At 38.5% G+C, this 72,089-nt stretch overlaps 1 protein-coding gene across 1 annotated transcript; it reads right to left on the minus strand.

Moving 5' to 3' along the window:
* Positions 1–10,607: 10,607 nt before the first annotated feature.
* LNPK (lunapark, ER junction formation factor) lies at positions 10,608–47,923 on the minus strand (the record flags this gene model as incomplete). The annotated part of the gene is made up of 12 exons (XM_079539170.1): positions 10,608–10,804; positions 16,083–16,253; positions 17,531–17,601; positions 18,234–18,339; positions 24,549–24,773; positions 28,964–29,015; positions 29,102–29,182; positions 34,937–34,977; positions 38,094–38,152; positions 41,369–41,556; positions 42,764–42,808; positions 47,849–47,923. 12 exons carry the CDS (start codon positions 47,921–47,923, stop codon positions 10,608–10,610), a joined length of 1,311 nt encoding a protein of 436 aa, XP_079395296.1.
* Positions 47,924–72,089: the final 24,166 nt, after the last annotated feature.

A 72,089-nucleotide genomic window follows, 5' to 3' on the forward strand; every position in this document is an offset into this window, starting at 1 on the left:
TCAGAAAATTGTTTCTCTGGGTTTCAATCTTTCTAGCTAGATATGACAAAATATAATATCAAGAACACTTATGTTTTTTATCAGCTCTATTTTTAAAGCATAAATAATAGATCAGTATACATTTAAATCAGGTGACCAAGCCTGATTTCCAGAATCAAATAAGCGTTTTGCAATTTTTAAATGATGCTGTACACTTTCACAACAGTATCATTATGCCTTTAAAATGCTTTCAAAAGACCAATTTATAAGCATGGAGCAATTTTGAAGATATTTCACTAGCGTTAATAATACCTCACTCAGGTGGCATTCAATTTTCTGAATCCTTGGGTTAATGAGGCAAATAAATCAAAATTAAATTGGCCTTGGAAAAAAAAAATCCAACAAAATTGCATCTATCACATTATACATCCTGAGGCTCCTTCGCTACCGCTCACAATGGCTAACAATATTCCATCCTCCAGAATCACTGTCCTTACTCATAATGCATCTTCTGAAAGTTCTTAAAGCATCTGAGGTTTCGAAACCAAATAGATCAGGCTTCCATGACTAGATGAGCATAATGCCTTATTATAGAGTACCAGGAGTATTCTCAGTAAGTTGCACATAGCTGAGTAGTTTCCATCAAGTATCCCTACATTTCAGCTGCTTGCTATTTGGTCAGCAACCTAACAGGCTCCTTCCTGGAAGTTTTCACCACTGCAAACCTATGACATAAGTCTAAAGATAAACCTTGAAGAAAATATATTCCACAATTGTGCTGTCATTCCCTGCTTTTAAAAGGACACCGCAACAGAAAACCGAATAGCTGATAGAAACAAAAACCCTAGATTTAAAAATAAAATAAACAGAATACTTGCACTCATTGTTAGAGTAAGAACAATGAAAAAAATAAATCATATCCACTCCCTTCTCTAAAATATGAAAGGGAATATTTTCCAGATTCTGAATGGGACTCCACGGTAGGGGAATACCAGCGCTGTCAGTTCTTTAAAAAATAGGAACAATTAAAAAAGGATTACTATTATACAATATTGTTTACAGAGAAGAATAAGAGATGCCTAAGCTGTTACTAGAAGTAATAAATTCAATGTGAGCGAACAAGACTCAACAGATCACAATGTGCAGCAATGTACAGGGGTTGGCACAGTTGCTTGCAGACAGCCACTCGCCTGTGCCATGGCTGGGGGAACTCTCTGTGGAAGCAAACCCAACCAAAAAGGGGGCTTTGCAGAACAGTTGCACGATCAAGAGCTTGATTAGGGCCAATTTACTTAAAAATCTAATGCACGTGCTTTGCTGTTCTTGGAGGAGGAACAACCCTACAGAGTCAAGTTTTCTAACTGCTGTCAGAATGACTGCTCCTCCTCCAGAAAAACTTTCTAGCAACCTCAGAATAGAGCAGAACCCTTTCCAACTCCTGAATTACATATTACAATATTCACAGAGGACAAGGTTCAGCACACAACTCCAGCAAGGCAACAAAGCTCAGCACCCCGCTGCTGAGGAAACTGATCTTACAGAACAAGGAGTTCTGCTTGCAGTTATTCCTTTGAGTTTTGCCCATGACAGACAGTGCTGATGCAAAGTCACCACGCAATGGTTATTCAGCTGCTTGCTCAGAATAACACAGTAATTTAATTCTGATTTTTAGCCTGCGGAGCAGAAACCACAACTGCTATCATCTCTCCCTTCCTCAGATTTCCCTTCTCAGATTTCCCTTTTGGTTGTTGTGGGGGGGCTTCTGGTCGTTGTGGAGAAGTATTGATACAAGTTTTCACAGTGTCTGCCAGGTTGGCACTGCCATTATGCAAATAATTTATAATAACAAGTGAGAAAGAAAACTTGTTTACGCTCAGGAAACAGATGAAGCATTGATGGAGAAGCTAACTTAGTCCTCAACACAAAGTGTCTGGAAGGGACTTACAAAGCATGTAGACTTGCATTATCATCATGCATGTAACTTTTATGAATATATTGTGTGCAATGGGAACACAGCAGGTTAAAATGCTTACATGATCGGGCTCTTAGGCCATAAATCAGAATATGAAACAGATCACACTGGAGCACAACAAAAAGGGCTAAAGGTACTCTCTCAGGAAGAAGTACCATGAAACATCCACTGAACCAGTGTTAATTTAGAAGCCAAGATTCATTTGAAAACATCCACCTGCAAGTCAAAACACATCTAACGATTAATTTCCACATTTACCCTATTTGCAAAATATATTTAACTTAGAAGCATCCCTTTTTTTTCTGAAATAATTGCTTACAAGATGAGAACTAAAGCACAATCTCAAGTGTAGTAAAGGTAATTGCTGCACTTACTGCTCATGTCATGTTGATGTATTACTATGTATCAAAGGTCACAGTTCTGTACTCATACATTATCAAATTTGAAAGAGCAATATTCGATTCTGACCAACCTTTAAACTGCCCAGAATGTGTGTGAAAATGGATGTAGGGCGAACTCGGTTTTTTTTAAAAAAAATGAACCCATGTTTCGGAAGCTGAGGGGTCAATCAGGCAGACTGACAGGGTTAGGTGTCAGTTCTGTGCAGCTAACACTCCCTTGGATTATCAATGAGGGGCAGTACACTGATCACAAGCTAAAGCAGCCGTACTAATGAAAATGAAACGGTCTGAAAAAATTAGGTAATACAGCTCTGTGACACAGGGCAGTACCTTGCGGACAATAATGCAAGAATAAGGACATAAATCACCATTTAGATACAATAAAACCTGCACTGTCCACCCCGAAACGTGTCTTTGGAACCATGGGCAAAAGTCAGCATCTTCACAACTCCACAGTCCCTTCCTGAAGTTGCCACACAATTTTTTACACTGAGTCAAGGCAGGTTATCAGTGCCTCTCCTTCACGGCACACGCAGCACCCTGCAGCAGCACGACAGCCCATCCTCTGAGGGTAGCTGGCTCTGGATGCCATCAGCCAGGAACTCTCACAACTGTTGGCAGCATAGATAGATAAACGGGTCTCATCACAGCTTAACCCTGAACAACCTTTCTACCTATGTCCCTCCAGCTGTGAGGTTGCAGTGACACTATCATCGTTTTTTTTTTTGGTAACATACAAGGGCCTTATATAAAAAAAAAAAACACAAATTTAGTTGATTCAATACAGCCAGCATAGAATGAACCACTAAAAACTATCATTGGCTTCAAAGCATCCGTCATTCCTTTGCAGAGCAACCCGCCCCTGGCTCCAGCCACCACCATAAACCGAATCAGGTGAATATCAAGTAGGTTTATAGAATTACGTTGTGTTTTTTGTTGGGTTGGGGTTTTTTTGGTTTTTTTTTTGTTTGTTTGTTTGTTTTTTTAATCCCTCAAGAAACTACATAAACAACAAAATCAATATAACTTTTATCAGCTATCTACACACAAGGGCTGCTCCAAAAGTACTGGTCACTATTGCCTTGGCCCACGACAGCAGAGGTGGATGTTGGCGGTATAGCAGTAGAGGTTGAACCTTCCAAACCATATTCCATTCCATTTCATTGCCCTGTGACAGATGGCTGCAGAATGGCCAGTCTGAAAACATGTCCTCTGACATGGAGTGCATATGGAGGTGTGGAATTGAATTCCTCCACGCAGAAAAATTTGCACCCATTGTCATTCATCCATGTTTGTGGAATGTTGATGGAGTCCAACCAGTGAATGTGAGCACACCAAGGCACTGAGTGGTGTTCCAGCAGCGGTAACAGTGGGTCACCTCCACTGGTGCATTTTTACAAGTGCAGCATGCAGGCTCTTGTACATCTCTGGTGAAAATACATAGCATTTTGTAGGTCACTGTTGGCTTTAACAAATAGTGTTATTATGCTCTTCGTATCTGTTGTAGTTTTCATGGAAATAAATAGAGGCATTACTTTCGGAGCAATCACCATAATTCTGTATTTCTATGAATTTGTCAACTGGGAAAATATCAGATTTCAAAAGAGAAGGCAAAAGTTTAAGCATCTTCTCACAAGCAGAAAAGCTAAGAGCAATACATGCTGTCCAACAGGCAACACTGCATTAAGCTTACCGGACCCTAAGAACTCACTTTGCCATTGGTTTGAATGGAGGTTCAACTGCAGGTGATGCAACTGTTCATCAAGACCACTGCTAGGATTCTCCTACATCCTTCTCTCAGAATATTCCTGAATAAAGACACTAGTTACACTGTAAACTACACAGGCACACAAAACCTGTGCAGTAACAAGGACATTACAATGAAAGAAAAACCAGAAATAGACAGGTTCTCCTGTTTAAACAAAGTCTGATTTACAAAATCTATAGGATGAGTGCAAATATTACCCTAAGAAATGCTAACTTTCACATTTCCTCTAAAACATTGTGTAAAACAGTTCTCTTAAAACTCATTTTCTTGTTGTTTTTGTAAAACGTTGAGTGCAGGAGCAATTCAAAAATTAAACTTCTTCAACTAAGCAGAATTCCTTGGAGCAAAGCAAGGAATTAAAGACCAGACCACTTTAGGATAGCTGGAAGGTCTTTGTTGCTTGAGAATTCAACAGATGCAGCATCTCTATTTTCATTTAGGCAATAAAATAGAGAAAGCAAGAGAAAGAATTATTATTTCAATATAAGTTACAAATCTAGAGTTGAATGGGAGTTCACAAATTGAATAATCTAAATTGCCAGGCCTCCAGTATTTGCACCCTCTGTTTTCTCCCATATCCGATTATTTCAGAATTTTTGCTGCACGTATTTCTCTCTGGCAGTTGCAATCTTGCTTTTGCATATAATTCTTCTCACATAATAGAAGGAGAACATGATTTCACAGTGGAAAAGGCTTACAAAACCCTCTTGGAAAAATATCAGTAACTGTACACAGAACACTTAGCAGCATGGTGCTAGGCCTGCCCAGAAACATGTTTGTTCCCACGGTGAGTATGGAAAGAAATAACCAGTATTACATGAATTGGTCAGGACCCTTCCCACCGTGTAAAAATTAAGTCGTGATCAAATTGATTTTATGCAACCTTGAAAGGGCTATATTATGATTCAGTGCTTTGGATTTTGCACCGTTGCCAGGTTAGATAATCTATCAAGATTCTTAAAAGTGTTTGCTTTAATCTCAAAACCCCATGGTTTGGGAGCAAATTATTACATAATCAATATGTTTCATTTTAAAACCCATCTCTCTATCCTGCCCATCATACACCTCTGTGGGTCTTATTCTTGCAGAGGAAAGATTGAATGTGACCTGACAGGACCCTAGAGAGGTTCACAAATCAAAAGCAGTGGGGGAGAGAAGTCAAATTCCTTGAGACTTGTGATCTTAAAGGACAACTCAATGTATTTATTTATTTTTAAAAGCAAGAGGGCAGCAATTACCATTGTTAAAAGCTATTACAACTTACTCTTCTTGTTGCATAAACAAATTGCCAATCACAGAATCACAGAATGGCCAGGGTTGGAAAGGAACTCAGAGACCATGAATATCCAAACCCTCCTGCCACATGCAGGGCCACCAACCTCCCCATTTAATACCAGACCAGGCTGCCCAGGGCCCCATCCAATCTGGCCTTCACATGTCAAACCACTCCAGTCCACTTGGAACTCCATCTTTTTCCCCCGAAAAGTCAGGCATCAGAGCTCTAAACAGTTGGCCTGGCAGACAGTATAAAGCATGGAACATTTCTGATGGAAGTTCACAACTGTTGTGCTGCGTTTTTACACAACAAGACCTGGAAGGCAAAGTCCTGTGCCAATCAGCCCAATAGGGACAATTATGGGAAGAGTTGATTGTAATTCCTCACCTTCATCACCCTCCACAAACTGAAAACTGCCAACTCCACTCAAAGACCACAAACTGCAAAATGAGACCATTGCCACAGGTTAGTAATTAACACAAACATTTTCACCGTCCTGAAATTTCCAGACAAAAAAATCTTCTATGAATTATCACGCAGGTCCCATCATCTAACGTATTCTTAAGTGAAAAGACAAGAGAAGAGACACATGAGATACTGACCAATGAATAATCTTGACTTCTCAATCCCCACTTGTAACATTTAACCACTGCAAAACTTTGTCCAAATTGTTTGGAACCTTCAAACCTTCAGTCTGAGGTTATTGAACTCACTGCCCTCCTAGTTTTGTTATATGTTTTATGTTATATTTGTAGGGTTCTCTTTGTCCTTTAAATAATGTGTACTCTATAAACACATATTACACCTAATTTCAGAAGGTAATGAAGTGCTGAGGTGCTAATTTTCAGCCATGTAACTGAACAGGAAAGAATGTCTGAGAGGTACTACACACAAAAAAAAATCAGCAAGACATAGAAGGAAGTGAGAACCTAGATTTTGCTTGAGAACATTCAATGTATTGGTCAAATAACATTTAGGAACTTTTTGGCAAATCATATATTCACAGCTATTTATTTTTCTGGTGAAATCTCCACAGAAAGGCCATACACTTACAGTCTGTCCTCCTCATTGTGGAAGATCTAACGAAGTCTCACTCCAGAGTAACCTTGTGTACAAGGAGCTTTTGTATTTTATTTGTTTTTTTAATCTTCCAGTACCGTTGTACTAAAGACTTTATGAAGATTAAGACATTTGAGATTTTAACTATTAAATAATGAGTAGCTTCATCTATCTTATTCAACCATCCCCACAAACTCATCAGTGTGTGAATATTGCTAAGACAAGGCCGAATCACATGAGGAAGAAGCACTTTTTCACAGAATCACACAGAATCACCCGGGTTGGAAGGGACCTCAAGGATCATGTAGTTCCAACCCCCCTGCCTAGCAGGGCCACCAAACATACACATTTAGATCAGGTTGCCCAGGACCCCGTCCAACCTGGCCTTGAACACGCCCAAGGACGGGGCATCCACAACCTCCCTGGGCAGCCCGTTCCAGGGCCTAACCACTCTCCTTGTAAAGAACTTCCCCCTAACGTCCAACCTAAATCTTCCCTCCTTCAACTTGGATCCATTTCCCCTAGTCCTGCTATTGTCAGCCCTTTTGAAGAGTTTACTCCCCTCCTGGGTGTAGGTTCCCTTCAGGTATTGATAGGCTGCAATGAGGTCGCCCCGCAGCCTTCTCTTCTCCAGGCTGAACAAGCCCAACTCCCTCAGCCTGTCCTCATAGGGGAGGTGCTCCAGCCCCCTGATCATCTTAGTCGCCCTCCTCTGGACCCTTTCCAAAATCTCCATGTCTTTCTTGTACTGAGGGCTCCACACCTGGACACAGTACTCCAGATGGGGCCTCACAAGAGCCGAGTAGAGAGGGACAATCACCTCCCTGTCCCTGTTGACCACCCCTCTCCTGATGGAGCCCAGGATCCCATTTGCCTTTCGAGCTGCCAGAGCGCACTGCTGGCTCATGTTAAGTCTCTCGTCCATCAGGACCCCCAGGTCCTTCTCTGCCGAGCTGCTCTCAAGGACCACTCCTCCCAGCCTGTACAGGTGCCTGGGGTTCTTCCGGCCCAAATGCAGAACCTTGCACTTTGCCGTGTTGAACCTCATTAGATTCACCCGAGCCCAGCTTTCCAGCCTGTCGAGGTCCCTCTGAATGGCATCCCTTCCTTCCACTGTATCAACCGCACCACTCAGCTTGATGTCCTCAGCAAACTTGCTGAGGGTGCACTCAATTCCCTCATCATTGATAAAGATGTTAAAGAGCACCGGTCCCAAGACAGACCCTTGGGGGACACCACTTGTTACCGGCCTCCACCTGGACACAGAGCCATTGACCACCACCCTCTGTCTGCGGCCTTTCAACCAATTGCTTATCCATCGGGTCGTCCACCCATCAAATCCACTTCCCTCCAATTTGGAGATGAGGATGTGGTGAGGGACCATGTCAAAGGCCTTGCTCAGGTCCAGGAAAATGACATCGGTCGCCTTCCCTTCGTCCACCAATGCCATCACTCCATCATAGAAGGCCATGAGATTAGTTAGGCATGACCTTCCTTTGGTGAAGCCATGCTGGCTGTCTCGGATCACATGCTCATTCTTTATGTGATCGAGCATGTTGTCCAGGAGGATCTGTTCCATGATCTTCCCAGGCACGGAGGTGAGACTCACCTCAACCTTCCCAACCTTCTGAAGATTAATAATTTGTTAAAAGTAATTGCTGTTACATTCAGGATTAAAAAAAAAAAATTCCTATGTTTCTGTTTAAATAAAGATGAAAGCAGCAACTTCATAATGTTTGCCTCTAGTAGCAGCTAATAGCAGCTAAAAGTCTTACCATACCAAGTTAACATCACCCAGTAGTTTCAGGATTAATTCTAAAACAAGCAAGTTTATCTGATACAATTTTTTTGTTAATTGCAGAGACAAAACGTTTCTAATGTAAGATATTAATCTGGGATATACTGTCACACAGTGCTCCAATAACATTCCTGGAAAAAAAAAAAAAAAAGTGTTCTCAAGGTCTTTTCTTCTGTCTCAAGGTCTTGTCCAGTCAGACAAAAAACACTCCTCTCTTCCATCCTGCATCAACTGGTGTCACCTCATGGTTCTGTTCTTTAAGTCAGATTTGCTCCAGCACCATAAGCAGTACAACCTTCTTGATGTTGACTTCAAGGCAAGCATATGCCCTCCTAATGAATTGGTTTTGATAATATCTAAACCAGCCTCTAAGTGGAAGCAACTTCCATATCATCTCTCTTCGCTTTTCCTTGTCTGCTTCCACTTTTCCTGCTTGTAAACTGAACAGCTTTCTTGAAACAAACCACCTTCATAGGAGGATTCATTCCACTAAACGATCGACTTCTGTCAAAATAACTAAGAGTAACAAATTCTTCTTTAAAGCAAGCGCTACAACAAAAAGTAGCATTTCCTCACTTCCCTGTTCTGAAATGTTTTTAAAATTGACCAGCTGACTCACTTTGTTATGAACTACACTTATTTGTCTTTCACAGCAGTTCTTACGTAGTCCAGATAACTCTTCTCTAACTTATACACACACACACACTCTATTTGAATAAAAGGAAATCCCAGAAATTACTCACAAAATTTCAGAAGCAACTAAAACCCAACATCAATAAGCTTCCCAATTGTTTATTACACCACTTTGAGGTTTTGCTCTTCATCTTGAAGAGCAATTGTATAACATCTCTCACAATTAAGTGAGACATTCACAAGACCTAGCTTTCAAGTATTTCTGAAATAAAATGAGATCCAAGAACCTACTAGAAAAATCAGAATACAATCAAACCTCAAGTCATAGTATTTATTTTCCCTTGCTTTCTTCTATCTCCTCTCATCTTTTGTGAGACAGTCTGCAACTGAATTAAATATCACTAGCAATTTGCAAAATTTCAGATTTTGCTTTACATAATCCTACTTCACGTTCTTGGGAGTCAAAGAGACACAACTCAAAATATAAATTTTGTTTCCTTGACATGCATTTTGATCCAATTCTTCTTGAACAGGCTTTTTTTCTTTTGTTACTATTGTCTCTATTGCAGTAAATGGAAGTCAAGAAGCACCTGCTGCAGAAACAAAATCCTCTCCTCTCAAGTGTGTCAGGACTGGAGCACACATACTTGGCATGAATAATGTGTAAATGCTTACTGTAAATTGAGGAAAGCCTAGAGTCATATTAGTATCATATATAGATATATATATATCCCCACGCCTGAATTGACTTGAAAATTAATCTCATGTACCATAACTTTAAACCCTTGAAAAATTACAAAGTTAAACATAGACCCTTCTCTACAAAAACATGGGTTGACACTAGATCTTTAAGTCCCTTCAGACACAAACCACTCTTATTCTGTGATCTTTAACAGCTTTTCTAAACCCTCTGAAGCAGTCAATGGAACAACTGCATGGATACAACATTCTAGGAACCACAATGCAAGTTTGCTGCTAGACATCTTTATTTTCCTTTAACAAAATACACAAAGGCACAAGATTCACTTATATCTTGTCATTATTTTACAGGTATAAATAGTGCTTCGTATTCAAGTACAATCAAGTGCAGAGACTTTCTATATTTTATGTAAACACAAAACAGAACTGTATGTATGCGCCTCTGGTTCATCTGCAATGCAAATACCAAAGGAGATACCATTTTTGAGTGTCATTTAATTGAATTCTATCAAAAAGTTAAACTATGAATAACATCAACACTACTGTAATGACACTTTCCATATGCTTAAGTCAAATGTCCGATGACACTTCAATTTGTAAACATCTGTATTTAAGATGTACTCAATTTACTTCAGTAGGGAAACATTAAAAGGTATCTAAGTTCACTAGACCAAATTTACTAGATCAGCTGTGGGCCAGTAGTTGTTCGTTAACGGCTAAAGAGATGCCAAGTTATAGGTCACCTTTAATAAAACTTAAAAGTTCAGTTTTTCAAATATGCTTAGTGAACTACGTCTATGACTGTTAGACTTCAACCAACTATACATTCCGTGAGTTAACTTAAAGACATGCTTAATTTACAATATCCACTTTTACACAAAGCTTTGACATACTGTGGCAGTTGAGGCAGTTTCAAGCTCAAGCGAGATTTTTAAGTTGTACCATTTAAAAAAGCTCACCTGAATAGTAACAACAGGCATGAACAAAGCTAAAAACTAGCTACAGAAGGCACTTGAAGTACTTTATTCTGCTTTCATTAAGGATTCCTCACTTTGTTCAGTTGAAATAGCAGAATCTGAAACAGAGTCTTCAGTTGTTGAAACATTTTCTGCTGCTTCTTTTTCAGCTTCTTCAACAAGACTATCATTCAACTGCTCAGCACTTGGTGCTTTCTCATCCGTCTCATTTGACTCAGTGAGCTGAGCCACTTCTTCAGATTCTGTGGAAAAAAAAGAAATCCAATACCTATTTTCAGAAATAGCAAACAGCTAATATTTCTAAAGTGCATATGAAAATATTTTGCAAACATATATACAGGTTTCATTACATAAAGTTCTCAACTGCCAAAGGTAAAACTATCAAGAAAAAAGAAACTGCTGTGGAAAAGAGTTCAGACCCCACTGAAAATACTACATATTATTTGTGAACATTGATACTCAACAGAATATTTCTGGGCTTGTTCATTTCATGTGAGAGATTGTTACAAGTAGACATTATGGTAATTCAGTTTCTTTATTCTTGGTAATGGAAGCAATACAAACTGTATAGCTTTCTCAAGCTGAACCTCCATACAAATACATTCTAAAAGATTCTACTTGGTGGAAACTACTTTAAACATAAGGAGCCAGGTCAGGTAATTAGAAAATTAGAAGAAAATAGAACAATCTAGTTCAACATCTGAGAACTGCCAATAAAAAACTGAATATTCTTGATCTTGCTACTTGTCTCACCTCTGCTTTTTTTCTTCAGTCTCAGATACTACAAATGAGTTTATGCCTTTTCTTGCTCCAGCCCCTCCACACTTATGTTAGATCTTTACTGCAGCTGTTGAAGCTTGAGGGACAAAGAAACTAGAGGATGGGAGGAACTGCATGCCCTCAATTCTCCTATAGTATAACCCAACCATTACTTGTCTGCTCGCTCCTGCAGCCCTTAACTGAACAATGCTCAGCATTCTGCAGAGCTGCCTTGTTTTCAACCTACCAAAAAACAGAAGCACTTTCCCTAAAGCAAACAGTCAGTTATTTTACCCGACTTTTTCCCTCACTGAATTTTATAGAAACTTCGTGAAGCTGCTGAAACTCTCAGTTTAAAAAGGAAAACCTTACCTGGAAAGTTAGTACAATAATTAAAGGTCTGACAACGCTAAGGAACTAAAGAGCAGGTTCTTTAAACAGGAAGCCATAGCAGTCATATGAAATGGTACTGCTAACTCGCTTATAAATATGATAAATCTTTATTGAATATACACAGTGATTCCATTTTAAATGCACTGATTAGTTGAATTTTAACTTCATACCGAGTGCCTTAAATTATTGTAGGAACAGTAGCTAAGAAAAAGCTCCTTAAGTAAATTTGAAGATGACCACAGAAAGGTAGCATTCTTGATGATTAATCACAAATCCCAGATTTAATTGAAGAATGCAGCTGTGCACAAGCAACAGCAAACAGCTCTACGATGGTTTAAGGCAAGTTTAAGAACTTTATGGTTGCAACTTTAAAAGCCCTGGTTTTGGCTTCAGTAGTTCCCTCTTTCCTACCATCTCTGCTTAATGCTTACAGAGCACGTGTACTTCACACAGAACGAGTTCATCTAACCCTCTTCTTAGAGGTTACTTCATTGTATAACCTGTGATAATCACAATACTGCATCACTACCAGATTAAGTAGAAGATTTGAATAGTCATGCTACAGACAAAAACAATGGAATTTCTAAACTAAGAACTGTGAACAAGTCATTGAACTCCAGGTAAGCTGATCCAGGTCTGCCTCAAAAATCACAGAACTCTAGCCATGTTAACCAGATAGCAGACAAAACACAGCAGGCAGAAATTCACATATTTTAAGTGACAAATTGGCTTACAAAGATATACCATATTCACACTGTCCTGTGAAAGCAAAGCATATTTAATAAAGAAGCAAGCCAAATCTCAAGCAGAATTTGTCCACTTATTATTAAAAAAAGCAAGTAAACAGACCATCTGACCAACTTACTCCTTAGTTTTATCTTCTATCAGTTCTAATCCTAATGTTTCTGCTCCATTTGAAATACGTGCCCAAAGCTAAGCTCTAATTTTGGTACAACTCAAGCATATGCTCAGAATTGAATTATTTTTTGAGAACAGTATCACTGTGAACGCTTCCATTGAAGTGCAAACCAAGTTTCGGCATCTGCCTTGTAAATAGAAATCTTCTGAAACATACTAACAGTTGCTATACGCCAAGAGTATTAAATAAGTGTAGAATATTCAGACAGCCAGGGAACACCATGCAAACCTGGAGATCACAAGTTATCTTCATAAACTCCTGATGGCTACAATGAAATCTGAAGTTCAAAAGCATCAGCACCAGATATTCACCACAAAATACTCATGCTGTCAATCTGCAATTTCAACATTCAAAATGTTGCTATATGATAAGTCTACATCAAGAACAGAGCAGAAGCACCTAACACAGTGAAGGCAGAATTAACCACAAAGGTGAAAGTAATTCATGGTGTGTTTATACCCCCAATATAAGATCCAAACATGAATACTTTGAGATGTTCATGAGAGACCTGCCTTTGATAGGAAAAAACAAAAAAAATTGAGATCAATTCTTTTCTTAAGAACTCAAGTATTTGGTTTCATTCTGGTACTAAAATCTCCCAAGTTACACAGCTGAATAGCAAAACAATGTTTGTGCCAGTAATCGGCATCAGACTGACAGCTGATGACTTCATATTTCCAGAGGATTACAAAGGCCAAGGTTCAGTGCCAGTAGCACTCCACACAACCATTCTTCAGATCTCTTATCTATAGAAGTACCATGTAGCATGCTTCACTGTGCGAGCACACAGCAGAAAAAAGATGGAGCTTCATGCTCCATTCATTAGTAAAGTAGCTGGTGGTAAAAAAAACATTTATAGCACTTCTGCATCTCATTAGTCTGCAGTTTCTTCAAGCTATATAGCTATGGTTTAAACAAATTATACATAAGAGTTGGATATCCCTGTGTTGTCAATATTGTGATGAGTTTGGTTTCTTGATGTTAATGTTTGTTCACATCTAAGTGAAAATATTCTATTCTTGCCATGACAGCATTTATATTACCAGAGTGAACAAAAGGCTTCCCCAGAGCTATACCTTCACAACTCAAAATTACAATCAAGGAAGATGCTCATTTATTAATACAGCGCAACTGTCAGTAAGCAGAGTTATGCTTCAAATTAGGGTTCTGATGGAAAAAGTGATTTACTGAAAATGATATTTTCTCATTCGTAAGACATTACTTTGTGGCAGGACACAGGCAGTTATGCACAGCGACAGACAGGATAGCATATCAGCAAGACATGCTTCAGATATTAGTTAGGTTAAATATTAACGCATGCTCTATGCTGGCTGCTTACTAATTATCAAAACAGAATGGTTCATACTCTGTAGATGAAATATTCAGAAAAGATTCAGGCATTTAAACCACATAGAAACAAAAGTCAATGCACCAAGTTCTAATTTCTCCTCCAAAAAGTTTCAGCATATACTTCTTAGCAGGAAAAGGTAAGTAGGGAATGACCCCCACAGTGGTTTAATTTTTGTTGGGTTTTTTTTTTGTTGTTGTTTTAAGTTAAAGAAGCACACCGAAATATGAAGACCACAACCAGGAAAAAAAAAAGTAATTTTCAGTGTTAAAAGGTAAATCAAAAATATCACTTCTACAAAAAAAAAAAAAAAAGCTGTTTTTACTTGAAAGTTCTACTTTCAGAAAAAAGTATTTCACAGAATTTTCACTCCCACATTTCAACTGCCTAATGAAAAACCCACACTAATTCTTAAAGCTTTTTTTTTTTTTTAACAACATCTGTAAACTGACTCAACAGCTCAGACCCATTAAAAGTATAGTTTGATAAACATTACTTCAAATATAATACTAGCTTAATTAGCACACCCTCTCTCAAAACCTCTAAAAGGCTGTAGCTGAACATTATTCAGATGTCCTCAAGGCACATATCTCCAAGAAGCAGGAGCTTCTCCATTTGATTCATACAGAAAAAGAAAGCCTGAGTTTTGAAGACACCATTAACAACTCCTATCTTTTCTACAACAATCTTCTGCCTTTAAAAGTAGCCATGAATTTATCAGTCCATCCACTATTCACTGAAAAGATCAGATAATTAGAGGGCAGAGGTGAAATTTGCATGGTTTGGCTTCACACATGATTTAGTTCTTGTTTCAATACTATTATCATAAAAGTACATTTAAGTAGTCAAGTACACTTATCTCTGTTGCCATTCGACCATAGTTCTCCATCTCCTCAGTTGTGTGAATAAAACTGTTAGACAGCTATATCTACATACATAAAGCAGATTGTAAACTGTGGCACACTGACAAACACAAGGGGAGAGAAATAAAATATGCTGTCTTAATAAATACTTGAATGTGGAGCTTCTCAATCTATGTCAGAAGGAATTTCTTCCCTCCTGTATGTTGCTCCACGATACATCATCCTTTCAGGTGAGCCAACAACTGGCTGGGGAACTACACTGAAACTATCTGAGGAAATGCTGCCCTGTCACAAGCATTGCTTTGACAGGAAAAGAAGTCAAGCAAGTTTTCCCTGCAATGCACCTTTCATCAGACTGCACCCACAGAGATAAGTCTTCCCTACCAGTCTTAATCAGCATTCCCATGCCATTTTGTACTTAGTGTTAAAGAGTAAACAAGTATTCTGTCACAATCTGACAGTTACAATCTGATGAACTTCCAGTCTGAATATCAGGTCTGCACCATCTCATAACTTTTTCCAACATACTCCCTGATTTGAACTAATGCAAAATGCAAGTAGAGAGACTCTTTAGTTCTAAATTATAATTTCCAAAGTCTTTTAAAACACTGCATCTTCCTGTTGGCTGTACACCAGATGCCTACTGTATCTGCAGACTATAAAACGTCTCAAAAGGAACTATGTTAAATTAAAATTGACAATTTGTCTTTGAACTCCTTGATTTTAAACAAGGGGTTTTTACTAGATTTTCCTGCCCTGAGGAAAACAGCAAAAGGAACAAAGGCAGAAATTCCAATGCAACTTAATCAAATGACCTGCTGAACACAGTTGAAGTTAACCACTTCGAGATGTATTCCCTCCTTAATTTATTTACAGTGCTGTTTTCCATGTGTTTATCAGTAACAACAGTATAAATAATTTTGCTGTGATATCATTTGTGCTGAACATACTGCATGATATCAAGAAACTTTGGAGTTCGGGACAAAAAACAGCAGCATCAACAAGTTAAGCTAGAAGCAGGAACAAAAAGATTGGAAAAATTGTAGACTGTACCTACTTGTGAAGCTATTTCTATAGAAAAAAAAAATCACCCAGGTAGAGAAATCCCAATGTACAGTAAAGACAAACATACAGACTACATATCAATAACAGTTGGCACATTCAATAGCTGCACGCATGGGACATGGCAATTTCATTGGGCATTAAATAAGAGCAGACTTGGCGAGGTTAGCACGTACCTTCTGTCTGCCGATTCCCCTGCGGTTCTCTCTCTCTTGATTCTGGATGCTCTGTTTCCGACTGCAATTCTGGAAGTTGCTTTTTTTCAAAATTGAAGTCTGGTAGCCGTGGAGCCCGAGGTCTCGTTTTTCTTGCAGGATTCAGGAAAAAGCAGTAGGCACACCTAAACGCTGCACAAAAGCACATCCAGTAATTAGCCTCACTGACCGATTTCACCGTTTCACCCTACCCTGCACAATATCTTGACTGTCCAAAACACTATAAAGAGAATTAAATGACTATCAACACCTAAGCATATTCCCATCAAATTTATACAAGTGTTCTATTTAGCTTTTTTTTTTTCTTCCCTTCAGCACACATTTACTTATTAAATACCTGCTTGCTTTCAGCTCCGCTGCACTTCAGCATGGATATTTTTGCCCATAATTGTGAAATATTAGACGACAAAAAAAATTATGCAATTCAGTACCGTGAATTGTTGTCACATGCCGTTCTATTCTTTCCTACAGGAGACCTAAGCTGGCAGATTACCTTCTTATTAAGATGTCACTGTGCTTGTTTTTCAAGTAAAAGGATGCCATGTACTCTAACACATTTCCTCACTATTTGCTCTTAGAGGAGCATTCAGCTCCAGTGATGCTTAGTTAAGAAAAGGCAATTTTCTTCCGAAATACTGTATACCACATAACACATTTTATACAGTTAAACACATATTTTCACCAAGACACAAGTGGGGGGAAATGGCCATCTCTTGCACACCAGAACTGTGAATACACTTGAGCAAGGAATGACATATAGACTAAATATATTCAGACTCAGAGGAAACTTTCATCTCATTCTTTTAAAGTGCTATATATTTTCTCACAAAATTAAGAGAAACAAGATTAAATAGACTTATCTAGCATTTCCTCATTTTTCAAACATCAGGCTTACACTTGTGGTAGAAAGAAGGCAAAATAAAACATCTGTGTTCAATAACGAGCTGTGTCTGTCTTAAGTTATTGTCAGCCATAAATTCACATATAGCCTCCCAGGGCTTGTTCCCAGTCCTTTTCCAATATCTCCCCAAGATCTTCTTGCCAAAGCAAAATTTTAAGTTCTGGTTAAAAAGGAATACTTTAATGTCAGATCGTTTCTGAACATAAAACCCTTCTGAGAACCGTTCAAAGCAATTTTCAGGGATGCATTGGAGGAGGTTTATTTCTACTGAGTAGGTTTTTTGCACAGAATCCCTGTCCTGGAAGTTGCAGTAAAGTACTTCTTCAAATCTTAAAGTGAATCTTTAGATACAGAGAAGCAAGTCACCATAAAACTGTTCCTGCGTGAACTGGCATTTCACAGAGTCAGTTGAGTATTTTGCCACAGTCAGAATGAAGCATCACACATGCCTGTTATGAAACAAGCCAGCTATTACAGTCTACTGTACAGTCTACAGATGAGTTCTTACCTACATATTCGAACTCCTCCTTCAGAGCCATACCATTGTGAGAACAACACTGCTGACATATAAGGGCATACCTAGAAAACATTAATACTTAATTTTGTACCTTTAAGTAATAACACACTGAAGCAGGAGAAACATTTTACTTTAAACACCAATAGCTTAGATATTTATTCTAAAAAATTAATTTGCACAGTGAAATTGATACTAAAGGCCAACTAAATCTGTATACTTAACAATTTTTAAAGTTGGTTTAGAAACAGCTACAATTTAGAGTTCATAGTTGAATAGACTTTTAATACTAGCATTTTCAGAAAATAACATCAAAACCATTTAAATGTTTGTACCACATTAGTGACCACAGCTAATATGGGAGTTCAGATATGTCTGGACAGTTCTGAAGGCAAAGCATTTATAATAGTAATAAAGTTGAAGTGAAAAGATAAATAAATGGTTGGGTTTCTTGAACAATTTATTCACCTACTTGAGTATCAAGGTTTATTACTTTTATATCATGGCTAATACCATTCAAAGTAGTTACCATTTTCCCTACAGACATCATGAAGCACTAAGCAGCAGCCATTTCATTTTAAAAATGTGCAATACTTATAGTCTTGACCCTTCTAATTTTTTTTTTTTTTAAATAAAAAAAAAAAGGGTTAAGTTCCCTAACTCAACTGTTTGCATTCTCCCTTAAGCAATGTCTTACCTGTTCTGAGGACCATCACCAACCAAATATTCAATAACTCTATCCATAACTCCTCTTTCTCGAGGAAGAATAGGTCTCGCTAAAGGAGGGCCTGGAGGATGAAGACCTAGGAAGACATGAAAAGTATCAAATGGATTTTCAACTATGTTGTATATAATCCATCACGTGTGCATGCTAGTGCCATTAAAATCCCACCTACTCAATATAAAATGTATATTCCTTCATTCACTAGGAAAGCTTTAATTTTTTTCTCAACCCACAACAGTTGAAAGTTCACCTTCTCCTTCAGCTTACATTAACTCATTTTACTTTTATACGTTGTTAAATTTATTTCTAGAAAACAATGTATCAATAGTAGTTAATGACGACTGAGAATTATAGACTTTTTAAGAAAAGTACTGCTCTTTTTTGAGTTTTCTTAACACACTTTCAAATCTGCATATGTAGTTTTCCAAGTTCATGCCAACAAATCTGGGGGGGGGAAATCAATTCCAACAGCAAAAGAATAAGTAAGGACACTACCAAAGAAGCACCCATTGGCTTCTGCAGTCCCTAGGCAGCAGGAGCCTAACTGAAAACATGTACCGCGTGTATTCAGTCTACACATTAAACATACCCAGACATCTGATATTTTGGTAATCTAATATTTGTTGGAAAGCTGGATATTTTCAGAACTGTGCTTAGTCAAAATAGTCAGAAGATCAGTGATATGAAAATATTTCTGTATGTGTCTGATTACTACCAAAATAGAACTCCTTTCAAAAACAAGTAACAACATTCAGTGCTACCGCCTTCATCTCTGTTCACATACAGCAATTACAGCACAGCAATGGCACACACTTGTCTTCCAACAAAGTTTGAAACCCTCTGGCCTGCTTCAACACCATCACAAACTACCAATTTCCATATGTCACTTAAATTCACACTTCTATCTTCCCTTCTAGTCTTGACACAGAAGAAGTTAGACATAGTGAACAAATACAATAAAAATTGACCACTCAAAAAGCAAGCATTTCAAATCAAGGACACTCCTGGCCAAAAGCCATTTTACACACACAAGATAAGTTACAGTACATTCAAAAATTTAACACATTTATCAGATTATACGGCAACATATACTGCCTTCCACTTCTCTGTTAATTAATAGTAACTATTTTAAAGGAAATACTGCTTTTAATCCACAGTAATTCTATGCAACAAGATGTATGCCTCCCAGAACTGGCATATCACATTGTCATACCTGCAGGCTACAGACAATGCTTCAGTTTGAAAAACTGCTTGATCAATTAGTTTTAGTTAAATCTCTTAATTGTGTGTCCAATCACCAGCCAACATCCACATCAGGTTAATTTCAAATAAGTGCTACCAACTGAAAACATCTGATTCCTCATCTTAAAGGACAGAACCTTAGAACACATCCTTCTGAGACCACTTTTACTACTCAAGATGAACTTTATATCCCAACCCTTCAGATTCTTTTTAAAGGTTACATTAACTGCAGTCTGCTCTACTGCTTGAACACTTTGCATTGTTGTGAGAATACACACTTCCTCCAAAGTCCTGCCTTCTAAATTCTGACCTGAAATGACTCTTTACATGAGCAAGGATTCTGCATATTATTCAGTCCAGAATTCATCCACATAAATGATAAGAAGAGGTTCCTTCCAGGATCTCACACAGTTAACTGAGACAAAGACCATGCTACACCCACTAACCCAAGAGACTAACACCTATACTTGAAAGCTCATTCAGCAGTTGAAAAAGCTACTACAGCATCTGAAATCATATTTGGCAGCTCATTAACTAAACTTCTAACATATCACAGAGGAAAAAATACTTACAGCTGAACAATGCTATAGGCTCGTGGGTCAACATACAGCATTAGTTCCAGACAACTTGTCCTGCTGCTATGATTTTGCCCAATGCCAAGGAGAAAGAAATGAATGTGGGGTAATCTGAAGCCATGCAAAACTGAGTATATTTAATCCTTAGGAGTAAAATTCTCGAGGCCCAAAAAGCAACTCCTATTCTCTCAGGGAAGAGTTCTGGCTTGTAACCATTCAATATATCCAATAAAAACACTTATGTAAAACACATAGCTTAGAAGGGCTTTCAGTGACCACACATTTAGCTTTTGATTCTCTATTCCAGTATTTTTCTTGGAAATGTGTTTCATAGATTGGATTAGTTGAAGTAATTCAGAAGGACATTTAATTGAAAGACACTACAAGGAAAAAAGAAAAAAAAAAAAGAGCAGACTTCAAGCTTCACGGAAGATAAATTTATCTTTTCTGTAGCCCTTTTATGCATGCCCTAGCTGCCCCTAGCTGAAGTCATTCCTTCCAGTAACTTTTAGCAGATTCTTATTCATAAGCACCCACAGAGAAGCAACATGTATGCTATGGGTATACAGAGGCAAAGACAACACAGCAGCTCTTGCCACTTAATAAGCTGATCTAAGATGGGCATTCTGCTTAAACAGCATTAAATGTAACCGACAGCAATTCTCTCTCAAGCCTTTTATCTTTTAACCTCACAGATGCAAGCAAAGGGAAGATTCACGGCCAAAATGCACTACAATCAGTTGTAAACCTGAAGTTCAATAGTAATATATCTACATCTCCTAAGGTAAAAAAAAAAAAAAAAAAAACTTTCACAAAGTAGGTCTCAAACATTTGGAGCTATGTCCTCTCACAGTCCTACACTGAGAGTGAGATTAATCTTGTTATTAAGGGTGCTTTTTCTAAAAGAAAATGCCTCTCATCAATTCTTGAAAACTGACCTAAATGGTTTGTCCTGATCTACACATAAACAGTAAGATTTGATCAGAACATATTGCAATTTACATGTCTCCAATAAGCACATAGTTTCATTCTTAACATATTGGGTTTTTTGTTTTTTGTTTTTTTGTTTTGTTTTGTTTTGTTTTTAAAATCATCCTCATTTTCACAAAAGAACTGAAATCAGGCGACATAAATCAGCATTCTCAAGATATTCCTGTATTCTGCAAACAAGTAGTACTTAAAACAAAGAAAAACCTCAAAGCAGTTACCAGAAGAAATTCACTACAATGTTAACTAGGCAGAACCCTACATTTTACAGATTTTTTTCCAAAGGTTGGCCAGAGAAAACTTCAAGTGAAACTTGAATTTCCTAAGGCTTCACAAAAAAAAAGAATAGAAAAAGAAAAAACTCAGTGCTTCCATTAAAAAAAAAAAAAAAAGCGAATGGCCAATGTTTAACATATGAGTGCAATGGCAAAGATTTGGAAGACTGATATAATCTGCAATAAAATTGAAACTCTACCATTTTTTTTCCCTCAATATCTGGTTAGTATTCAAACACTGATTAATATCCAAAAGACCAAATTTTTTATATGCCTCATATATCATAAAGTTTCCAGTAGTTAAAAAAGGTAAAATTCAAGTAAAACTACCTAGCATTACAACATGCTCCAAGGAAAACTTCAATTACCTGACTACTAATAACTCAAACCAACCATCTTAGTTCTCATGCTGTTATGGACACCAGTAATTAATATGAACATCAAAAGCAATCATTGTAGAAAGACTGGTCATTTTTGCAAAGCTTGGCAAACTCTCAACTACCTGCTGGTTATTAATTTTCAAACATATGGGAGCTCCGTGGTAATACACGTTAAATTGATTCTCCTCTACAAAATATAGTATAATGAAAATGAATTATTAATCTTCTCTACTTTAGAGATAATTAAGGCTATTCACATTTGTTGCAAGCCATGCATAAACTTAGAGGCAATGATATTACTCTTACAGATAGTGAATTTACATACTTCCCACTACAGCTGCATGACTAAGATTTTATATGCTTGAAAGGTTTGGGAAAACTCAAGAGAAAACAAGGCTTCCACACTGACAGTTACAGCATACAACAGAACACTGCTGCAACAGACTAACGTTTAAGTAGAAAAAATGCACATGCATACAAAGCATTGTCATCAAAGTCACATTAAATATTTTAATTAACAGTCTTGGCAACTGTCCTTTTAAACAAGCTAATTTTTCTTCCTCCTCTAAATCCTTTCTGCAAGTAAGGGCTAAAATTCACCCAGCTTATTCATTGTACCCAATGATGTCTTTTTTCCCCAATAAGAAAACTAGAAGACTGCTGATACTTGATTACAAAGCCAGCATCTTAACCAAGAAGGAACATGTGATTTTAAGCTCATTAAAGAATTACCAACAAGCAGGTTTCAGTAAACACTTTTTGAACCCAAATGACCACTTCCTTGGTGTGTGAAGCTAATTTACAGTACTTCAAGATAATCAAGAAGTATTAATATCTTGCCATTATAGTTCACTTCAGGGATAAAAACAAATTTAGCAGTTTCATAATAAAGGTAAACAATTACTAAGCAGTAACAAGGCTTAACAAAGCGCAGTAAACAGATCGCTACTCATGAACACTGCACCAAATTACAGTGGTGCTGAAAAGAATCTTGGCAACTTGCATCCCCATGACCACTTGAGGAACTTTAACATCCACAAGAGTACGAGTCCTGATGAGACACATCCCAGAATTTAAGGAAATTAGCTGATGTAGTCACCACGTCACTTCCAATGACGTGGATGGCGTGCCATACAGAGGCATCTAGATAGGCTTGAGCAGTGGGCCCAGGTGAACCTCATGAGGTTCAACAAATCCAAGTGCAAGGTCTTACACCTGGGCCAAGGCAACCCTCACTACAAATACAAGCTCAGGGACAAAAGGTTTGAGTGCAGCCCTACCAAAAAAGACCTGAGGGTAATGATGAATGGGAAGGTGAATGTAAGCCAACAATGTGCCATCGCAGCTCAGAAAGCCAGTTGTACCCTGGGCTGCATCAAAAGAAGTGCAGCCAGCAGGTCATGAGGGCTGATTCTACCCCTCTACTCTGCACTGGTGAGGCTTTACCTGGAGTACTACATCCAGATGTGAATTCCTCAGTACAGAAGAGACATGGACATGTTGCAGCACATCCAGAAGTGGGCCACAAAAATAATCTATAGAATGGAACACCTTTCCTACAAGGACAGGCTGAAAGGGCTGGGACTATTCAGCCTGGAGAACAGAAGGCTCCAACATGACCTGAGAAAGACCTTTCAATATCTGAAGGGGAGCTACAGGAAAGAAGGGGACAGACTCTCCAGAAGGATCTGTGGTGACACAACAAGGGGAAATGGTTTCAAAGAGGGTAGATTTAGAGTGGATATATGGAAAAAGCCTTCTTACAGTGAGGGTGGTGAGGCACTAGAACAGGTCACCTAGAGATTCAGTGGATGCCCCATTCCTGCAGACTTTTAAGGTGAGGCCCAGATCAGGCCCTGGGCAACCTGACGTAGCTGTGGTGTCTCTGTTCCACTGCAAGGGAGTTGGGCTAGATGGCTTTTAAAGGTCCCTCCCAACTCTAAGGAATCTATATTTTTGAGATTGTGATCTCCTCCACTGTCTTGAGATCCAACTTGCCAAACATTCTGCAACAAATGTCTGCAACAATTTGCAAAAAACAAACCCTGGATCTGGCCCCTACTGATTCACCTTCAATGAGCAGAACAAAACCTCTCCTCTCAAAATCTCCCAAATTTTAGCATCCCTCCCTAAACCAAATGGCACATGCTCAATTCAATTAAGTCCATTCCTTCACAGCAGGAAACCAGAAACAAAAGGAAAAATACTTCCAGAATATGAAACCAAGTTTTAAGGAGCATTCACTTCTACAGGATTTTGACCTGCTGGTAAACTTTTGACTATTGCACCAAACTAACATGCAATTTTAGAAAAAAATCCAGATACAACACAGACAATTCTTCTAGCATATTTGGTATTTCATACTTAAAATCTATGAATATAGATTGCCTGAGTATACCTGCTGAAGTAAAAATTTAAATAAATGTCAAGATGCATGTTAAAAAAATATGTGCAGGGTTTAGTCAGAAACATGAATGCGTTCGGAAAGTGTTCTCCTCTATATCTGATTTATATAACTGTAGAGTTCTTCTAAACTAAGAACATAAAAAGGTATGCTATATTGTTGACTACAGAACACTGCAAAGTTTTATAGCCATTTAAACAAAGAAGCCATAACAGTTAAATGAGCTCAGGCAATAGGTTTCAGCATCAAGAGGTGCCAGCTGTAAAGAGTTATAGCTAATTGAATATGGAACTCCTGCTTAATCAGATAACTGCTCTGCAATTTCCAAATGAAATGCCATTTCCATACTGTCTGAAAATGGCCTATTTTATAGGTAACCAGAGAAAACAATATAAACTGTAAATAACAGTAAGCATTCTGTTTACCCATTCCAGGCACTGAAGTAGCTGGGGATCCAGGGCGTCTTGGTAGAATGTTTGACTGCAAGGGTGGCACAGCAGTTCTTTCTGGTTGTCCAGTAAGAGCAGATGCATCCCTCTGCTGATTAGGAGATGGTGTTGCCAAAACAAGTGATTTTGGAGAGCCTTGCTTAGGAGTAGCAGGTGTGGGTGTAGAAGCATTTCTTTGAGCTGCAGTCCTCTGACGAATTTCTGACAAGATATGCACATACTTATTTTAACATCTAACACTATAAGCAAAAAATAAGTACGTTAATATCACTAGCCTGCTATTTTAATCAGCCAGAAATAACCGAGTCAAATAAAACCAGAAAGGCCTATAACTAAAGACTGCCACTGAATGGTTGAGCATATCATAGAAACACAGCTTGTACAGAATGCTGTTTTTAATAGTAACGATCATTAACTGTGTACTTGGGGTAAAAGACTTCCAGAAGAAAATTAGCAGATGCTTACCTTATAATCTTGTACTCTAAAGCAGAAAGTTGGACAGATAAACAGATAAATTCCAACCAGAAAGCACAGATGGAACCTGTTATTTCTGTTTTACTCTATGATTTAAACACGCTTCCAAGCATTTCGTTTTCCATGGGAATAAAAACTATTCAGTCATTGCCTAAAATATCCAGGTTAAGTATCCAGTGCTATTAAGAAACTTTCAGATTAGATAATTTCAGATTGTATAAATTAAAAGTCTAGAATGACAACAAAATATTACACTGCTAATCTTAAATAGGTAATACAGTTCTGTTCCCTCTTTTCAATAAATGTACCAACGAGCCGCATGTTTGGATTGTCACAAAGCAGGAAAAGACTCTATTACATCGTTCACATACTTTTACTTTGATCTCAATCTGTGACCACTGAGTTAATATTATTTCTAAGAACATTTTTGTATGTTTCTTCAGCTTCTCTTCCACCAAGACAAAGCTCTCATTAATAAAAAAAGGAATATCATCCCAGCAATATATTATGGTTTAGATATTTTAATCGAGTCATGACATTTTGAAGTTCTATTACATTTATATACAAGTTTGTTCACCAAAGCAAGGCAGGATCAGTGACCAGGAATAGCAACCACTGAACTATTTCTCATCCTATCTATATCATGTTGCCTCCAAAGAACATTCAAAATACTCTACTGTAAATAATTAAATTGAAATTAACCCTCACTTCAGGACTCCAGACATAAACACTGTTAGTATATGATGGCTTAATCTAAAAACTGTACTCCCAAAATGGCTACACCAGACACTAACCAATAGCCTCCAAAACTAGTCCCCAGCACCCACAATATTTTGACTGAACTTGCTTATCTTTAAAAAATAAAATAAGGCATTTAACATTTGGTTTGGACGTTCAATTCATCTCCCTGAGTTTCTAGATTGGAGAGACTGCTGAGTTTCTGGCAGGCTGGAGTGTCAGCTCCTAGCAAGTAGTTAGTAAACTCATTATCAACTGGATGGCCAGGGGGAGATGGGTGTGCTGAAGTCTGAAGGAGCAACCTCTGTACCACACTAAGCTTTTGTATGTGCTATTTGGGGTGGTGAGCATGTAACATGAGCTTACAGTAGCCAAGGAAGAGTTGCTGTCACTGGAGCATCAGGTCAAACAAAAGTTCAGTTGGGTCAACTGCCAACACCTAGTGCTATGAAACTGCAACACGTAGGCTATGTTCTGGCCTACTAATCTGTGCATATATATATATATATATATATATATATATATATATATATATATATATATATATATATATATATATATATATATATATAGCATTAGTGTACACCAAAAGGAAGAAAGTATCATCATCCACAGTCAGAAGACTGCAACCAGTCTTATTAAAAAAAAAAATCTACCTAGCTCAGTTTCCTACTAAGCAGAACACATTATTAGCTTCCCCTTCTATGTTATCATGCACATTGCTGCATTAACTGACACTTCATCTTGCAGTTTAGATCACCCAACAAGTACGAAGATTCTGTATGCTTTGAAGTTGGTGTTAGCAAGTACAACGTGTCCCCTCATTTAAACTATTCTAGATCTGCATAACTGGATAAATTGGTGAGGTTGCAGAAATTCCTTAAAGGTCTCCTTGGTAACATGTTCCTACTTTTAAAACTAATCCTGTGTCAGAAATCGAATTTCAATTGAGAATTTATCTACGATAAACGTCTCACCAACACTGAGAGATTTTTGTGAGAGATTTTACTAGCAACATTTCAAATTAACCCGCACTAGAATAACTACTCTCTTCATTTACTCATTTGCAGCTTGTAAAATTCTGCCTAAAAAGTATAAATCATCTATAAATAATATATTGCATGTTAATTATGAACCTCTTGTAAACTTTCAGGTTTCCATAATGAAAGTCCCACGAGTTAATTGAAGAAAGTGTTCATTTTGTCTCTGTTCTAACAATATATAGCAACTGCTGAAGTAGTTTGAATTAAGTTTTGCAGTTTTCAAAGGTTTCTTCACCTCCTTCCCCCCCCCCCATAAATGAATACTTTCCATCTGTAAATTATCTGTAAGAAGACAGACGAGTAACTTGAAAATGGGCCTTTTATCCTTCAGGTGTGCTAAGTTCCCTCAATTCAGGTGTGTTGACCCCTCAGTTACTGGCACTGAACAATACTCATACATAAGCAGATAGATTAAAATGGCTATTCCCAACTGATGGTTCAGTATGATTTCTTGCAGGTTTATAGAGATATTGCTACTGGTGAGACAGCTGTATCTTTCACTTTTAAGAGCAAAGGTATTTTATTTCTCCTTCACTTCAAAACTTGATTTGTGTACACTGTTTTGAAAATATCTACAGCACAATGCCAGTCAAGACATAGTTCACAAACTTGTTGGCTTTAGTGGCAAAGATGAACCAAGAATTTCTTTATCCTTGGTGTCTGTACCCAACCCACAACTCGCAACCATCTGTTATTGCACTGTTTTTAAATTCAGGTCATGCAGCGATCTCAATTACAGAGCACTGCTAACAGCTGTATCAGCACATTGAAGGGAACAGGTAACAACAGGATATTACTGTGTGTTTTTTTCCCCACTTACTTTATTTTCTTCATAAGGACAGAGTTCTGAACATTAACTCCACCCCTCAAAGCACTGAATACATAAAAATCACACTTCAGTTTTCAAATTCCCCTCCTTCTGAATTTCCAGGATTTTCTAATAGCAAACATCGAGACTAACTGTAATTTTAAGAGATTAATTGTATTAATTAACAAGTGCATCAAAAATCACAAAAACTTTGAAAGGAGCTAAGCAGCACACAATGAAGCTGCTGAATGATCAATGCAGGGTCTCATTTCTTCTCTGTGGTAAGTTCAAACTCTCAGAAATCACAGAAACATCAAGGTTGGGAAAGACCTACAAGATCATCCAGCCCAACCAACTACCTATCACCAATAGTACTCACTAAACCATGTCCCTCAACACAAAATCCAAATGCTCCTTGAACACCTCCAGGGTCGGTGACTCCACCAACTCCCTGGGCACCATTCCAGCACTCGACCACTCTTTCAGAAAAGTACTATTTAGATATAAATCTCCCCTGGCACAGCTTGAAGCCATTCGCTCTAGTTCTATCACCAGTGGTTTTCTGAGAGTTAACTACTATGCGAAGCTGAATGATAAAAATCTTTGAACTAAATAATTTGTTAGATGTGTGAGTTTCTATTTCAACTTGCAAGTTAACCATATACCAACTAACCTTCCACCAACTGCTGTGTACAACTTTAAGTCCAATCTGACTGTTCATTATCTATCCAGTGCTTAAGATAATGAGTTCTGCTCCCTGACCAGCTTGTCTCCAAACTGAGACAATAGAAGTCTAAGGAAGTATAGATGTTAACTTATCAGCTATTTTATGAATTTCAAATTACTAATTCTGCTGTATGTCATATACAGTAAGTTATACCATAACCACAATAAGGCACCATCTAGTAAGTTGTAGTAAGTTAAGTTCTGTTCCATGCAGTGTATTTGTTTGGGGCAGATATTTAGCGTGAAAAACAATAAGCTAACACTTTTGATATCTAAAAATTGAACTAATGAATTACTGCATATACAAAAAATGGACTACTGAGAAAACAGGTCTCCTCATTTCAGAAAATAAAGCCAAACAGCACAAATACAAGCGCTGTGCACCTACAAAAACAGCATTTCAAGAATGAAAAAATCAAAGAAATACAGGCTTGCCTATTTCAAATAAGGAACATCCACAGACATAGTATAATAAACAGTCTATTAACCCTAAATAAAGGTCAATCAATCTACAAATTTTATTACAGAGACTTCCAAAAGTGGAAACTGCAATGAAAGATGAGCATCTCTGCTAAAGAGCAGCCATTTTACAGGGCTATTACCTTGTCCAGGTCTTGAGGTTGCAGATGTTCCAGCAGATGGCAGTTCAGCCTCCTGCCAATTAATTATAAATAACATTATCTGAATGTACAACTCCATGGTACCTTTTACATTAACTCACTATCAATAAAAATTCTTACCTTTGCATTTGATTCCGGATCAAACCTTTCAAGAATTAGTTTAGCAGTCTTGTATGTTTCCTTCTCCATCACTTCCTCAAGCTGGAAACAAAAGGGTCCACATATCAAAACAGAATTCTTTCAGCATTTTCTTCACACACACCTATTCACAACCAACATACAGAAGTTACCAAATTGTGAAGCTCTACTCAATGAGTCATTCAGATGTAACTCACATAACATGTTCAGATAACTGCAGATTTGGTGCATACAATGGATATGTAATTTTCCTTCCAAAAGTTTAGCAACTCTAACGGGCTACTTGTATTTAACAGCTTTATTGCAAGGAAACACCAAATATTGCTAATTGTTTACATATAATGAGGAGAATAATTACATGCACCAACTTCAATAATGGAATGTGCAAAAATCTATCAGCCATCATTATTGGAAGTTATTAGACATGACAAGCACATGACAGGCAATTCCTTAGATTTATTTCCTCATAGCACTTAATGCTATTAATTTAAGGAAGGTCGTTAGCCAAGTGCTTTACAGAATAAAGTCTCTGTGCCAATTAACTGCTGTCAGCATCGATTTTAGATTATTTATTAGCAGAAGCAATTAGCTTGCTGCAAAAGCTGTGAGAACTCACTAACTAGAGAACAGCCATGGAATTTGCTCAAATGACTTTAAAGGCTGGAACTCCATCTTTACAGCAATTCAAACTGCTTTTCAGAAGAAAAAAAAGGGAACATGTTAAGAATTTAAATAAAAAAAATTTACTGAGAACTATGCATACTTCAGGGAGTGTAATTAAAGCACTTCATTATTACAGCATTTTATTTACAATGCACTCAAGTGGCTTTATAGCTAATACATGGGCTTAATTAAAAAAGTAATCACTAGTAAAGTATCATTTTAGTGGTTAACAGTCAACATCAGAAGTAGCTTAACTTTAAAACAGATAGCTAAAGTTATGACAAATAGCAAATATACATAGAAATTATAATGCATTTTACAGTATCTTAAGCAGACCTTTTCTCTTAGATATGCTGACTAATGGCCACATTCAGCTAAAAGTAGTCGTTTGTTTGTTTGTTAAATTTGCTGTTGGCATAAGCTGTAAAACTGAGAAGGTCAGTGGTCAAAAAATTACATTCCCTCAAAGTCATTTATCACTGCTAAAATAATAAATGGTGCACATTAACATGACTTTTAGGCAAGTATTTCACTAGTGAGAAACTAGCATCTCAGCCTGTGTATACAGTCCTTGCATTGCTTTTACCATTAAAGAAACCTCAGAATCACAAATAGACCTCAGAAGATAAATAAATTCCACTCCATTTAACAGATACACAGTACCCATTTAGCAGCTCTCTCCTACACGCACTACCAGAAGTTCAAGGCAAGGAATACTACACAAGCTGCTAATTAAAGACTGTTGAAATAAAAAGGGAACGAATAGGGAAGTAAAAATAATAATAAATTCGCTAAATTTTTATTTCTGCAGGGTTTTGGAGTTAACCCACTAACTTAGAAATGCCACGCAGTACACACTAAGATCAGAATTAAGAGTCTAATAGGAAAAACAAAGCATTAATTTCTCATAAAAGTGCAAACCATTAGGCAATCCTTCACATGACCAGGTGATGTTAGCAAGGGAAAGTGGGGAAGCACTAACCATCAGTGTCAATATCCAGTCCCCAAACCAAAAGGAAGAGCCCCAAGTCACTTCACATAAATGACCGTAGAATGCATGCATTTGTCTTCATAGCAACACAGGAAAATGAGAAAACCTCAGACTAGATGACTTCTAGGTAAAGAAAGAACAGAATGCTCCACCATCACTTGACACTTTCCTGTCACAAGATTCAGATGTCACAGTCATTCTCAAGTTATCGAATTATGGGATAATTCAACAAGTTATTCTTCATATTTTCAAGTTTATACACAGCTATATAAATCCAGCAAAGCTGAAACTGAATGAGAATTCACATCTGCAATCAAGCTTTTACAAATTTCTTGAAAACTCCTAAAAAAGATCGAGATTTTTATAAATACACTCACCAATCTCATGGTTTCACTTCTAGAATATATTTTCCTGAAATCAGCTAAATTTATATTGGCTGACAATATAAAAAAAAATAAAGTAGTGAAGAGATCAAACTTTGCTTACTGTTTAAGCAAATTAGTATAATTACTAGAAGCACATAATGGCTTGTGTGCATAAGCTTGGAATACTGTAAGAATGCATGAAGAAGAAACTTGCTTCTGCACTACCACAAATCCATTTGTAAATACAAATCAAATCACTGACTTCTGGATCATTCACTACTTTGAAACGACCCCAGAAAAGCTTTGTGCTGAACAATGGCTCAAAAACACAACAAATTGCTCTACAGTTCCGCTCTTCTCCCTAATAACCTTCTCTGAGATTCAAATGTTTTCCCCCACAAAAACATTTTTCACCTCCTACCAAAACAAAATCCAGTTTATCAAGCTAAAATGCTGAGTAACCAGAATCACAAATGAATTCTCTATAAAGGTTAATACCACCCTAATCATGGATTTCCGAACTAAGTCACAGAATTAGTCACATCTTAATAAAGCACCATGGTTGTACCACTTTCTCTCCTATGGATAACTGCATGGATGGCTTGCCTTCCAAATGACAACCAAACAGAACTCCTGCAAAAACTACACCAGTTGCCTACACTGAAAAGTAATATGTGTAATGTATTTTAAGCATCTTGTCAGGGTGATTTAGGAAATAGAAATTTGAAGTATTAGCACAGTGCAAGCTACTTAATCACCACACTACCTCGTGAGTTCTTAAACTGAATTACTTGGTACGTCAAACCTCACTATGGAGAAGTATTTCTCCACGTTTGTGCGAGGCTGAAGATTAATTTTAACATACAGTGTAAGATTTGCAAGCACATACAAAAGTAACTTTAAAATAGAAAATAAAGTAATTTAAGCCACAATAGTAACCGTTTCATGTGAACACTGCAACACATTTACAAGAAACACCTTGGTTATTCATCAATAGATTTAATTTTTAATCATACGTTGAGCTTCCTATTGTGAATTCACAGGACTCTAACGTACATTGGGTAGGCACAGCTGGGCTCACGCAATGGTCAGTAATTACTATGCTATCTTAGCAACTCTGTCCTGAGGCTAAGAATTATCCCATCTTTAAGACCGCTACTCCAGGTAAAGTCTCTGTTAATTCCCACTTCTAGCAGCTTAATACATGTCCTGTGCCCTTGCTTTTAATCTGCTTAACCCTCTGAACTTGCTCATCTAAACACATTCAGGCTTAAGGGTTGACAACTTCATTAACTGATGAAGAACTAAGGCCAAAGAGACAGTCACAGTATCACAAACACAACCATAGTATCCCTTATAATCAATGATGGGAAAAAGTTGCATCTTGAAGTACTGTCTTAATTATAGCTAACGCACTCAATTCTTACCCCCGTGACAGCGCCATAGAGAACCACAGCATGTTTGAGACCAGTAAGGAAACAATACTCAACCCTGTGCAAAGTATTATACACGCTGTGTACTTCGTCTCAACAGACAATATTAATGGATATTTCAAGATGAAAAATCTCAGATATTTCACCCACGTTACCATCCATGTGATTATGCTACTGAAGTCTGAAGTCTTGTGAGAAGAGCTGAAGGGTCCATTTGGCAGCTCACATGGCACAATCACCAGGGCTTTTCATCTAGTAGGTGAGGAGCTTATTCTGTTGTTGGCACCCTTTGGAACTTAAGGAGCATTACCAGGGAAAAGATAGACCACAGGCCAGAAAAGCTCAAGGGCTGTAACACTTCTCAAAAGGCCAACTGTCTTTAAAGTTTCTCCAGCACTCAGGCAGTTGAACTACAATAAAGTGAAAAACTATAGCTATTGCAGCATGCTCACAGTGCCTAGACAATCCACATTACAAATAAACAGGAAGTACATAATTTACCCACTCCAATGTAGTTTGAAGATCACTATGTTAATATCTCAGTAACCATTTCTATTACCAAATACATTGGCTATTTAGAAACCAACAGTCACAGACTATATTGCCCTCAGACTGAAAAAATAGTAGAGCTAAAGTTCTGCTTAGAAGTTTGTCTTCAACAATTACAGGTTGGCACTTTGGCTGTTGTTTTGACTTTTTTTTTTAAAAACTTTTTTTTTTACATTATATATTTTGCATATGCAAAGTCAGGACATTTACACCACGTTTCACTATAATTCCAAGCAAAGAAACCTCCCCATTTTTTTTTCCTGATTTATCTACTTGATTTTGTCTCATCTGAAATAAAATAAAATAAAAAAGGCAAGGAATCCACATAGAAGTTCAACATGACTATTTTTTCAATAATATGATGATTGTGATCACAGAAAACCGTTTATTTAAATGAAATGAGAGATTTACACTCAAGACTCCAAAGGCTCTTGGGATCTGCATTGAGCTTCTCCAGAAATTTTCCTTCGAAACAACTCAGTAACTGTGTAAATTGGAAAGATTAACTAACTTCAGTTATTGTTTTAATAAAATAAGATTAAAACTATAGCTGTCATATTCGTTTATTTCATTACTACAAAATTTAAGCTTCTCCAACTCTTTTCATCACCTCTTGAGCCAAAGGACACCTCCATTAAACAGATCCCTTAAAATAAAGATTAGCAGATATAAATTAGCAAATCCTCTTTACTAAAGGACAATGACAATCAGGTTACAGTTTTCCATACCATTTTTACATTTACATTGTACTTACACAGCCCAGTGGAAGATCAGTGAATTCTGTTTGCCATGTGAAGGCCATATGATTTCAGACTCTTAACAGACACCTTTTTAGTAGCTTTGCTGCAGGTTTTCTGTTAATTTAGCTACTAGAGCAAGCAATCCAGAAGGCACAAGGTAAACACTTGGAAAAAATCATAAACATACTGCAACCTCAGGATGATGTTTCATGGGTAGGGACTTCATTTGTGATTTCATCAGTGGCTGGTTGGAGGTTTTTGGGTTTTTGTTAAGTTTTGCCCTGAGAAACCTGAGATGAAGCCACAGTTTTCTTACAGAGAGACTAGCCAGAGATGAAACAGCTTTCGGTGTACAGTGCAAGTTATCCAAGACTCAGTAGCTTTTCGATCTAAAATTTGTTTCAAGATCAAGTGTTGATCCATCTGATACAAAGACCTGACATACACCAGTTTCATACAGTTAATTCATCCACACAGCTCACAAAAACAATCTGGAGATAACCAATGGAACTGATACAAGACAGTATACATTTTCAAGAGGAAAGAAGATAATGGAATGATACATAGTATAAAAATAAGATGGAGGAAAATGAAAAATAAGCAAGGAAGCATTTGAGATACAAACAATCTGTTACTTGAATGAAAAAGTGAATCTGATGCAAGGCGTTTTTGTTATTTATAAACAAAAAATTAAATGATGTGTCTATTAAAAATTCAGTTGGACTATGTTCTCGAGTCAGTGTATCTACTGCTTTATAAACCTAAAGCAATAAACAATTTAAAGAATACATTTTCATTTTTTGCTAAATCACTTAGCAGACCTAGCAACAAACAACAAAACAGGAGGTTTAATTTAAACTACGAGAAGAGAATTTATTCTCATACACAAGCAGCCCGGTACTACTGTGTGGCAGGAGTACTAGAAAACACATGAAAACAGAGCAACATTAATAGCTTCCCCCCCCTTCTCCTCTGCCTGTCTCTGCTTTTCATTTATGTATCTTCATCAAGCTGAGCTTGTAGAGACAAAAACATTTCAGTGGACCACAACAACTGCTTTTTAAAGTTTTACTTACAATTTTTTTCTTTTGAGATTTTAAATCGTCCAGCGCATCATCTAAAAGAAAAACATCATACATCAGTTTCCACATATGAGAATGCCTACACCCTCTGAACACTGAATTTGCCCTGTACGATCAAAGTTTACTGACCACAACAAAACCTGCTTCAGTTAAACTTGGAAAAAAAAAAAAAAGAAACTATCTTTAACCCTGAAACTGCTCATAAATTATAGCCCACTTCTCATTTTACAGTTATAACTATTTAAAAAGTTTTACGTACCATTTCCTCATTAAGGGAACCAATTCTAGCTAATGCCCTGCTTTGACCTACATTAAAATTGCTACAACAATGGACCAAATGCACTTAATCTCAGCAGTCAAACTACAGAAAAAAATGCTTGAAGTCCAAGTATTAATATATCTGAGTACCGGATTTACTGGCTTCAATATTTCACGTAAGCCTCTTACACATGCTAGTTTCAAATGCCGGATGAATTCTGAGCTTCAAATCTGAATTTATTTCATCCTTCCAATACTAGAGATCCCAGAAGAGAAAAGAAGTTTTGTAGGCTAACCAGGTCGTTTTACTACTAAATGTAAGAGACTTTGCTACAAGTAATAAGTGCAGCACTTAACCTCTTATCTCTACAAGGAACAGAAAGGAAAGGTCAAATGCAATGGGATTCTCCTTAAGTCAAATGCTTACAGCTTGGCACTCAAGGAAACCTCATAGCTATAAACCATCACCTAGTACAGAAGATGTTTTCTTGGTAACACCAGTTTTCCACTACATCCTTCATAGCAAGAAGAGCTTAACACACATAAAATCTTGTTTAAAACTCCTCCCCTTCCTCAATATTACTGGACACTAGTAGTTCACTTGTAAGATATCATGGTTTTTACCCATTTTTCAGTTTTCCAAAAGCTATAAATAAAATAAAATAAATAAAGTTATAAGTAACAAGAAGAATATTAAATGTAATACATACTTTTACTTACATACATACATTTGCATTTATCTATGTATATTTATTAGGTATATTAAATACTTCTGAAAACTTATTCTGGGAAATAACTTTGAGGAACACATAACATCTTGAACTTTTCCAGAATGTAGGAACCCACTTTGATGTAATAAGCCATTCTATTCAATGTATAAAACACTAGAACCTGGCACATACAAAATTCTGAAGTTGAATGCTAAGAAAAAAATAACTATTACCATCACTTACCAGTAAAAGAGATGGAACTTAGAGCAAAATCTACTGAGTGCCAGGCCAGGCCAAAGAAAATATACAATCCCAGGAATTACTTCAAATAAACAAACTAATACACCACCACCCACCAAATTTGATATCTGTATTAGAACAGTCTCTCAGGTAGTCCCATATAGATTAACAGCTTCCACAGTAAGGTAGCATGGGATCAGGCAACCAAACAAATAGTAGTGTCATTCATTAACAGTTAATTAAGAAACAGAGGCTGCATTTGGTACACAACTGCCTAGAACAACTTAGAGTACAGCCACCCACATAGGAATACAGTAAGTTCATAGAGGGAGCATTTGTTTCTTTACCCCCTGCTTTTGACAAACATCTCATGCTTGCCACTTCCAAGGTGGACAAATGGAAATTACTGGAAAGCACTCTCAAGAAACCAATATATATCTTATCTTAATTAAGGCTACTGAAAAAGCATTCATATCAGAGAAGTCAATACCTGCAAAATACCTCATTTATTTTCACCATGCTTTGGGATAGATCAGCCTAAATCTTCCTCAACAGCTATCTGACTCACCTATCTTAAAAACTGATATTCCCTAATCTTCCTACATCACCCATCCTCCCTGTGTTTCACTAGGAGTTTTCCTCATTCAGAGCTTGGCTCCCAAAACTGATGTAGTTATCCAGTGTAGACTTCCACAGTATTAAAATATCATTTCTAATGAAACTCACTGTACTAAATTATATCAGAACAAAAGACTATATTTGAGATACTCAGTTGCCAGTTCTTTTTCCAATGCATTTTTTTCTGCAACTCTTGCACTGTGTGTTTTATTTCTCTTTTCTAAATAGAAGACTCGCAATTTTGAGGTAAAACACAAATTGGGTTTGCCCAATTTCTAGTGCAGAAATAATTCCCTTTAGTGCGATCTAACAGGTACTTAAACCTTTTCTACACAGGTTTAAAGGCAGTAGACTTCCTCATATTCTAAAAACAACAAAGGCTTTTAAACGAATCAGAATAATACACTTTTATTTCTTATGGGGCCACACAATGCAAATACATATTTGTCCTTAGAAATGAATCAACACAGCATCACAAAATATATGAACAATTTTATCCATACATAAAAATGTCTGTCCCTATGCTTGCATATAAGATGTAAACATTAAATTTAAGAAATTCCAAAAGTGACATTTAACTCAAAAGCTGTCAACTTAAAAACATCTTGTTGCTCTGCAAGTCATAAAACACTGACTTTTTTCTGTATAAGTGCTCGCATGACTGTGAGATATTGCTACAGGCCGGATTCCTTTCAAAGAAAATCTCAGATGAAGTCTAACTACCACAGACAGATGAATTTCACATTACAGTGAATTTGCATGTACTTTAGCAACTACACACAAATATATTTGAACACTAGCATTTTTATTTTTTAAGTTACATGACACCCAATTTTCCTTAGCTCTCAAAAAAAAAAAAAAAAGCCATCACACACCCATCTCCTCATACACTCAGGAGAGCATAAGCATATTTTGGAGAACTTGGTGAGGAGTAAGCTGTCTTGACAAATAAATTTAACACTTGCTATACATCTCTCCTCTTGTACATAAAGATAACAGATTAGAACTGCAAGAATACTTGCAAAATGCAAATATTAAAGAAGTCACTCCTATTATTTTCCTTTTTCTGCTGCATTTTATTCTGTTACACTTCCAAATATCCAAAGAGAGGAGGAAAGGTTGCCATCATTTCATAAATAGATTAAACAGTTTCCTTAATGTTCTCTACAGAGTTGTGGTAGAAACAACAGTGTGACTAACGCTACCCATTTTAACATCAAGAGGTTATTGCTGGAAGCACCAAATGACTCAAAATATTTCCTTTCTCACAGCAAGCATCATTCCCAACTAGCCCCATACGCTTAGAAAGACAGAAAAATACTTACTATTCCTTTCTGTCCTTTTGGAAAAGAAAAAAATGAGCAGTGTTCTTATAAACCAGATTCTTTAAAACAGAAAGAAGAGTTATATTAATTAAAATATTGCAGAAATCATTTCTGAAGTCATTTAGCAAAGCAGACAGTTCACACAGAAGACTTACCACATGAGATTTAATTCTGCAAATACAAAGAACAAATCTTCAAACAATATTTAAGTTACATAATTGTTTAAATAACAATTAATAAATATTGCTAATATTCAATATTAACAATATTAAGCAGAGCTTAAATATTAATTGAAGCTTAATGATTACATTGACAAGGAGACACCAACACTGGTATAAATAAAATCCAACTGGAATAACATTAAACAAATACTACTATAGGTAGAAATACTAAGGAAGCAGTAGCAGTAACATCATTGCTAGCTAAAATGCTCAGTGAGAATGTTTGGAAACCTCAAGGTATATGAAACCAGCTGAAAACTACCTATTCATTGCTTCTTGTTAAATAAATTTATGAAGCAAGTTAACCAAAAAACAAGTCCACCAACTAAGTCCCAAAATTAAGACACAGGAGGTTTGTACAGGGAATTCAATACCAATGAAAGGCAAGAGATACAGCTATTGTGCAAATGCTCTCCCAAACAAATATAACTGTCCTGACTCCCATTGATTTTACAGAGCTCTGAATCCAGTCACATTCTGTACAGTTTCAGCTGACTTAGTCCAAACAATGCAGCAGCTTTATCTGTGTGCTCAAAATAAAATTACTGATCGATGACTGTTTTACATTTGAAAGGCTTCTCTACAATCCTTAAGACTTCTTTAAATTTAGAATTTTTTATAATTACAATAAAGTAGCAGTGTTTCAGTTGAGCAAAAAAATCCACATCCCAAAGGCTGGAAACATTTTCCTATAACTAGTCTAGGAAAGCAAGCAAAACAATGTGAGATTTTAAAAATACTTCTGAGTCATTCATAAAAACATATTTTGTATTTATATAATGGCTACTCAGTTTCAAATGCTTTTACACAGTAACAAAACATGAATTAGATAAGTCAGACAGGGCAAATAGAAGGTGAAGGTAACACATCCAAGGTAAGAGAAACAAGCCTAACCATTCCACTTCCGAAAGTCTACTGTAACAACTTCAGAACACAGACAGGGCTGTCTCTTAACAACCTAAAATACATCTTCCCATGAAGAAAGAACACTATGGCACACAGGCATTACTTCTTTGTTTTTATCTATGCTTAATACAGAGAAGAGTCTTTTCCTACCTAAAGTTGTATCCTAAGCAAACACATACGGTAGGATTTCACACAGCAGAAAATTCATGAAACTTGGAAGTCAAAGTTGGAAAACAGATCATTTATATGAGAATTAGGGCAAGATGAAATACTTTTCATTTAAATAGATTCTATTTCAAGAATATCTTCCTAAAACACAAATCTTCTCAGATGTATCAATATATATTTAAAATAGATCCTAGCAGTTAACTCTCCTTACCAGTAACGTGCCAAGACTGAGGGAATGACCTAAGGCAGAAACAAGATGGTGACTGACTGCAACTGGAAAAGGTAGACATATTCCAGTTGGATTAGGGCTTTAAAAAAAAAAAAAAAAGAAAGAAAAATCTTAGAGCTATTGCTGGGTGGCACCTCCTGACTGAGAGCAAAGACAAGCTGGCAGTTGTTTGCTATTCACATCTGTCAAAAAACCTGAAGTGTAATAGCTTAATAGAAAAAAAATCAGATGAACTGTCACAAATGGTAAAAAACAAGTCTAGCTCTGAACTTGTAATCTAATTCAAAAATGCCACCATTCCAAAAAAGCAAAGCAAGAATTGGGAAGACAAATTAGGGAAAATCCAAAGTGAAAATTCACACCAGAGCACTAGAAGCCATCACCTTCAATTGTAAATTTTTCATTTCTACACAAGCTCTCCTACCTCAGTCAGGTGAAGATTCCTCTTCTACACACTGTCACTAATAGCATAAGCAAGCTTTGCATGCTAACAACAAAAGGCTTCAAATCAGTGCACTTAAGAACTAAACAATTCATATTGCTGTCAAAGATTAATTTATAAATTAATTCTTTCCAGAAAAGATAGCACGGCCCATCTATCTTCTCCACAGGATTCTATAACAGCAACACTTGACTACATTCCACTTAACACAATATAACATGTAGAGAATATCTTCGCGTATCTTTTAACGTATAACGTATTATGTTCTGTGTTATCCACACCAATTGATCTTGCATATCCTTAGATATATACACTTGACTCTTCCTTTCAAGTCTAGAGCTAGAGCACTGGCAAATCAAGTTTCCGTACAATTGTGCTGCACAAATATAGACAGCATTCATCATGTTCATCGGAGATAGTGCAAATTCGTATGACATAAAGCAGTAAATGCACTCTGCAATCTGTTTGCTAGAAATGTTGCTCCAAAGACCAAGACCAATTCTCCTTGCTGAGGGCTGGGGGCAAAGAGCAAAGAAATGAAAGCACTCTTTGGTAAGGTGGGAACTCAACTTTTTGTTTTTAAATAGAAAAAGGCCAACGTAGAAAACTAGTCACTCGTGAGGACAAACAGGCAATTGTGTAGAAAAAGAGAAGACTATCATCCCTCCCATCCACATTCAAAGACGTTAGGGTGTTTACTATGTAAACAATCAAGGAATTTACAGGAAAAAAAACAGCTATTTACATAAAATTGATCCTCAATATATTTAAAATTGATCCTCAATATATTTAGCCCAATAACCCTCCACATAACTTGAGCTAACACTCAACTAACATCTAAAATTCAGTTTTTCCATTCAGTCTCAAACTTTTTCCTCCAATTTTATATGGTTCACTTCACATACAGGCAAAATAACTTGTATCACTTCCATTCAGTAGTGTTGCTTTTCCAAAACAGCAGCAGAAATGAAATCTAAGATAGTGCTCTTCTGTTTATACTACACTAACTGGCAGCTGCTCAGGTACAGCTCTCTCTCTAGCTCTGGTATAATTTTGATAAGTCAAGCAACTTTAGCTGCTAACATCTTCTGATGATAACACTTAATTCAATACTAAATCCAGAGCCTGGAGAAACATTTCCACAAAAGAAAGCATCTATCTTACTACTTGGATTTATTTTAAAACAAAAAATTCAACAAGTTATAACAACTCAAAGATCATCAAAAACAAACCCAAACCCCTGCCACAAAGTATTCTCCATCTCCTTCTATCAAAGGGACAAATGTTGAAAAAAGAGACATTTACTTACATCAGTGGAAATGCAAAAAATGGAAGCGTCATAAAAAACCTTGCTGTCCATTCATCAGGAAGACACCACAAATACACAATTAAGCAGGTGGCAAGATAAAGAAGTGAAGAGTAGAAGAGCAGCCTTCCAACCCATAGTTTCTGTAGTCTCTGATTTTTTTCTCTAAATTCTTCTAACGTCTGTATTTCCTGTAAATAAATAGGTTCAAGTTTAATGATGAAATGTAACTGTGGCTTTTATTAAGCCTTTTTTAAGTGCTTGCTAAAATTAGCCACAGTGTCATACCAGCACTGAAGTTAAGCATATTTTTGATAAATGCTGCTATTTACCCAGAGATAACTTTCACACCATAAATACACCCCAGGACTATACTTACAATGAGGGCCACTTGCACTGTATTAGCAGTGACATATCACTACTGGGCAGAACGACTGAAAACTATTACTTTTTCCTATGTAACATTTTAGTATGTTTGGGACAAACTGAACTTGCTCTGTATCCTATGAATGGCTGTCTCTAGGACCACAGAAGACTCTACCAAATATATCTTGCATTCTAAAACTTTTATCAGACATGTGGAACTTCAAATGTTTTTAATGCTTTCCTACTAACACGGGAAACTGCTGAAACCTCCCAATCACTCCACATGGTTTCATCTCAATATTTTCTCACCTTAAGACTAAAATCTTGAAAATCGAAATGGTACTTTTGGCATATTAGTAAGCAATCAAGCTATGCTCTGAAGTGTTACCACTTTTATCGCATTTCAAGTGACAACAGAAGTACTTAAATTTAAAGGAAAAAGTATCAACAGCATATTTCAAATGAATATTTCTTCAAGCAATACAGACACATGTCTGAAATTCCAGCTAAAAAGCACAACTAATTAATTGTCTGTTTTGTTACTCAGGCTCTGCCTTACTTACTACCACTATAGTTACAATTTTTGCACTTTAAACCACACACTGAAGCTTTTCTAGCAAGCCTGATAAACAGAACTTTCCTCAAGTGACATTTCCCATAACACAAGAGTTTAACTATTAGTTATAATAAAATTATGAAGTTATGCCAAGCTCACAATTCAGACCTGTTCCAAGCTTTCTAAACAACTGTTTAAACTATAGAACTATAGTTCCTCTAATTATTACACAGTGTTTTGGTGTGGCTTTAGGTTGTTAGGGTTGGGGTTTGTCTGTTTGTTTTGGTTTTTTGTTTTTGTTTTTTTTTTTTTTTTTTAATGTAGCAGTCTATATGAAACTCAGAATCTATAACAACCAAATGGAAAAATCAAAATGATTTAAAATTCCATAGCATTATTTTACTTAAAATAAAAGTGTGACCAAACAAGACATATATTTCCAAACAAAAACAAATAATTACGAGTCAAATACATACCTTATCAATTTTTTCTAATACTTCTACAGTAGAAGGCTTTGCCTGCTTACAAGGGAAAGGACAAAGCCATTAATCTGATTAAAGAAATACATTGAGGATTAGAGTAGATTAACAGTTTTCTAACAAAAAGACATGTAATGAATTAATACATCATCTATTTTATATAAAACTAATAATCTTTCCTACTTGTACAATCAATGAATGCACAGATGTTACAGGTATGAGTTGTACCAGAGAGCTTGGCTGCACAGTTCTTACACCAAAGCAAAAAAGATAGGATGCTTATCCAAATCCTGGGCTCACTACTAAACTCCAGAGGAGTGGATCTCCAGACGAGATCCTTCCCCACTGGCAGCCAGCTCTTAAATAGGTCTAGGAGGGGTGCAGCCTGGCTCCACCCCTTCCGGCAGCTCAGCTGAATTGCCTTCACCCGTGCTCCCGTGGCTACTCATGGCTCGCCTCAGGTGGTCAATCAGAGGTTCGGGCTGTGACTCAGCAGTTCCATACACACTTGAATAGTGACAAACAGAAGACACTGACACATCGCTGTCTTGCAGTTGTCATCCTATGGATTGAAGGCTCCACTCCTACACCACAAAAGATGAAAACCTACAACTACGGTAATAATAGGTGTGTGGGTAGGAAGTAAAACAAGAAGTGAACTGATGAGTGGAAGGAAGAGGTAAAATAAAGAAAATATAGACAAGAAGCCTCAATCTAAGAACTTTAAACCTTTTAGCAGTACTCATTGCACACAAAGACAGGCTCTAAATAAATTATAAGCATCTGCAAGTAAGCATTCTCATCTGCAATAAAATTCCCCTTAAGAACAACTTGGAATCTATCTTCTAACAATCTCCTCTAATTTCCGAGAAGTAGGAAGGTACTAATTATCCTCCCAAACTCCCTGGACCACAAGCTCAAAGACTAAGGCCAACACAAAAACCACTGTAGACTTGGAAAATCCCCCACCCCCCAAGCAGGGCTGGCAATTTTAACTACACTCTCACCTTTTAATGATTTTTTTTTCTTTTTTAACTCTAAAAACATAACTTGTAAACCCAGACTCAATAACTCACATCTGCTAATAGAAAGAATAGTCAAGAGCATAGTCAAAAGCTTCATGACTTTTGCAAACTCAGTATATTATTAAATTATACATAATCCAATAAAAATAGTTAGGAAGAAAGATCTGTACATGTAGCGACCAAATTATTTTTTAAAAAACAGATACAGAATGATATTCTGAATGTATCCACTTGGACTGAGAATAGCTACTCATCTTTAAAGTTACAGATACTGCTGTATCTATCATGATAGAGTACCACAAAACTCTTTGGAGTCAAAGCAGTAATTTTGTAACTCAACCAAACCCTGCCAGATCTGGTACAAAGGAAATAAATCTTCAGCTGTAACTTTCAACCAGCATCGAAGTCAACAAATAGGATTAAGAATCACATCCTGCAAACTTCAATCTTCCAAGCTAACAAAAGATTATGACATTGTTAAAATATTTTACTTACCCTCCATCTTGAAATTAATCCACCCATCTTCTACAGTGGACAAATGTTGGTAGAGCTATTAATCTTCTACAAGAATTCACAGCTAGAAGTAAAGCATTAAGCACATAAGACCAATCTAACAGCATCCTACAAGAGTGATAACATACTTTAATATCTAAACATGTCAATGCAGTGCACAAGATCACTGCATAGTTATCTACCTATATGTTAATATAAACCAAGTCTCTGCTTCATAGACCCTCTTGTAGGTCTCTTTATCAGCTGGAATGAGAACAACTTAAGTTATACTTCGTAACTCTTTAAACGGAGGGGGACCCTCAAAAATAGACACAAAATAACCACTTACAAGTCAAAATCCTTCAGCACTACTACTTACTATTAAGCAGGATAATTCATTTCTCAGCTGCTCATAAACTCAACTCTTCATGTTCCTTTTTATTTAGTTGATGCTCCCAACATTCACAATTAACATCCTATTTTCATGAGAAAGAAGTTTTTCTTCCATAGATTTCCTTCCGTTTCACACCCATCAATAAGAACTTTTCATATTGCATTATTATTCCTCCTTTGTACGATCAGTTTTAGGTTCAAAGCAGGCTACAGAGATTTCACATGCTCTTGGAAAGCACTACACTAGCAGGTGCTCCCTGAACACAACTCAAGGCAGTTACCACCACATTAAATGGCCCTAAAAGCAACTCTAGGCATGCAAAAGTAGTTCAGTCTGCACGAATCCAGAACCCATGAACAACACTAATGCAATAAGCTGGGCTTAGGTTCCTGAAATAGAAGTTTCACAGCCTTCCATCAAAAAGTAGATGGACTTGGAACCTTAGAAAGACAGATTTTCTCTCCAGTCTGGACTGAAACAATAGAACAAAACAAAAACAAAGCACCACCCAGCTAGGCAGAAGTAAGTGATTAGTAGTTTGTTTGTTAAGTAACTTTTGGCCAAGCATTGAAAGATAAAGAAATCTCATCTCAATTCAAAGTTGTTCCCAAATTGTCTGAGGCTGTCAGAATGAATTAACACAACACAGGATACATACTGCTCACTAACGCTACTGTATTACAGCCTCCTCCTCACCTTGTAAGAGAGCCAAGGACTTCAGAACCCAGAACCATAGGCCCTATGATTTTGAAAACCAATCCTTGAAGATAAGCAAATCTGTACTTGAAACGCAGCCAAAGTGAAGCTAGAACAGATGGACACATGAGCTCTGCTGTTGCCAAATTACTAGCACAGAGTGGATGAGATACAGAAAAAGCACTGCTAGCCCTTGGTGTTCTGCACAAATCCTCCAATCACTATTACAGTAGCTCACCTCAGAAAAACAACTTCTCTATTTTTCAACATTCAATACTACTGTTCTCTAGCACTAAAAATTTTACACCATTTTTATTTTACCAGGTACATGTAGATAGATTTTGACACACACCAAGTAGATCTGAGGTGACTTGCTTCACAAGTACTTTCACGCTGAGATAGCATCATTATTGCAAAACAGAACGAATGCTGTTATCCAGCCAATTAAGAAGCTTGTAAACCTAGCACGTGGTACCCAAATCCGGTTTACTTCAATTATATTGTCACTGGTATTAGGAGCACTGGTAACTTTTTTAGGTTCACATGATTCACATGGCCTTTTGGAGCCATTTTCCTTCACGCCACAGCTGCAGAAAATGACACAGAAAATGTCTCTGACACAGAAAATGTAGAGGGCCCTGTGAGCAAAAATTGTTCATGAACCATCGGTGTTGCAGACCTCTGTCAATAACACATTCATAGTGGTATCTATCCATATGTCTTTCAAACTACCTGGAAAACATCTGGAAGGGAAACAGGTTTGACAAGTGTCATCGCATGTATAATTTTATACGAACCACGAGAGCAACCGGCTTTATGGATGCCTGTGACTCAGTATTACCAAAACCCTTCTCCAAGGAGGATTAGGACCACTGAATTCACATTTGCAATTTAGTCCCTTAATCCTTAGTTACCAGATGGAGAATTTTCTGTGTTTACTATGGATCGCTTCAGACACTTTCCTTGCTCCTCCTTCAGAAAATGCGCTTCTTCTGCACAGAGCTGTTTTGCTCACTCATGCACTACTGTGATAGGACTTAATTCTACCACATTACCACTGATTTAACATACAAATAAGATAGCTGAACCCTAGGCTTTAAAAAAAAAATTAAAAAAATCAATAATACAAGAGTTGTGAAAACTACATGGAAGATCATGAAAACACAATTACTGTTTTCTATTGCCTAAGTCTAAAAAAAAAAAAAAAAAAAAAAAAAAAAAAAAAAAAAAAAAAAAAAAACCACCATGGTAGCATCTCCTCTACCCAAAAAAAGAGGCAGCTTGATTAGGAAAAAGCAGACATGCCACAGAAGGACAGCTGGAGCAGAAAAGGCTTTTCTTTTGAAAGATGGTGGATTGTGCACAATTACAGAAGTCACCAATCTACTCATCCAGGGGAAGAAAATGGTTTAATGATCCCATTACACCTCATCAAGCTACACAGTCAGGCAGACTGCCTCCTATGGCTAGCAGCACAGGCTGCACTCCATTTCAGAGCTAACACAGGGTACAACACCAGGTACCCTCAAGGCTCTCCTCAGAAAGGGCCCAAAAGCACGCAGAACATCATCGCCGCTTTCAGATTTCTTCAAGCTAACTTCAAAGAAGTTTTATGATTAAAAAGCTCTTCTGAAATTAAAATCCCCAGTGTTAAGAACTAACACACTGAAATTCATGACTAAATAACATCAAACCAAATCATACTGAAAGGAAGGAAGACTCGAAAGTCGCAGTCAGGACTCTGCATACAGACACACAGGCACTGCACCCCGAAGGGAAGGCAAGTGCCATTTAAATCAGGTATTCTGCAAGCCTTCCAATTTGCTCCTGTGTAGACTCCATCAGGTGCTCACCATCACACCCAGGGATGGAAGTGCCACCTCCGTGTCCGTGTCTGCTCGCTCCGTTTCCACCCATAGCCCAGGCTCCGCTGGCCTCAGACACCCACAGCAGCTGCAGAAGCTCCGAACGCCTCGGACAGGTGAATGTAAACCGCGAGCATCACCTGCCACGCACCACCACCCGTCCCAGTACCTCCGTTAGAGGTAGACACTGACTTTTGTCAGCTACCAGCTTCGATGCCATCTGCTTGGAAGCATCCCGAGGTGCCGCGTTTCTCCCGAGCCGCAAAGAAGCGCGGCTCGCCAATGGGACACGGAGCGCAGGGCGGCGGCCCAGGAGCCCTCCGCGCCCTACAGCGCGCCTGAGGCCGGACAGCGCGGCAGTTCCCTCCCGGCCCCACGCCCGCCGCCACGAGGAAGCCCCGCATGCTCCTCCCGCCCGCGGCTCCTCTTCCGAGCCTGCGCCGCCGCGCTTCCCGGGGGCCGCCGGCTGTCAACGGGCGAGGAGAGGGCGGGGGCCGTGCCAGCGGCTCCGGTTTCGGCGCGTGGGAATCGCCGAGCGCCCCGTCCGCCCCTCGGGCCGGCGAGTCCCCGGCGCGGAGCCGTGCCAGGCGCTGCTCCCCGCCCCACGTACCTGCCGCGCGCCGGGCCGCGCATCCCGCCGCCGCCCGCCGAAGGAGGGGCTGGGCCGCCCCGGCGGCGATCCCATCAGCCCCCGCGCGGCCCCGCCAGCCAATCAGCTCCGTGCCGCCGCGGGGCGCGCTGCGGCGGGGGAGGGGGGTGGCCGCCGTGCGGTTGTTTCGTTCTGCGCTCGGCTTTCCCGGCTGGCGCAGCCGGTGCGGAGGAGCTGGCGGAGCGCAGGACGCTGCCGTGTGTGCAGTCGCGGCTCCTCAGCTCCCCCGCTTAGGAGTTTTTACGGCTGCGAGGAGCTGAGAAAGAAAGGTGGTAGTTCCTTCGGGGTGGAAATTCGTATGCAGAAGCTGCGCACCTTCAGCTGACCCCCGCACTGCCGAGCCCGCTGCATCTAACCGTGTAGCACAACCTGGCCCGTGTTTTTTTTTCTCGTTTGGATTAGTTTACCTTGGGAGGCGGAGAAGCGCCTGCACAGCCCCTTGTTCATAGCGCTGCAGAGGGATCAGGGAGAGCGGGAAGCGTGAGAGTAGGAAAGCTCGTGGGTCGGGTTAACAGACAGCTTAGTAAGTGTAGGAATGAAAGAGAAGTGCAAAGGAGATCACCCACCGCCTCCCACAAGCAGACCGATGCCCAGCCAATCTCCAAGCGACGTCTACATGGAAGACAAAGTCTCCTGCCGTCTGCTAGCCCAGTTCTATTGCCGAGTGTGCCATTCTCTGGTACAGAGCATCACTTGGGCCAGTATGAGTCAGCTACCCCGTGTGTGCTCTGCTACTTTCTTGCCCACCACAGCCTTCTCACTGAAGGGGCAGAGTGAGAAAAAAGAAAGCTGTGCAAGTGCTGCTCAGCAATAGCCAAAACACTGGTGCGTTGTCAACGCTTTTGTAGCCAAAAGTCCCAAACACGGCAATATGGGGCTGCTGGGACAAAAGCTAACTCCATCCCAGCCAGACACAGTACACTAATCTTAAATGTTACAGAAAATAAACAAGGTTGGAGAAAGACATGCAAGATATCAAAGTTACTTTTCAGATAACTGATCAGCTTTGTGCTTTAAGTAGTGGAGCTGCTGCAGCTGGTCATCTGCCAGGCATCCATTCTCAGTTCTGACATAAGGAAATTAATTCTTTTTGCTTCTACCAGTATTCACAGTGAATCCTACCACTCAACATTATTAGTTACAGTATCGGCCAACTAACACTGTGAATGACAGTCGAGAAAGGGTTTCAGAATAAAAACATAGCAGTCAGTGCAGAGCGCTGGATGCATTGAAGTTGCTTTGCTACCAGCTGCAGAGGTCATAGCTGTAAGCTGCACATCCATCTTTGTTTTTCTCAGTATGAGACCCTTCCTTTCCAAAAGGAATAAGGTTGAGTACCTTCTCTTCAGCTTGTAACTATCATTATCCTTCTGCCGACAGAACTTTTTTTTCTTTTTTTACTAATAAGCACAGCTGCAGTCTACTTCTGGTTTTCATACTTCACTGTGGTGTTGCTGGAAAGCAGCTCATTTAAATCTTAAGCTAAAATATTTAAGCATTTTTATGTCTACTTCCAAGGTGTAGCAAAGCATCCACTTTAAATAAACCTAGATGATGATGGTACTGTGTTTTGGAATGATTGTTTTGTTTGTTATATTGGTTTATTTGCTTGTCTTTATAATGCTACAGCCAACAGTAACACCTCCAAGAGGCCTCCCCACCTTTTATATTGCCATAAACTTTTTCAAGTCACCACAAGTACCAGCCCTGACTCAGGGCTGAACCAGAATCATGAGGGACATCCCAGACTGTACTTTGTCCTTGAGCCTTGCCATAAAAGCTGTATCTTGAAGCAGGCCTCCTCCATTAAGTTCTAATCACTGCTATGCAATCGTTAATCTATTTAACTGGTAAGTTTAAGAAGGTGTTGATAGCCAGTGTTATTGAACCTTTCACACAGAGAAGTCTCTCAGCTATGTGACACGCCATGATAATATGCAGTGACCTGTTTGCTTCAGAGTATAGCTAGCCCAAATTCACCTAAAAGAAGAAACTGTGCCCATGTTGCTGGTGAGCATAATAAATCTGAGTATAGAACCACAATTTCAAATCAGTTAAACTAAAACTTTTATTAATCTGGTTCAAAACTGCCCCCTGCAGAATATTAAAACTCTAAATCTATTCCTTTTAAAATCCTGGAATTGGTGTTTGACATGATTCTGTACAATCACTCCAGCAGCAAAGAACGTCTCCAGAATTTTCCCCAGCATCATAGAGAGAATTCAGCACTTTTAGCCCCTCCCTTCTCAGCATATTAAAAAATTACTAATAAACTTCTTTTAAATGTTTTCATCTCACACCCTGTTTTTTGCCTTTGGGAAGTGAGAATACTTGTAGCACACACTGGTCAGCATTAAATGCAGTCTAGTAATCTGATTTATTTTCTAAATAAATATATGGTTCTATACATCCTTAGGAAAACGTTATTTGGTTAGGAGAGGTTCAACTTTGCTAGTTTGTGTTTACTCGAGGTTTTTAATTAGGCACCCAAAGTATGCTCAGCATCCTCTTAAAGCAGACCCTAAATGAGACTAAGCAGATTAAGTGAGGCCATCTAGTTTAACTCATTTAGATGCTGAAACTGAAACACTGTCTACGTTGCAATTTCAGATGTCACTGCAGAAAAAGAGTGCATGTAGCTAGCTTTAAGATCGCTGACCCTACTAATTCATAGCACTATGAATTGACTATTAAATATGACTATGGTCTGCATCTGCTGCCATCTCACTAGTACTTTCACAGTGTTGTCATTGAAAGAGTTTGAGAATTACATGCCGCTCTATGTCTCATTGCTCTGAACAAATGGCAGAGTGCTGTGACACAGCTCCTTTGTTTCTCTTAGCCAGTCCTGTGCTCGTTGCTGTACACAGCTTCTCTTCAGATCACTTCCTCGTGTGCTGTAGGCACTTCAGTAATTAAACTGAGCCCGAGCTGCCAGGAACACTGTCCAGGCACTGGCCACTCAGCTCTGCCTTCTACCTGCAAAGCTACCCTACAAGGCTGGCTGAGTGAAGCTGTCAGGGCTGGTTTGCTGCAGCTTCCTCCTATGCCATCCCCAGCAGAACATTCCCAGCTGGCTGTGATGGCAGAAGCCAAACTGAATCAAGCCAGCAGTGGGTCACGTTTGTTGGGGCCCAGACTCTGCTTCCCGGGCATCCTGAACAGAAGGGGTGTATGTGGCATTTCATAACAAACACATAGTAATTAATGGGAATCTGTGAATGTCTTATCGAATTTCACTTCAGAAAAAAATTATAATTTGACATAGCTTGGAATGACATGGAAACATTTTAACTTTCACCAGTTCAGGAAACTATTATTTTGCTTCTTATTGTTCTTATTGTAATTAATTACTTATTGTAAAGTAATCATTTGAAAGATTTAAACAAAATATATAACAGAGAACACCTTTGTGGCTCTTGCTTGACGCCCTAGATTTTGAATTTTTCCATCATGTTTTAAAAAAGAATGGTGCTGTCATCTTCATTTCACTACTCTAAGTCTCTGACAGCGTGTTTGGAAACATGGTAAAAAAAACTCTGGATTATTTTTGTGGCTCAATGAATCAGGAAAGTACTTTCTCATGAAACATTGAAATATATGTGTTTATTCCATCACTAGCATCTCATGAACAAACAGGAGTCTAGCACGAAACTGACACATGAGAAGCGGAAAGATGGTTTTGCCTGTATTTGAGATAAGTTGTGTTTCAAATCTTGTATGGATAACTTTCAAAGCAGTTATGATACATGTAGAAGTGCATACCCTTCCCTGATGGGCATAACTTCAAGCATCTGATTCTTTAATGTTCATAGTGAGTAATATATGCTTATAGTTAGAAAAAAGCCTGTGTAAACCATAACTCAATGTTCTTTTTAAAAAAAAAACACTAAATTTTCCCCAATCTCCCAGTGAAAACCTGATTATTCTCACTGCAACTATTTGAGCTATACTAACATCTAAGTCAGCTATATTATTTTTGCTTCCTGGAGCAGTTTACTCTTTAAACAAATTAGGGTTCTGATTCAGCGGGATTCCTCCTCTTCAATAAACACGTAAGGACATCCTTAAATTTTATTAACATGCATGTCCTTGAAGCTAAATAAAGAATCCTATCCAACAGCCTTTTAAATGTGGCTGTGCCTACTGGGCAAAGTGAGAACCAACACAACAAAATGAGGGCCAAATTATGAAATAATTTGAGTGAAACTCCTCTGATCTTAAGAAGATTTTTATATAAGAATAATGGAATTTGGAACTAAGTGAATGAGATTCAGGTGTGAATGGGAATGCGCTGCTCTTTCAGCAGTGAGCCTCCCTTCCAGGGCGCTGTGTGCGTGTGTATGCAGCACAAACAAGTGCAGGAACAGTGCACCATTTCCATTCAACCTGACTGCATTTTAGTGCTCTCCAATTAGTCAAGCTGGAGGAGACAGGCAATGAGAAGGAAAGTTCTAATTAGTACATATATTTTGCTTTTGATAACTGCTCAAAATAGTAGATAGAACATTACCTACATTAAAGGCATTTTGGACATACTAGTGATTGTTTAAAAAGCTTACTGTAATGAAGTATTAAATTTGCATATAAAATTGTTTTCAGCCAAGTGCTGCATACTGGATCTGCTAATAGCCGTTGTTCTGGTTGGAAACCAAACGGAACCACGTAGTCCCAGAATGCCAAAAATAGGACAATAAATATTTTTGGCACGGTTTCAAAGGTGCGTATTACCAGACATAGACATGTAAAAGTAATGGCAAGTTCTACAAAGATCATGAAAGAAATAAAATCACAGTTCGTAATTCACATAGTCATGTTAAATAGCAGGCTTGTAAAACAATTCATATAATAAAATCCACACATAAAACTATCTGTAATTTCATTTGGTTAAAGATGACAAATATTACAGTTCCTCTTGAAAGCAAATGACTGTCTTGCAAGCAGAAGGACAAAGAACAGTTGCTTTGTGTTCATATTAAATTATATAACCTGATAGTCTTTTCACACACACTATTTTCAAGAAACTTTCAAAAAAACAAATTTGAAAACATTCAGAATTTCAGAACGTATCTCAGCTACTATTCTTTGCCAAAGCTTTTACAGTTTTAAGCTTTAGATAAGATCTGAGTACTAAGTGTTCAAACTTCAGGAATCAAGTCTCTTTTAAACGTTTTAGAGGCACCTAAAGTGGAGGAGCCCATCCATACTCAATGCGCATTGTTTTAGCCTTCACCTATATGCATCTTCTGATTTTTTTCCAGTATATTTCTGATGTATGCAAATTTCCCCCTTCCTCCCCCACCCTTTTTTTTTTTTTTTTTTTTTTTGTAGTTGTAATAGAACTTAAAATTAACAGTAAAAATAAATCATTACATTATTGCTGGGAAAAGTGCAGGCACCACACATTTCTAACAATCTATAAATGAATTCCTACAAACTTGTTTATTGGATAAGTCTGGTCATAAATTGGCCAGGACACAGAACTTTATATGAAAAGAGCAGAACATTGAACAAAAACATTATAAGTCCATAGTATTAGATTTAAAGTAAAGCAACCACAAACTCCTAAACATGTATCCCAAAACTCACAATCTCTAGAATGAAAGGAAAAGACCACATCATATAACTGTCTTAGTCAGGCAATTCGTTTATTTAACTTGTTTATTTTTCAGTTAAACAAAATCCAAATATCTCTGGGGAAGACAATGCTAATAACAAACATAACCACATAAGCTTTGTATATGAAATTCAATTTTAGCTTTAGTAGGGCCTGTCAAATTGGAAATTGTAGTAAAAAGCCAATAAACTTTAATCAAATTCTATCACACAGAGAGATTGGGCATTTTGGTTTTACTCAGGTCGCTACAGAATTTCTGGTTTGATCCCGAGTCCCATTATAATAGTATATTCCTTTGATATGTTTCTTGGATTTGGAAGGAATCTACTCTGTTTTCTAACAAGGAAATTTCATATTAATAGAAGAAACCCTGCTTAACCAGTGCATCTGAGAAAATCAATGAGTATTTCCCTTTCGATTTTCTGGTGAAGTTAAGAGTTTTCCTGAGCGTTATCCTTTCTCTACTGACAGAACTGCCACCAATTCCCAGTCAACAACAGTCACCAATAAGAACACGACTGTCCTATTAGGGGAATATCCATCTGCAGGCCAATGATCTTAAATTTCTCCTGAAATTTCCAAAATTTCATGAATTCTTCCTTCTTTAGCACTGCTTACAAGAGTATGGACATTGACATCTATCAATCCACTGCTTAACATGTGAAATAATTCCTTGTGTCTTCATGCTGCGCTCAACTATTTGTATTGTACTGACATCACCTTTTATCCTTCAGTATTCTTACACTCAAATTTGCAGTTTCTCTATTCTTTCAGCAAATTTAGGGCCTAATCCTTCATCACTGTTTAAATACCCAAAACACTACCAGGGTTCTGCACAGCTGTGGGTATCCCGAGGAGAAATAGAATGAAAAAAACTTGTTTTCTATGCCTACTTACTGCTATGCATCTGTGAACACATATCTCATAGATTACTTGGCAATTTTAAACTATTTTTTTTCTACTATTTCCCATCACAATTCTTGCAGACAAGCAAAGTTACACGGAAGTGTATAGGTTGATCTATATTTACCATTACTTCTGTGTTATCTGAGCTGCGTGCATGTCCAGGATATTGTTCTGTTCTCCTAACATTATAACACGTATAACTTCAGAAGTGACAGCTTGCGTTGGGTGCTACACTGGAGAAATCCCACAGATTCTGATTTCTGCAGAAGATCAGACTATGCAAAGCTTTTCAATGCTCAAGGCAGTTAGAACTGAAAATGCTAAGCATGTCAAATACGGTGGGCACATCTGCTCAAAGATATTCTTGGGTATTCAAATGTTTCCGCACTGCCTTACTGCTATACAAAAAGGCTTTTTGGTTATTAAGTTACAAGATGTTACATAAAGATTCATAGCTTGTGCTCAGTTCTGTCTTCAGATGAACACAACCTGCTCTTTGATTTAAGCGAGGTATTCTCTGTATTTTCTGTGAGGACATCTAGCTACCCTGTGCTAGAGGACTAAGCTCCTGCCTCAACTGAAATCATGGCAAAAAGCCTTCATATGCTTCAAAACCATGCAGCAAGGCAAAAGGTAGCAGCAACCTGAATCTTTAACCTGGATCTCAGACAGGAGAAAAGGCACCGTACTGATGCTCATAACAGTGAAGTCACTTGAGCCATAGTCAAAATATTTCCATTTGTGAAGGGGATTGCGTCTGGTCAGCTTCCAGAGCCATCTGAGGAAGATACTGGCTTTCTGCACACAGAGTCACATTTATCTCTATTCCAGAAGCAGGTATGACGTGAAGAGCTGAAAACTGGGATCACCATAGTTTTAAACTCTTTGTGTTTTTGAAAGAAGAGTTCAAAGATCCACCCAGCTGCATACAATTAAGAGCAGCAGCTCAGCATAGTAGGGTGAGGAACTTTTAATAGGTGTTTATAGGTTAAAATCATCAGCCCCTCTTTTAAAAAAAGAAGCAGCAGAAAAAGCAGTACCAGTAGAAGAGCTAAAAGATAACTCTGAATTCAGAACGTGCTATGAAGTGGAAGGTCTATAGTTCTTGAAGCATCAGAAGGCCAGAATAACTGCAGACCACCTCTGTGTTTCACTGTCACTAATAAGGAGAGCGAGAAGCCACTTTTCAAAAACTTGCCAAAAAAAATTGAAGTTGCATTAGCATTTTTTAGCTGCTCAGAAGGTTAAAAACGTTCCAACAAAAGGGTCTAGATCAAGTTATGTGAGACAAAAACAAGTATTTCTCCATAAAAATGGGTATGCCTTCATAAAGAGAAATACTTGCTAGGTTAAGGTGGGAATTTAGGGAATAGTATTATTTGCTTTTTTTTTTTTTTTTTGCTTTTTTTTTTTTTTAAGACAGGAAATACTGTTTAGGCATTTTATATAGGGGGTTCTGCATCTGTGAAGGGATAATTTGCTCTAAAATATGTGGGCAACCAGCCTAAATTCTCTAATTGAGCAGTTTGCTTATAACCCCAGGCCATTAGGTGAATGTAAACTATTACAAGCTTAGTAAGAAAATAGTCCCATTAGGATTTTTGTATTTGTATATGGTTGTGGGTTAGTGTGACTGTTTCCAGAATGATGGATTAATGAAAAGGTCTTTTTTTTCTGAGTTTTCAAATATCTGCTTCGAAACATCCCTGCTTGAATGAGGCCGTAGAGTTCTCTTTCTATCAAGAAGTACCAGATCAACGCTTAACTGCAAGTTCTGGTGCAAGTTACCTGGGATAGCTTTATAAAAATCAATATTCCTACAGAAATGTATAAATCAGGTTGGGCTCCATATTTCAAAAACTCTTTAATTTTGAATGCCAGCTATTAGCGCAATCAAAATATCCTCTGTCTGAGGAGAAACCTACATTCTTCCTGATAGCATACCTCATGCTTCATGCATACAGTTCAACTGCTGACATTAGGGTGTCACACAGACTGCTTGTAGTCTCACCTTACAGTGAGGAAGGAGACAACTTTATATGCAGCTTCTTCTATACTGCAATATTAAGTCCCACATTTGTCTCTGCACAGTCCATCTCTCTGATGATGACTCTATTTGCTTTAGTCTATTGCATTTTACATTGATGGCTGCTGTAAGGGACTGAGATATAAGATAGTAGGAGACTAACAGGAAACATAGCTTTAGTTCAAAGTCACAGGAATAAATGACTTATAAGTACACATGAGAAGTCAGCCCTAAATTCCCTGATAATTTCCAGTATCCAGCCATCCTCACACAAAACCTGACAATCAAGTGCTGTGAGAAACTCACGTCTATGAAGTGAGCAAAGTCCTGCCATAGCTCTGATGCAAAAGAAAGTAAAGAAAACATACGTCTGTCAATAGCACTGAAGTCGCAGAGGAGAAATGAAAGCATGGGGTAGGCAGTTCTCCACGTGAGCTGAAGAATAGAAGCACAAGAACAGCACAGCATCCTTCAGGTGCTGGAGAATGTTCACCTAATAGACGATATGGATACAATTCTGTGATACAATCTGAAGTCTACCACTTGTCATGTAAATTGATGTGTAATTTTGTCAGTGCAATAGAGATGGGAAGAATTAAAGGAGAAAAGAAGATACTTTACATACAGGATAATTAAAACTGAACCAAAGCTTAAAAAAAAAAAAAAAAAGCTGTATGCTGAAATCAGATTGCTTAGGAGATTCACAGAAATAACCTCAATACAAGCTTAATATAGAAATAAGGATCTGTGTTATTAAAAGCAGAACCATCACATGGCTTGTTCTGCTTCTCTTGCAGTCTCAAATCTGTGTAAGTTGTTGCTGTTTGCCCATTATATTAGTAATATAAGAGACTTTGTTCGATAAATAAGAGTGATAAATAGGAGATCTGTTTTGAGGATGCAACAAATTTAACATCACTGTGAATCCAATAAGTAAAGCACAAACAAGAACATTGCTACGCAGTAAGCAGGCTTTAGAAGTGCATTGAGAAAGGAGCTCAGTGTACCAGTGTAGGTTGTATCCAGATCTCATATAGATGGGAAAGAAAACCAGTAAAGTGTTTTAAAAAATAACATTTTTCTCACAAAAGCCATTGGAGAGAGGTGAACATTTCAGTGCTTTTTTTTCGAAAACTTATCATGATGTCACAAACACATCTGCTTCTAACTTCCCTCCTCACACACAAATGCTTCCCCAGTCAGTTTCACTTTGTCATCCTTCCTGTCCCACGCTGTCTGCGCAGTGACTGGCAACTTGTGAAACCCAGAAAAGCAGACCAACGAAAAAACCTTTATCTGCGGTATGCCTGGCATTGTCTCAAACAGTCACAAGATAAAACCATTGCCATGACAACAGGCTAATGGCTGAAGATATTGTTGGAGGAGGGAACCCTCAGGAGACAGGGCGGCCTTGCTTTGGCCAAAACTCCCTGTTCAAACAGAGATATTGATTGCAGAATTTTGACTGTGGAGCTGTTGACAGTGAACTTGCTGATTGTGAATGCCGCAAATCTAGCAGGCATGAAAGGATGTCTAAGAGAAGCTCAAGGAGACTTCAGAACCTTAGGACTTCTGGATGAGCACTGTCACAGACATAGGACTGGTCCTGTGGCTGGACCAGCACTGGAACACAAACTGGTGGTTTCTTCCTCTGTGCATCCCTATTCCCCTCCCCACCCTTCTTTTTCCCTCATAAAGCTGCTAAGTAACACAAGGCTTATTTCAACTTCTTATAAAGTTGTACAGTTCATCTGCACAGTTTGGATAGATAGAACTGTAAGAGTGCCAACACTTTTAAGATAATTGTAGCACAGAGATTCTCATTAAAATTGATGATTGTCTTCAGACTCTGAGTATCATTTTCACTGTAATCTAACCAAGGGAATTTGTGAAACTGGTCATCCCTCCCTCCCTTTATGGGCAGAGTGTGATCGCACAGGGACTTGTGACACCGAGAGAAGCCAGGTCCCAGTCACATGGCCACAATTACAAGCACAGGCAGTAGAAGGTAAGTCCATTCAAATCCTCTTTAAAGGTGAGTAGATGCAGTGCAGCAAGCACATATGTCCTGAGGGGGCAAAGAATCTTCAGTGCAGGTGGGACATTCATGAGAATTTGCTACTCTGCCCTTGAAAATTTCCTCTCAGGAAATACAAGGCATAGTTATTGGGAAAGTTGGAATTAAAAAAACATGCCTAATTCAAGGACAACCCTTCTGCTAGTTGTAAGTTGTTCATCTACAGCAACTAGAAACTTTAGGACAGTTTTACTGTGTATATGTTTGCTTGCTTTTCACTTCAGGGGAAAAAAAACAACCTGTCTTTTATGAATATGATGGCTTAACTCAGTGCTGACATTTTCAGGCATCAATCAAAGGCAGATACACAGCATTCCATATGAACAGTGTAAGCCTGGATGCCAGGGACAATGGACAATAAGGTCTTCTAAGAGGTGTTAGAAACCATAGCTGTAAGGAGTGCTATTCACATACTGAAAATGAAGATTAGAACCCATGTGCAGATTGTTTGAAGGCTTTAACTGTAAATTCAGGTGCTTTGCAGTAGTCATGAATTAACTTGCAGTTGTTCATTCTTTTTTCTTATTATGCCATCAGATTTCCACCAACCTTTGTATTTGGCTCCATTTTAGGCTCCAGTTTATGCCACAGATGAATGGCACTGATGATGCAGGTTGTCTCTCCAGAAGAAATGAAGGTAGGGCAGGTACCAACTTCTCACAAGAAGGCTGCTATTCCGATGAGCCTGAGATTCTCCTTCTCAGAGCTACAAGCACTCAGCATGTCCAGTAGCTACTATTAAATTTCCTGGCCTCTGCCTCGTCCCACCTAGTGTCCATCCTTTAGAAACACGCTCTAGGGCAATATGGAAACATCTCAGTTTCCATATACATGATGCAAAGGTTTCTCTTACTCAAATACACAGACACTGCCTCTCCTATTCATCACCTTGCCCTACTCAGCCTTGCTGTCTCTCAAGTCATCTGTGAGACACTGCAGCCCTGAAAGTATGGGGCAGGAGGAGAGTTTTGCTCATGTCAGTGCTTGTGCAAATCCTCCCTGGCAGCATTCACACCCTCCTTTCTGTGCCCTCTGACTGTCCCTCTAGGAATGTTTGCAAAACATGGAATTAGAAGTAAACAGTGCAAAACATATCCAGCCAGTGTATGTGTATCAGATTTCCTAAGCAGACATCCAAAAATCTTTTAAGTCAAGTTAATTACACACAATTCTCTAAGAACTATAACCAAATAGCCTTGGAAAGAAAATATCAAAGAATAACATCATAACATTTTGTCATGAAAGTAAATGACTAGTTACTATTTTACAAGTTCAAAGAAGGAACTTTAGGTGCTGAACACTTCTTAAAACTAAACCACTTTTCACTGGAAAGATATCAAGTTAGTTGCCTTCAAGAAAATTACTTTGATATGTCCCATAGCATTTCTCAGACAAGACACTGCTTAGGACACACTAAAAGCAAAATAACTGTCAGTTGTTAATTTTCTTGTATGAGAAGGATTTGGCAAAACAATGATGTGAAAAGAAAGATATCATGAGCAAATGATTTTTTAATGAATCCTCCATTGTATTTCTACAAAACTCCAACATATCTTTCCCCTTCCTAGCTTCCCCATAACCTGCTGCACAGAGGCTGGGGGTGAGCCTCATCCCTGACGCCTGCAGAACAGGGCTCTGGTGGTGATGCTGGCTCAGCTTTCTGCAAGGATCACGCTGCATCACAGCAACAGTGAGCTCTCTTTGTGGTGTGTCCCATCTGCTGCTGCCCATCTGCAGCCATGTTCTACCCTTAATCTCTCCTCAGACCTTTTGACTTGAAATCTCAGTGTAATTGTAGCTTTAAACTGCTCCTTGAGATTATTTTGGGAGTACAATGAATTCACAAGAGATTTGATTTTAAAAGTGCAGCCTGGATATAAACCTTACCTACTATGTAGTCGTACCGTGGATACAGGAACTGTATCTAGCTTAAACCCAGGGAAGAAAGCCTCAGGATCAAAGCCAGACTTTGTAGACATATTTAATTATGTATTACTGGTAAAGCAATAAAAGCTTACAATATGGGCTCTATTCACAAAAAGGACATTGTTTTGTCATGTTCTTCTTGTAAATTCCTTAAGCATGACTCAAAGTGTCATTTTACATGAGATTCATAAAGACAAATGTCAGTTCTACATGGGTGTACCAATGTGTTACAGAATTTAATCAAAAGCAAATGTGTATGTTGAAATCCTATGTGTCATTAAGAGCATTTTTGCCCATAAATTGGAACTCCTATTATGGTCAACAGACTGAACTCCTATGCAATAAAGCCAAACTAGGCCTTCTGCATTTCCTGAAAAATTATAGCAAACTATATATAAATGCCATTATTAAACAAAACGTTCTCTGAGGGAACTATTATGTCAGGGAAGTACTTCAGGAAGAATCTCCATACTTCGCATTCCTGCTTCCATTTCAAGTGTTGTCAGAGAAGAGGTCTTGAACAACATGTGGAGCTAGAGCATCTCTTCAGAGAGTTTGGTCTTTTTATGAGAAACAGAAAGTTAAAGTACCTGGAGGGTCAGGAATTTCTGCTGGACGACTTCAGAGGCAAATTACTGGGAAAAAGCAGAAGGCCAGCAAAACAAAGCTAGGTAGAAGCCAAGGTGCTGGGAAATATTAATTTTCAAAGCTATTGTAGCAATGCAATAAAAAGATAATAGAAAACTTGCTTTTTAATTGTAATTTAGAGCATTAAAAATGTAAATAAACCAGAACCCATACAGATATGAACTACAGTTATGGCCAAAGAGGAACTCACAGGAAATACAAATGCTGAGATAATCCTTAATGTGGCATAGTTAATCTCCCATCCTTTTATGGCTACGTACCAAAGCACACAAAGCTGTACATCACTTAATTTCAGTTAGTGAAGAAAGCCCCATAAAACAGAGTTTACTGATAGAGGGATAACAGTGAGTAAATAACATTCAGAGGAAGACTACAAGGAAGAAATAAGCAGCTGAAAGACAGAACAACTCAGTTTGCATAGATTTCAAAGGGTAGTTGAAAAAGCTGCCAATTGCACAGCCAGGAAGCACTCACTACTGCTGTCTTGTGAAATACTTTTCCAAACACATGTATGCATTCCACAGGCATGGGCAGCAAGCGGTGCCTCCACAGATGAAACCTAATGTTTGCCTGCCCATGACAGAGATGTCTAGGTCAGTTTTAAAAGACTGAGTAATAATGAGCTCCATTTGATTCTTTCAGTACAGAACACATTCAGAGCTTGGTTCTTAATTTTGATATACATCTTGTTTGATTCCACTATAAAAATCTTCTGTATTGCAAAACTGGGTGAAAGGCAGGTTCTCTGTTTTCTTTTGCTATTTCTGTCCAGGCCTCTGAACTTCCTCTGGAAATGTGACAGGTAAGTTGTCTTCTCTACCAGCTTTCCCACACACAGCCATGTCCTGCTGGAGCAGAACACCTGTCCTCCAGAAAATTGCCATTGGGCCACTCTGAAGGAAAATTACTACTTGTTTGGATGCTGCTGACAATGGCTCTGAGTCAATGGACTTGTGTGTATTTAGGAACAGATATGCCCATGTCTGCACAGAGCACTATACTTTCTGTAATTTTTCATTTAGGGAATTTACTATGTACAAATCACATGATCAATCTTTTTACTCTTTCTTTTTCCCTGAAGCCTGAGTTTGAGTTCAGTCCAGGTAAATGTAAATTATCCCACAGAAAATTACATATAGCAACTACTAACAGAGATCAGATGACAATGTATGATGAAAGTTTCAATTAGACAACATCTCTACTTTAAATACCAGCCATTACAGGACTAAAGGCCAGTGAACACTGCCTTCAGTGGTGTCTTGGGAAAGCAAAATTCTTTTTTCCAATTTTCTAGAAAATACTTCTAACTGCAATTTCATCACATTTGCCACCAATGTATCCATGTAAGCCTTTAAAAAACACTAAGTTGTTTTCCTTTCTTCTAACTTGAATGAAGTAGCAAAATAGTAGGATCTGTAAATCTTCAATTAGATGCTGCACAAAGTATATCTTCTGATTGACTGCACATATCTCATCCCTTACTATTTAACATTAGGATTATTTGAAAAAAGTTTAGGATTATTAACAGGAAAGCATAGCCCTCTTTGGGCTTAAATGATCAGGGGTTTGTTTCTGTTTGGTTGTCTTCAGTTATTTACTCAGTGTCTGTTGCTGGCTTTTCACTTTTTGAATAACTGTTACCACCTTATCACTTCTACAGCATTGCTCTGAGAACTTCTAATCTTCCAGAGCTTGTTCTTCAGCTATACCCGAGGTCTCTCTACATCTAAGGCTACAAACACCACCTTACTAGGAAGTGATGCCTTTCTACCAACTCACATGCCTTTGTTGTATCAATTGCTTAGAGCAGAAAGAAATGCTGTTTAAGAAAATTTGTCCTTTCTACTTATTCTACTGAAATCACTGAAGGAAAGACACATCACCGTTCTATATATTTAATAGTAAGTGTAATAAAAGAAAAAATACTCCTAAAACATATTGTAGACAGAGACAGATCTGCATGTGTGAGAAAGGGCTGCTGGCTTTCTGAAAAGCATGAGGAAGGATGATTTACCCAGCAACCTGATGGGATAACCAAGTTCTGAATTTCCTAGTGATGTTTCTCATTCTTTAACGACCCCGCTTGTTTTTGACTTCTCCATTCTGTGTGGTTACTCTATGTGCTATAGGAGCCTTACACAAAGCACAGAGTCTTCAGAATGATTTCTCCCCAGTGAACAGCCCCATCCCCAGACCAGAAAGCCAATCCCCAGATCTGCTGCTCTGGGCCCAACAGGCAGTCCAGCCAGGCCAGCAGCACACAGCTGTTGCTCTAATCCCCAGCCTAGGAGACATGAGCTCACATCAGGGTAGCTCTAGCACCAGGTGCCTCGACAACTTCAAGTGGGAAAACATCTTCAGAAGCTACTAATGGAAAAGGGGGGGCTTGGTGCAGAAATCCAAAAAATTACTTTTTCCAACAGCAAGGGGAAAAAAAATCATTCTTACAAGTAGAATTTTAAGTAGCAGGCTGCATCCGTGACATTTTTGAGATTACATCAAGACAAAGCATGGTGACCAGTGGTCTTGACTGACCCAGGAAGGTAGTTCTATCCATCCCTCAGAGATACATGCTAATGAGGAGTTCAGCTAGTCCCTGGGGCAAGGAGCAGCAGCAGAAAGGATGATGTGGTCCCTTGCAGTGCAGTGCTGCTATGACTCCATCTCTCAGAGCAGCTGACAATGGATAACTTTTCAATGACAGATTGCACTTAATATAAATTTCAGGAAATGCAAATTCTAGTAAAAATGCTAGATTATCACTTGGACTTAATTTAACAGTCAGATTTCATGGAGATAAAAGAATGAAATTACAGCAAATCAGAAACATGCAACAATGGAGCAACTGAGTGTATCCTATCCCACAGTAACCAAAAAAAAAACAATTGCATCCTCATGACAAGATCAGTTTGATACTGAAATAGGGCCAGTGTAAGCTCTACATAATAAGAGAATGACAAACTTAAGCAATAAAATCCAAGACAGACCAGGCAATACCTAGGCTGGAATAAATACAAAATAGTTCCACTGTCATAAAAGGACCCATACTACTATGAGCCATAAAATATTACTAAGACATCTCTCCACCAGAGCAAAAAAAAAAAAAAATACTGCAAATCAGCATTCTTCCAGCAACTCTAAACCAGGTTGTTTTGCACCATTCACAAGCCTGGAACCAAATGTGTGTTTGATATTCTTTGGTGAGGGCAGAGTGCTATTTCAAACTCCAAAATACTTCTCATTACCGTGTTTTTTCTGCTATACCTGAGGTCTATCCACATGTAAGGCTACAAACAACATCATGTAGGGAAGCGAAGTGTTCATATTATCTCAACACATAAACACACCCCTAGTGCAGTAGCATCTGTTTATTAAAGCTTTACCATGCTAAGCCCTGGAGGCTTACTTTGTACCGCTCCTTCAAGAGCGCTCCTTCCCAAACCAGCTCTGATCCAACTCTCCTGCACACTCCAGGACTGGGAGCTCAGCTTCCTCTACACCAATGGAAAACCCAGGAAATGCAGTGTTTCCAGGAGTAACCAAGCTGTACCATAACCAACCAGCAAGAAATGCAGGGAGTTTTAAGACACGGTTACAATGGTTTCTAAGCACATCTCTTCTGGGTATCATAAATTTCTCTCATTTACTGAACAGGTAATCCCATGAACTCTCAGCTGGGGTACTCAGCATCACCCAACAGTAAATGAGAGAAGTTTATAACACACAAAAGAAATGGGCAGGGGAGTAGCCATACACGTATGCTAGAAGCACACGAACCTGGTTGAAGAAGCTGTAAACTAGTTTTCAACCTGCTTGAATATTGGTTTAACAGTCAAAAGAAAAACTTTATTATTGAAGCAAAGTTTAATATGAAGTTTATATTAAAGCTCTGTTTAAATAATACAACTTTTTTTCTTCTGGTTGTTAAAACTATTTGAAAGATGACTGAGAAATATTTTCACGCTCCTGCCTTGGCCTCTCACCTGCAAGTGTCACAGATGTCTTTGCAGCAACACAGCAACCATTAGGGCACAGCTGAAAAATATCAGATGGAATGAAAAATGCATCAGAGAACTCCACAACATGCAATAGCATGCACCACTGACAACAATTTTACTTCTCTACAAATCTATATGTTGGCTTAGCTGTGTTGATTTTGAGGCCATCTCTGACTTCTTTTGAGTTGCATGGCTGGGCTGGCAGAATATCAAAGTTCCTTTTCCATGGAGATAAAAGACTCACCCGGGAGCAGCACGTTGTACTGATGACATCGTAATGTAGCCTCTTTGTTTCAATAATAAAATAGTTCACTTCAGTAAACAAAGAAAATGCTTTCAATAAGAGAGGAGAAAGGAGAGAAAGGAGAGCCACAGAAGCTGAGTGATGTGTGGAGGCCTCTCCTCTCATCTACCCACGAGCAGAAGTCATGGGTTGTGCCATCATGTGCAAGCAGCACAAGCTGGCAGTGCTGGGACTTGGCAACTACATCCTACATATTACACGAGTTTCCTACTTCTGACAGCTCTTGACTAGGCTCATAGGCTGAAAGCCTTTCACAGCTGGTGCCAGGGAAGTTGTCAACCAGGTTAATTCATCCAGAATGAATCCAGGGGTTAGCCAGCAGAGGGAAGCACAACACAAAGTGGGGGACATCCAAATTAATTTCAACAGGTGTCCACACCTGATGTAGAAATCAGGGCTCTAAATGATCATCAGGCTGTATCCCATTGAGCTTCTTCATCACCATGGCCAGGCACCCAGCCTACCACTCAAAGGAGCATGGGAGACAAGTTGTATCCCAAATCCTTGTTTATCCCCACACAGTCTCAGCTCGTGAATTCCATCTAACACTTAAGTAATGCTGAGGCATTTCTTTCCGTACTGATATATGTCTACTAACTCTGTCTCAGGGATAATGAGGCAAAGGAGTGACTTGATTTCATTTCCAGTCACAGGATCAATGAGCTCAGCACTTGAACATCCCAGTCCCAGCAGTTCTGCTCTGCAGCCAGCTGAAATATGCATAGAAAGCACACACCAAGGATGACCAAAAATTAATCAAGAACTAATGGAAATTCCATATCTTTGGAAAAGGATATGGACTCGAATGACTTGACCTGTCTAGTTTGTCAGACAAGATGGCAACTCAATTATGTCATGTCACTCCACGGAACACAACAAGGACCACTGCAGAATACTTCATCCAGCAGAAAATCACGATCCAAAAAGCACAGACAGTTTCAAATATATGTCTAAAATGCAATCAAATGGAGGCGCTCTTGAGCTAGCTTTGCACTCCTTGGGCTCGCAGGTAGTTGGCAGCCCACCCAGGGCAGCGGGGTGCTCGTCACTGTATAACTGCTCCATCAATAGATGGTGTATGTGCCGAAGTTTCTTGGATGGCTCCAGCTCCACACCCAGTGCTTCTGTTCCAGCTACACCCCTGATTTATTTAAAGGTCACCAGAGTGTGACTGCGCAAGATGCAAAAGGGCAGCGCTCTGGGCCCTGGCTCAAAGGAGGCTGAGAGTGGGAGGATGCTGTTTGTGTTTGCATTCATGCCATGTAGCTCTAATGAGTCACTCTGATTGTCCAGAGTGAGAGACACATTGCAACATGTTGTCTCAGCTCATTACAGGACCAGTTATAATGAGCCTTTAAAAGGCTATAATCACAGGATTGCTAATGGACCTGGGTGATGTTTTCCCTGACAGATCTTTCTGTAGGTCAAGTGCTGATGCTGTTGGCAAGTACAGATCTAAACACTTTTTCTGTAATGAATAGCTAGGAGCAGGGCATTGCCCGAATTGACTGCAGTCACCTGCTTTTCCAGTGAACCCTTGTTTTCTTTACATGAGGAAGGGCAGCCATAATAGATTCAGAAGCAATCATCATTTTATTTAGTTGGAATTGTTGGAATGTTAACATGTTATACAGCGTGCAAGAGGAGGAGTGGTCCTCTGTCCCAAACAACACATGATTCAAACATAACCAAAATGCATAGTGTTTTTTGTGGTTTATTTCCTACATTTCCCTTCAGTATTTCTGCAGCCACGATGCAGCATCCCTGCCAGGCAGTGGGACACAACTCATGAAGCTTCCCTCCAGCAGCAGAAAGCCCCCTTGCTAGCAACGTGATTGACTTTGACCCCTGATCTGAGGTGGAGCAAGGGGGCATCCAAAAGAGGAAAAAAAAAAAAAAACACAACCTCCCCATTTAGTGTCACACAAGAAACCCACAACAAACTTCACCTGCATTGCTTCCCCGACACCTTGCCACAGTTGCTATATTTGTTCGTCTGCATTATTTTTGACTAGTAAGCAGCTGTTCACAAATCTGTCAAACCAAACTGAAGTAACAATTTAACTTGTTTTTCCTCTAATTGAGACATTTTCAACTTATGGTCAAAGGTACTTTTCCTGACAGGCACAGCCATGAAACAGATTTTTTACAGAGGCTTTCTCTAGCTGTGTCCAGTTGCTGCCTTACAACATCCAACAAAGAGCTGCAAAGGATCTTATAGAAAGAAGTAGTGATGTTCCAAATCCACAAGGAAGCTTCCTCAAGATATGTGCAATAACTTGCGTGAGAACAGAGCAACTAAACAAATGTACTGATATTTCTCAAAGATAGGGGGAAAGCCTCTAAACATTATTACCCAAAATGAATCATCTATAACCATTTTCACACATACAAATATGATAATTTGGAAAAGCTTCCTGATGTTTGCACGCTGCTTTACAAGAGAGAAAGAACATTTTATTCTTCAATAGGCTGACAACAGGCTGAGTAAAAAGGTATGTGTGTGCTTTACCTCCGACATATCAGGAGGGATTTTTAACTGGACTATTTCTCTGGAGTACAGGGAGAAGAAGAGTGGAAGAGATTGAAGTAGAGATAAGTTTTGCCCTGGATTTGGCTCCCAGAAATTCATGATCTGCTCCATAACAAGTTGCGGAACTGTAGGCATACTCAGCTACTCAAGCAGAGCATCCTGCATTCAAGAATTGTACAATCATCTATGAAAACTTGCATGGAATTCCAAATTTACAGATTACACAGACCTATCACAAAATGTAAGTAATGATCTGTGAGTTGATATGTGAACTGAGATGAAGTTAATGAAAGCTAAATGGAACTGTAAGTTAACTAAGGATCGTTTCTGGCTAACAAGTGACTAGCTTCAAGACATGGTAGACAAGTATCAACAGTGTGTTAGTAAACACTGGGACACATTACAGCACATGACATGCTTCTCCCCAAATGAAGAGCATCATACTCTGACTGTCATTTGAATGGTGCCACCCAAACAGTAACGTGCACAGACAGAAAGGTGTGACCTCCAGCATTTTGGTAAGTAGTGTGTCATATGTTAATATATAAGTTATGGCCTTTGCACAACACTGAACCTATTTAAAGCAAAGCACTGCCTGCTGCAGAGTCATGCTTCCGTGTTCCTGAAGAACAGAGTTAACCACTAGATAAAATCGCAAGGAAGAGAAACAGATATGACAAAGTGCTGCTACCCTAGGAGCAAGAAGCAGCAATGCATACAGGTCAAGTGGATTTGAGATCTCAGCTACATTATTTGTGATTGCAGCAGTCATAAATAGGGTAGGAGAAATGGTGAAATATATATTATATATCTGTCTTTCTGATGTAGCATAAAACTGACATCTTGCCCATTTCTTGACATTAAAGACCCTGCTGTTAAGTCTGCTTTTTTTTTTTTTATTTATCACAGTACAAAAAGGTTATTTTTCATGGAGTAAAATTGTAGGTTTCTGGAAGTAAAACAGCATTTCATAAACAGATATTTTAAGAGACATTGTCAACCAAATAACGCTTTATAAGGCTCTATAAATGATTCAGTGTTTGTCTGAAAAAACAACTTCTATTCACTTCTAACTCACGGAAATTTTGCTATTCTCTCCATGAAATAACTACTTTTTCCTTCTCATCCACATTTCAGAAAGAATAAGTCCCCTTCAGATGGTTTAAGAGCCTACCATGAGAAACAGGCCATGAAGATTTAGACGGACAGGACAGATAGTGAACAAGAAGACCCTCTTTCCTTATAGAAAACTATGTTATTTTCCTTCGAAAATACCAAATCTCCTCAAACCAAACTCCTGCGCTACACTTTCTCTGCTTTTTCTTGAGATTATCTCATGCAGATTCCCAAAACACTTACTTCATACATATGTTTAGATAATGAGTGATAGGCAACTCTGTAAAGAAAACATAATTAAATGGAAGTACAACTAGATCATATATTAAAACACATAACCCTGTTCTCTTGCCCTCTGTGCTTTGTATGTACAAAATCCACTAAGCAGTAATACCACTCTCAGGCTCTTTTTGTACAAACACAGGAAGTGACAAATGGGCAGAAACATGAATTTAGTATTTTTGATAGAATGTTTTTAGCTGGCAAGCTTATGAGAAAACTGAGAGTGTTACAGCCTTCCCAATGGCAATTGCCCAAACCCCAAGAGTTGGATGAACCCCAAAAGCTGAAATGACACCTCTGATACATTGCAATGTTTGCTGTCCAAATCTTAAATCTGAATGGATAAAATGATCTCTGGGTCATGTTTGGAGTAGTTGTGTGGTGTGACTGGAGACTGATCAGTGCTGCAGTGCAGCCAGAAGTAAATCTGGGAGGCACTGAAGTAACTGCAGTGAGCCTGTTGAACTTGGTAAAGACCACACAGCAGATTGCAGTTAGCCCTCTGACCACATTTCCTCCTCACACTTAGATGAGCCAAAGCCTTTACGCTTCTTCCTAAAAATGTCTTGTTTCTCTCCCAGTGATAATCATGCTTTCTCCTAATATTTATGTTTCCCTGGTTTGGGCAGTAAAACTGAACTTGTGGAATATAAAAAGCAAACTCTTCAACCAAAGCCAAGATACATCCCCCTACTTTGTGCTCATAGTATCCCAACAGTGCAAAAAGCAATGGACAAGGATAAAGCTACCACAAATGGGATTGCTTGATATCATGCAGGAGCTCAGTGCCTCAGCATGCCCTTCGACACTACATCAGCTTTGGCAGTCCTTATCTTCCTTGAACACCTTAATCAGACTTCCACACATAAACTTCCAGCTCCTCAAACAAGCATCATCATCTCAATAAATCCATTCATTCTCCTATCACCAGTGCTGCCCACTAATCCATGTTCCTAAGTGCTACATCTACCCTTTCCTTACACACCTCCAGGGGTAGTAACTCCACCGCTTCCCTGGGCAACCTGTTCCAATACCTCGCTACTCTTTCTAAGAAGAAATTCTTCCTCATATTCAACACAAATGAGTAAGCCTATGGCAAACTGAAGCAACAGTCCATGCTTTACTTATTTATATAAGGAGAGATCACTGGCTGATTTGTTAATCTTGGAGCCTACATGCAAACAGCTATTTCAAAAGCTGCCTGAGGAATCAAGTATTCAGGCCTTGGAAACTGCCACTCTTAAAGTGATTTATGAGGCCTTATCTCATTGCTAGGTAGGGCTGCACTATGATGCAGGCATGGATAAAATCCTGATCTTTGTTGCTAAGCAAATGGCTGATATACAAGGTCTTCTGAAAGTGCCTAAGGACTGCACAGTGCAAGCCTGATATCAGTAAAATCCAACCATATTCTGGACAAGTTAAACAATACTGGAAACGCCTTACAAAACAGGGTGCATGGCAAAGGAAACAATGGCAGTACCTTCTAGTAGGATACAAACCCTACAAGAACAATAGCAAGTATAACAGAAAGAAAACTCACATACCACTTCTAGTGACCAGGAATTGTTGAAGTGCAGTCTCTACCCAGGCAAAAGCTACAGCCTTGGCTGCTAACCCTTAAATGAGGGGTGAGGAGGGGTGGATGCTGGCTCCACCCCCTCTGGTCACTCAGGTGCATTGCTTGCACCTGAGCTCCCTGGGTTAGCCACACCTTCTCACCTCATGCTCAATCACTGGTTCAGGCTGTGACCTGGCAGTTCCACTGTGCAAGGGAAGGAATGGTTTCATGGGATAGATGAACAGTGCCTCAAATAGTGTAATTCAACCTCTGCCTTACTACTGAACTCCTGTAAAATGGCAGGCACGCCATTTAAATCCAGCTTTTCATAGTTGGGTACAAAGAGTAATTTCCATGTTAAGGGCTCCAAATCACATTCAACATCTTGTTTGCAAAGCAATGAGAAAATAAGATTGCTAGATTTATTAAAGTATCAGCCCAGTGTCATCTGTGGAACATACAGTGTCACATGGAGTGCAGTTTTCATTTGTCCCCAAACTGTGTGTCCCAGTTAGAAGACAGAGTTAAATCCTCACTTTACATAGTCATACTGAGTGTTTTTGTTTATGTTTGTGGGGTGCACTGCGATGGGAATGAGGAGAAAGATGCAAAGCCCACTAAGGAAAGTGAGCTGAGCCCTGCACTGGCAGGAAACATCAATGTGGGTCCAAGACACTTTGTCATTATTTACTCAACAAAGTAAACACAAACAGAAACGTCAGTAATATATATTTTTAAATGGGCATGACCTGGAGTATTTCAGACCAGTTTTTGAAAGGCTTGAAATATCTGAAGTGTGGAACTAGTTAAAATCCTGGTCTGAAAATGAAGAAGGTTGCCTGAAAGAGCATGCTGTGGTGTCCAAGAGCAGAAGAAATGAGTTCCAGACTGCTTCTCCACCTGTGTTAGCATTTTGCATGGAAAAACAAACTGCTTTGAAAAATGTATAGGGAAGCAGGAAATCTGGAGTCTAAAATACGGCAACATACACAAACCCTTGCTTTATAATTGTACGCACTGTAGACCATCTGTTTAGCAGTTAAATACACTGCCATTTAAATGAGTAAGTACATTTAATGGACGAAGTATTAAGATCACTGAGGGGTGAAGTTTTATATTTGCAGTGTGTAAATGCCGGAGTGGAACCACTTGTACATTCTCAACGCTACGCACCTTTAAAATAACTAAGAAAAATGACTACTTACCTG

Source organism: Tetrao urogallus (assembly GCF_951394365.1).
Source record: "Tetrao urogallus genome assembly, chromosome: 8".
Classification (NCBI taxonomy): Eukaryota; Metazoa; Chordata; class Aves; order Galliformes; family Phasianidae; genus Tetrao; species Tetrao urogallus.